General features: G+C 42.3%; 3 protein-coding genes and 2 long non-coding RNA genes across 17 annotated transcripts; 2 read left to right on the top strand and 3 right to left on the bottom strand.

Annotated features, from left to right (window-relative positions):
* On the top strand, positions 23,541–25,595 carry LOC8061893 (protein trichome birefringence-like 33). The gene is made up of 4 exons (XM_002440891.2): positions 23,541–24,031; positions 24,104–24,737; positions 24,850–25,014; positions 25,104–25,595. Exons 1-4 carry the CDS (start codon positions 23,800–23,802, stop codon positions 25,447–25,449), a joined length of 1,377 nt encoding a protein of 458 aa, XP_002440936.1. The 5' UTR covers positions 23,541–23,799; the 3' UTR covers positions 25,450–25,595.
* LOC8061892 lies at positions 34,289–35,654 on the bottom strand. Its single transcript, XM_002439580.2, has 4 exons — positions 35,492–35,654; positions 35,253–35,308; positions 34,924–35,152; positions 34,289–34,801 (listed from the first exon to the last, which is right to left on the bottom strand). Exons 1-4 carry the CDS (start codon positions 35,565–35,567, stop codon positions 34,521–34,523), a joined length of 642 nt encoding a protein of 213 aa, XP_002439625.1. The 5' UTR covers positions 35,568–35,654; the 3' UTR covers positions 34,289–34,520.
* Positions 41,128–44,522, bottom strand: LOC110430596. 2 transcript variants are annotated; one of them, XR_002447963.1, is made up of 4 exons: positions 43,747–44,522; positions 43,138–43,694; positions 42,922–43,027; positions 41,128–41,480 (listed from the first exon to the last, which is right to left on the bottom strand). It is a non-coding gene; the product is annotated as an uncharacterized LOC110430596 (long non-coding RNA). The 2 variants fall into 2 exon arrangements; XR_002447962.1 differs by having other exon boundaries at positions 43,138–43,683; positions 43,747–44,521.
* On the top strand, positions 45,596–49,637 carry LOC110430360. Of its 12 annotated transcripts, none has more exons than XR_002447816.1 (8): positions 45,597–46,007; positions 46,346–46,457; positions 46,728–46,808; positions 47,495–47,652; positions 48,696–48,835; positions 48,921–49,003; positions 49,113–49,268; positions 49,380–49,637. It is a non-coding gene; the product is annotated as an uncharacterized LOC110430360 (long non-coding RNA). The 12 variants fall into 12 exon arrangements; XR_002447814.1 differs by having other exon boundaries at positions 45,597–46,271; positions 48,724–48,835; XR_002447812.1 differs by having other exon boundaries at positions 45,597–46,271.
* Positions 51,183–53,992, bottom strand: LOC8083762 (glycine-rich cell wall structural protein). The gene is made up of 4 exons (XM_002439579.2): positions 53,468–53,992; positions 52,964–53,112; positions 51,965–52,598; positions 51,183–51,492 (listed from the first exon to the last, which is right to left on the bottom strand). The coding sequence occupies exons 1-4, from the start codon at positions 53,538–53,540 to the stop codon at positions 51,356–51,358; spliced, it is 993 nt and encodes a 330-aa protein (XP_002439624.2). The 5' UTR covers positions 53,541–53,992; the 3' UTR covers positions 51,183–51,355.

Genomic DNA, 62,319 nt, shown 5'->3' with positions numbered 1-62,319 from the left:
AGATTTAGGCTGTCGGTTGCCAAATTGGGAGACTTAATTGCGAAAAGGCATCATTACTGCAGAGAATTTTGGAGCATTAATGATTTCATACTCCGAAATTGGGGGGCATGTGTTGACACCGTTTTTGGACACGTACCCAGGATCGGTAGAGTGTAGATCGGTAAGATAAGGCAACAGTAACTGATCTGCAGGAGAGTTGCCGATGAGGGTGGTTGCCGATGAAGGGGCAGCTGAATGTGACTAAGTCCATGGGTGGTGATGTGTTTATGCCGATGATCAGCATTAACCTGTACCGATGGCTACGATGAGGGGTCTACCGATGATTAGGAAGAAGAACCTGAAGATTGCCGATCAATCCATGGTGGTGTCCCAGTTTGTCACGGGAGGATAGTTTTATGTTTTCCTTAGTTATTTAAATCATTTTGTATACGGATTCTGTTTAATTTGGAATTCAAGTTCTAAGTCGTGTCTGATTGTAGCTCTTTGAGCAGGGTATAAATGTAGACCCTGGGGCTTTGTAAGATCTATCTATCAATCAATCAAACATAAGTTTTTACTCATATTCCAGCATTTTTTTTTCGACGACTTCGTCATACTTTTTTCTTTTCGCTACGAGTTCTTAGGAGTTCGTCGACTTAAGCTCGGCGTATTATCAAGTTCCACGTGAATACCTCTTGGTCGTGGCATCCGGGCGCATCGCTGTTGTCGGGACCAAAGTATTCGAGTTATCACCTTCGCCGATAGTAAGATCAAATCGGCTGGCACGCCTTAACGTTTAGATCGGGTATTAGCCCTTTGTGTTTGCAGATTCAGCTTTTGCATCAACACTATAAAAACAATTTATGTTTATAACTTTGGTTTTTTATAAACAAATATTAATGTTATTAGTACCAACATAAATACCTTTTTAATTGTGATCTACTCTCAGTTCATAAATGCCTTGTTCAACTTATGTCACAAATCCTACGCTTTTCTAAACCATAAATGATAAAGTGACTTAAATAATTTATTATTTTTCATAAATAGAATATGACTAGAACTATACTACATCTTTGATAATTATAATTTGTTTAACTCCATTTTATGACTTTTTTCTTGAATATCTTTCACCATAATTCATCCAACAAAATAATCCAAGCGGATCGTGTGTGTTCTCTGTTATGTTGCAAACCTCGAAAGTCGTGTCCGTTTAACGATAGCTCCGTTCTTAATCATTCTTGCGTTGTCACGATCGTAGCAATAAGCCGTGTCGTTTAGTACGCTCTCTTTCAAAGCTTTTCTTTTGATTGATGCTTGTTCTTAGTCGTGATTGTTTGTTTGTTTGTTTGTGTTGCTTGTTTGCTACGAGTAGAAGAAGCGTGGTTCGTCAACAGTGAAGACCAGGAGCTGAGGACCGACAGTTGCAGTAGAAGATAAAGATCACAAGAAAGAAGTCAAAGAATTCTGAGCAGATATACACTGGGAATAAAGGCAAGTGCAGGCACCCCTTTGATCATATTGTACCTATGAACTTTAAATACATTTACTTTCCATTGCATGTGTCTTAATACTGCAAACCCTAAGGACATGACTAGTCTTCTACTATATTCCTTGTATTCCTGGGTTCTATACATGGGTAGTATAGTGAACAGTATATATGCTTAGCTGCTCTACTCATCTATTCCATATAATAAATAAAAGTAAATAATCTTGCTTAATAAATTCTTTAATGATGATTGATGTTTAAATGATGAATGATGGTCACTTCGGTGATGGAGATGTTGCGGTGCTTGCGAGCATCATAGTTTGTTGAGGAAAGGGGGAGCGGGTATTGTTGGTTGGCCTGGTTGCCGGGCGTACCCGTCTCTGCTCTCCGTAAGGACTTAGTCATGGAGCGGCCCCCTGGGACATACAGTGCAGCTCTAAGCCATATGGCTCTGGCTTGACTAATTATCAGGACCTCCGCTAGTAGGGTGTTGCTTTCCGGGTAGGCATAAGGAAGTAGCTTGGGTATTTATATTAAGAGGTCGGTTAGTTCGGGGTCCCTTTGCTTTGGGCATGGCTGCCGCGCGTCTCGGCAAAAACTTACGAGTGGCATCCTATTAGTTGGACCCTGTGAAAGGTCTCGTAGTGAAACCCTGTCTGCTCACCTTGGTAATGTTTTGGGGAGTCGCGACCCTAGGCGAATGGTAATCACGACTTGGAGTGAAAGTGCACACCTCTGTAGAGTGTAAAACTGATATATCAACCGTGCTTACGGTCACGAGCGGCCCAGACTCTCACATGATGAGCAAATTGGAATCACATGGAACTTGGAGGCGGAACTTGGTTGAGGTTGCTACCTCGTGCTTTGGCGGAATGGCTATTCCGTGCTGGCAGGATTGCTATCCTGTGTTCTTAATTGGGATTGCTATCCCATGACCTTAATGGGGTTGCTACCCCGAGTTGCTATCCGAGGTTGCTACCTCGGTAATCTTAATAATAATAATTATTATTATTATTATTATGATTAATAATATTGTTAATTTACTTTCATCTAAATAAGGGTTGGGATGCTTTACTCGTATTTAGTAATAGGTTGTTTAAATAAAAGAGTTATAATAAAAGTCTGTCAACTTAAAAAGCTCACCTGCAGTTAAACAGTGTCAGCTTTTCCTTCGATTAAGCCTTGCATGTCATTATACTTTCCGTCTGTACTTGTTGAGTTCGACATGAACTCACCCTTGCTATTTCCCCCACACCCCCAGTGTGTAGTAAAGTGTTGCTCAGAAGAAGGATAAAGATGTCATGAAGTTTTCTAGAAGTATATCAGAAGTGCTTGGCATACGGAGCCCCCAGTCAGCCGTCCCTGAGAAGAATAGAGCCTAAGAAGTTTAGCTACTGTTTCTGTGTACTCTGATGTTTGTAAGTGTCATTATAAATATGGTTTCCGCTATATATAACATTATTTGTGATATTTCTATTCTTTTGTTGTATGTGTGGACTTCCTAGGCACACATATGACGACTCTGGTTTTCTGTTTTAAAAGCCAGGGTGTGACAAAGAATCATTCTAGAAAGACCATCTACTACAAAATTAAACAGAATAGGAGAGAGAGGATCTCCTTGTCTCACACCTTTATGACTTTTTATGTAAGGACCAATGAGATTATTTAATTTAACACTTACAGTCCCACCTGAGACCACTCTTTTTATCCAATCACACCAAACACGACAAAAACCCCTAGTAGATAGACATTGAAATAAAAATCTCCATTTGACTTTGTCATATGCCTTTTCAAAATCTAACTTGAGTACAATACCCATTTGTTTCCTCCTTTTTGTTTCATGTAGAATTTCATGTAGAATCATTATTCCATTCATGATATTCCTCCCTTTTATGAATGTCGTTTGATTAGGATGTATAAGTTTTTCTGCCACTTTTTCTATCCTCAAAGTTAATGTTTTTGTTATGAGTTTATAGACAATTCAGCAGGCAAATAGGTCTAAATTGTTGAATTCTGACAGCATCAGAGACTTTGGGAAGAAGTGTTATAACTCCATAATTAATTCTACTTATATCAACTCTACCTCTATGAAAATCATCAAACAACTGAATGATGTCATTTTTAATAATATCCCAACAAGCCTGATAGAATTCAATGGGAATTTTGTCTGGACCCGCAGCTTTATTTCTCTCCGTTTGGAACAAAGCATCTTTTATTTTTTGTTCACTAAAAGGTTTGCATAACTTCTCATTATCCTCATCTAATACTTTGTCAACTTCATCCCATAAAGATTGATCAATATGAATGTTGTGATCCTCTTCAGGACCAAACAGATTTGTATAATAATCTGTGGTATGATTCAAAAGATTTTCATCCCCCTGAATAATTTCACCATCCTTCTCCAAGGAAACAACAGTGTTTTTCCTTCTCCTTCCATTAGCAATTTTATGAAAGTAACTAGTATTATTATCTCCTTTGAGCAACCGGTTCTCATGACATCTACTTAGCTAGTAAGATTCTTCCTCATCTAACAAACGAAGATATTCTGTTGATAACCAGACTTTCCTGGCTATTTGTTCACTATTCAATAAACCAGCTTCCTCAATACTCTCAATTTGAGCTAGTTCAATGCTGACCTTTTCCTTTTTTCTTCTCAATTCTCCTTGTAAACTAAAACCCCATCCTTTGAAAAACTGTTTAAAAAGTTTCAACTTTTGTTGAATTTTATCAAGAGCAGATTTTGCCCTACATGGTTTAGACCAATTTTTTTCGACTAACAAAGTATTTTAGTGCCTGCAGACTTTCCTGGCTATTTTACTGTTGTAAACTAATGATGAATTAATTAAACTTAATAAATTTGTCTCACAAAGTATTGATGAAATCTGTAATTTATTTTTTTATTATTATCCGAATACCCCATGAATCACCTATGTGACATTTGATTCTAGTGCCTGCAGCCAAACACGCCCCTAAGCCGCGCAAGCCTGCGTGCTCCGTTGATTTGGACGCAGCATTGGCTTAGCTGGCGAGGGCACCCCAACCACGGGAGTCACACTTTGAGTTGGGGTTGGAGACATGGGGCGCGGTGGCAGGCAGCTAGGTCACGAGGGACTTGGGTAGGCTGCCTTGGCAGTGGTCGTGGCCGTCGACTTTGAGGTGGAGGAGAGGCACCTGATGGTCATCAAGGGCGTCGTTGAACTCACCGGTCAGCTCATGGAAGTAGGGGAAGTGCAGATTAGGGAGGAGCTTCCACACGGAGCGCAGCTCCGAACGGAGTTAGTTTTCAAAAAATTTCAAGATTCCTCGTCATATCGAATCTTGCGGCACATGCATGAAGCATTAAATATAGATGAAAACAAAAACTAATTACACAATTTATCTCTAAATCGCGAGATGAGTCTTTTGAGCTTAGTTAGTCATTATTGAATAACATTTGTCAAATAAAAATGAAAGTGTTACAGTACCAGAAAACCTAAAATTTTGGGAACTGAACAAGGCCTTAGTGGTGCTGACGGAAAAGAGGATCTTGGGCCTTGTTTACTTTCTTTTTTTTTGCAAAATAGGAACCGTAGCATTTTCATTTGTATTTGACAAATATTGTTGGACTAACTAGGCTTAAAAGATTCGTCTCACACAAATTACAGGTAAACTGTGTAATTATTTATTTCTTTTATCTATATTTACATGCATGTGCTGCAAGATTCGATGTGATGAGGATTCTGAAAAATTTTGCAAAATATTTTAAGAACTAAACAAAGCCTTGGTGAGGATGTCATTTGGCAGCGTGCGGAGTCAGATGGGTAACCCTAGACGTTCGGTCTGATCGAACCGAATTGATTGGTTTTTCTGTCTTTTCAAAAGTTCGGTCATTTAAAAATAAAGATATTGATTGGTCAATTTCAAGACCAAATAAGTTCAGTCTCGGTCACGAGCGGACTAATTGGACAGAAACAATACTAAATATTATAATTCGTAGCAAAGTTTACCAATATTTTTTCTATTTAAGGCAAAAATAACAATACAAAATATATATTTAATAAAGTGATAAGAATCGTGGTTGATATAAACCCACTAGAATAAATATTATATCACTAATAATTATAGTTTAAAGTATACAGTATGTTGATAAAATCCAAATGTTGGGTTAACTTTGGTTACTGGAGGCATATAACCGAACTACCTGTAAGAAGTTCAGGTAGCATGGAATAGTACCGAACTAGTGACCGAAAACTTCAGTCTCGGTCACTTTAGTCTTGGTCTTCATTAGTTTGGTTCAGTGTCAGTTAATTATGCTCGCATGCTTCATGGCGGTGGTCTCACTAGCACCCGCTGGGTCCATGCATGAAGCAAAGCAAGAGTTAGACGACACACTGTCATGAGGCTAATAGCTAATGACAGGTGGGGTCATTGGTGTGCCACTCGCCCGTAGCTTAGGCCATTTTTAGTGAGAGTCGTATTTTAGAACAGTGCGGAAGTGTTTTATCACCATGAAATTCTTTCTACTCCCATAAAACTTTTATTATCTCTCTTCATTAATAAAGTGTCACATCGGCATATTTAGGAGGTATTCGGTTGTAAGGACTAAAGTTTAATAGGTATTATATCGAATGTTATATGGGGTGGTCCATGGGGTATTCGATACTAATAGAAAAATAAATTATAGATTTTGTCGGTACTCCGCGATATGCATTTATTAAGCTTAATTAATCTATCATTAGTATATGTGTTACTGTTGCAATTAGTGTATAATCATGGACTAATTAGACTTAAAAATCATCTTTCAAATTAGTCTCTAGCTATATTTTTAATTTTATAAACAACTTATATTTAATACTTCATACATGTATCTAAATATCCAATGTGATAGTGACTAAAGTTTACCAGCAATAACCAAACAAGACCTTCATGTCTACAAAACTCTCTAATAACCCGGTTAAAACTAGCGAGACAAACGCCATAGGAGACGGCAGAGGAGCGAGAATAACCAAATGAGACCTTCATGTCCATAAAACTCTCTAATAACCCCGTTAAGACTAGCGAGACAAACGCCATAGGAGGCGGCAGAGGAGCGAGTGTCAGGCGGTCGGTGTTGACCAGCATCGCGACGTCCTGGGAGCCGCCTTGGGTAGGATGGAGAGTGCGAGGATACACGAGCACCCCTGTGACTAGGGATGAAAACGGTATGTGACTAGGGATGAAAACGGTACGGATAATTTCCGACCGTATTCGAGACCGAATTCGTTTAGAGGGGTTTAGATATGTCTGTATCCGAGTCTAAATATCCAACATCCGATACCGTATCCGTATCCGAATACTTAAATCGTATATTTGTGATGTCGATATCCAATCATATCTTATCCGACATGGTTGATATTATCCGTATTCGAATCCGAATCCGACCAGAAATATGAAAACAAATATGATATCAGTGATATCCGTCCGCATCCGATCCGTTTTCATCCCTACCTGTGACTGCGAGACAGACGCCCCCACAAGGACATGTTCTGGTCAGAGGCCGAAGCGGATGTTCCAATATATCGAAACAGTGCAAAAGAGTTTTATCTCTATGAAACTCTCTTTAATTATATGAAACTCTTATTATCTCTCTCTTTATTAATATAGTGTCACATCAGCATATTTAATGTGCATAAAACTCTAATAAAACACTCTTTAGCTAATATAGTTGGGTAGTTAATAACGGGCCAGCTAATATTAGTTATGAACTATTAGCTAGCTAGTTGTTAACAAACTAATCGATCCAAACATGGTGTCAATCTCCCAATAGCAGAATATTTTAAACGTTTTGCCAACTGTGCGTGGGTTCCACTATGGCATATACCAGCCTGAAAAAAGTCCAATATCTTTTTGTCAATTATAGTGACCGTTCGATTTTACTCACTGAACTGTAAACCAGTTTTTTACCCTCTCCACTTCTAAAACTGTTTGTTTTTGCACTTTGGGCGATTTTATTTGCAATTTTTCTTAGATGGTAAACTAGACTAAGTTGAAGTTTAGCGTGGTAATTCTGACGAGAAATATTTTAAAAAAATATTCAAAATTTTATAAAAATAAGTTGTAGCGGAAGAACAACTCGACACAAGTCAATCCCAAACATACTCGTCTTGGCACTAAGTACCCAAGGGACCAAATTAAGCTCGGTAATCCGCCGAGTACACCACTAAGGGAGAACTGTATCATGCCAGAATCTATAACAAGTGAACAAAATTACAGCACAATGAGCATTTCATACATCACATGATCCAAATAGTTTATTACAATACAAGTTCAGAGTTTTTGCCAGCAACATGAGTTCAACAAGTCATGTAGAAGATGGATGGCAAAATTAAGTGTTTTGCCTCTTCACGCAACTACCAACATTGAGAAACATAAGAACAAACTACGGATGATGGCACAAATGGCATTACGGTGCTCACTAGGAGAGAATCATGTAGCAAAACAGAGCAGGAATCCTCTACTTCGAACCACAACACAAGGTTCCAAAGAAGTGACGACCCGACTACTACTCCTTATTCTCATCTGCAACATAGGAAATAAAACCCTAAGTATTGTAGTGTACTCAATAAGCACTAATCTAACTATGGTGGAAATAGTTTCCCGACTCTTAAAGGATATGCAGGGTATATTTTGTTAGCTGGTTTAATTGTATTTTGCAAAAAGCTTACTAATGATGTGTCCTTATATAGTCAAATTTTAGCGGACATGATTAAGTTTATTACCTTGCAATTCAATGTAAACATCCATGATTACGAGGGTAGATAAATTGCAGGTGGTACCTATATCTGAGGAGTGTGGCAATTAGAATCAACTAGCAAAAATGCCGGTGCGTTGCAACGAGAGAAAAAACTATCAAATCTATATCTATAATAAAGAGGCAAAATTTTAAGCTCTTTTTTTCGTCCATCTATTTTTTTGTCTCTCTCCCTCTAACTACCGAAAGATGGAGAGCTTTTTTTATCTGGACTTATATATATAACACGTGCTCATACGAATTAGAATAACTTGCGTCCAAACCAATGTAGAGTAGGAGTCCTAATATAGGTGAGACCCACACCCACTTCATGCGCGTACCTCCACTTCGAAAAAGCGCTGCACGGCGTCGTCGTGCCGACAGCGAGCCTGGCAGCCACCACTGGTGGCGCGAGCAAAGACTTCAAGGAGTCAGACATCTGCGGGCGTTCGAGCCTCCCTAGCCGGCGGGCGGGCCCGTTTCTGGCCGCACGGAAGGCGTAGCCGGTGAAGCTGGCGCCGAACGACAGGGCCGCGCACGAGTCGCCACCGGTGAAAAACCCAGCCTGGTCCAAGATCCTGGGCAGCGAGTACCGACCTGGCTACCACTATGGCAGAGGAGGCGGGGGGTGACTGCTCAGAGCTCGACGATGACGAGGACTCCATGGAGCTGGTGGTAGGGCGCCGCCCTGCCGCGTTGCTATCGCTGAATGGGGTCGTCAACGAGACGCTCAAGGTCCGAGACGCGGTGTGGAAGCGGACCACCAGGTAAACAAAAAAAAAATAGACAAAAAGGACATATAACAACACTATATGGAGACGGTAAAAAAAAGATCTATCTAGATGACATTAAGTTGTTTTAGCCTCTCTTGTCAACTGAATTTTTTTCATACACTTAAACTATCTTTTAGCTATATTTACATTGTTTTATTATTGTATTTATAATGACTTTTTTGGTGTAATTTATTGGACATAGTGGTGTAATTTGAGGATAATACAAATATATACCAAATCTTTCTTTACAAATTATTTCTATGGATTTCAGATACCATAGAAATATATGTCAAAATATTTACAAATTATGCACAAATTTCAGAAAAAAAATTCAGACATCAGAGGAAGAGGAGAATTGAGGGCAGAGCTCCATCGCTGGTGTGTGGCAGCACGAGGCCTCTGGTCACCGTTGCGAGCTGGGCATTACATGCTTATATGCACCACGTCGGGCAGCCGCACTTGCCTGCGAACGTCTTTTTTTTACAAAGAGCCTGCGAAGGTCGAGCTCCTGCAGCTGCATCCGTGAACGAGTTGTGCCATCGTCACATTCGCATCCGCGTGCAAGTGTACCCACCCTTGAGGAGGAGCAGGGCGCCCAGTGCCAAACTTCTAGCTATCTCGTTGTCCGCACATGGTTGTCCCGCGGCAGAGTCCCGTCGACAGCCGGTCGGGCACGCGTACGTGCGTGTTGTCAATCAGCTGAGCGCCGAACCGTGTCCAAATCGAACGGCCGACAATCAGCTCAGCGCCCAATCAAGCCCAAAATCGAAAGGCCCAAAAATCGGTTGACCCAAACCATGGAAATAACCGGTCGGTGACGGACAAAAAAATAGTAGGCAGACTAAAATTTTCACAATTAAGTATTAGGGATAGATGCACATGTAGCTAGGTAGAACAAACACGCACTGTACTTATCCTGTCGGGTTTGCATAGGAAAACCAATCCAACAATGGTTCTTGTCGAAAAAAAAAATCCAACAATGCTTGAACTGGCCTACGATGCCCTAAGGACCACAATCCCACTGGCCATGTTCATGACAAGCTCAACGCGTGAGTTACAGCCACAGTCCCTCCTCCTCCCCCCCTCCTACTACCCGAGGGGTCAATGTAGCGGTTCGGTAAACCACCATGGCTACCTTACGACAAGAAAGGTAAATAGGTCTCTTGGTGAACCATGACTCGCGACCTTGATTTCGGTGCATTCAAACTTGTTGACCATCAGTCTAACAACAAATGATCCTTAAATGGCACAGGCGGGGCTATTGCAACCAGGGCCAAACCCTATTGTCCTATCAACCACAGTCCACCTCCCTTCCCGATCTCAGTTTATTTTCCTCCTCTAGAGTCATATGTAGGAATGTAATAAGTATACCACATATTGTGAGCAACTACAGGTTGCTCACATATTATTGAATCCCTAAGCATAGCATGTACGCAAAACATATCATGCTAGTAAGACAAATAGGATAAGGATATTTATACAAGTAAGTTTCAACCAACTCCTACAACCTAATTTATAATAACAACATAACAAGTGCATGAAAATAAAAGATCAGACAACAGGGTTGGTGGGGCTTCAACACTTTCCGCTTCCATGCATAAAAGGTGCATAATGAGTTCATACAGACACATGGATGCATAGATGCAACATTTGCAACGTAAAGTTCACATGATAAAAAGTTTAATTGTTTAGATGAATTTCAAGCAATTAAGATGTGGTACAAAGCTTCCTCTACTACAGGTGCACTCTATTCCATTTTCAACACAACACATTTAAGAGAAAGATAAAGACAAATTTAGTAAATAAAATATATTCCCTTTCTTATATTAATCTAACAAGAATGAAGAGGTAGTTATTAACCAACTCAATTGTTGTATTCTGGACTTGAAACTTAATTTTATTGTAGTTACCTTAATTAGGGACAAGATTATTGTAAAAAAACATGATTTTTTAAAAAATAACCTACCTTAATAATTATGCAAACCAAATTAGAATTTAAATCATATCTGATTAAAGCAAGCTCTAAAAGGTGTCAAACCTTTTCCATAGTCCTACTGATGTCTAAAACATACTGTACAAATTTTCTAATTTCTGGACATCCAATGTGGCCTCCACAATTATTTGAACAGTAGTAAACTCCATAAATAATGAAACTTGGCGGGAAAGCTTCAAGTAACATGCTAAACCAACAATGATTTTTCCAGATTTATATTGAGTTCATGAATTATCTATAAAATATCATAGGGTGTTCTTCTTAGATATAATTATTTAGTGAACATTAATTACCTAACATAGTGTTTTCATATGCTTCCAGTGTATAGATCTCCTCAGTGGATCTCCTTATAAAAGTTCTAACAAAATTTATTTCATAATTTTTGGACTTCATTTTGATTTTCATTTATATTTTACAAGCTGACTTTATTTCCAGAAAAAAATATAAAACAAAAATAAATACCGAAAAAATAAAAAAAGCCTTTGGCCGAATAATTAGGCTCGGTCGAACCACCCTAAAAAAAGCAATTCAAGACCACGGCGGGGATGCACAGGGGACCATGGCGATTATGCATAAGAGTCTCTGTTCTCTTTCTAAATCTAGCTTGCCTCCAATGTTCCCACTATTTCAAATGTGCCTGTGTCTATTCACTTACCCCCTTTGAATTTCTTAAATTCTTACCCACAAGGGTCGTGTTAGATTTAAAAAGAGGTCATTAGATTTGTCAACTAGATTCGAACAAATACGGACCTCGTTGGTGTTGCGCATAGGCCTAAGAAATTTCTCATACTCTTAGGCTTTCAATTAACTCCTACGTGTAGGTGCATGGATGACAACATGGATGCATGCAACGGCGATGGCATGGCTACCGGGTACTAGCACCTGTGACTATGGCGGATGATGATGCAATGAGTGGGCAACTTAACTAAAATCATGACACTCAACCTATGTAGACTAACCGTAGAATTGACTAGAGCAGGATAATGGCCATTGAAGAATTCTCATGCATATCATTGTCCACGTCACCACATGAGCACTAACATACTAGGCCAGTCATACCTCGCTCCCTGCCTCATATTGAGAAAATAAGTCAACTACCTTTCTAACAGCCCCTTGGGAATATAGTGCTCTCCCAGAAGGCGGGACATGGTAGAAACAAGGCAGTCGAGCATGGCAGAGGTGTAGGCGCATGACATGCGTGCGTGCGGGGCAAGCTCTAGCACGGTAACAGTGGTTAGGGCAAGGATTCACGAAATCTAGCATGTGACCACGTTTGGTTGCGACAGAATATGCTACAATTTTTGTTCTAGAGGATCCGGTAGATAGTGTCTAGTTTAGCATACAAACAATCCCCAAGGTGGTAGAGACAGTCAGCCTTTGAGTTAAGAGCAAGGACCAAAAACAAGTTTGCGTCTGTTTGAGGCTTTGAGCCAGGGCTTAGGCCACAAAACCGAGACCAACTAAGAGTACATTGCCTTAGGGCTCCTCTTCTACAAAGCTTAAGGTACATATTGATGTCCTAACTTTTTTATAATTTGGCTTTTTTTTTGAAAAAAGTTTTACATTTGGCCCCGTTAGAAATTTCAACCGAATTATGGACCCGGGGGTCGGCGCCAGGCGTCTTGGCTCTGAGGGCAGACGTCTTGGCGCCCCAGATCTTGGCTCCGACCTCAGAGCCATAGGTCTAGGCAACGACCTCGGAGCCATAGATCTTGGCTCTGACATTGAAGCCACAGATCCGAGCTTATTTTTTAAAATCACGCCCTCAGCTTCCCTTCCCAAGCATGCTCTCATTGTTTCTCCTCACTCTCGGGTTCTTGCTCTCCCCCACCCGTGAAGGGTCGAGATGGCAGGCTAGAGGGGGGGTGAATAGTCCTTTCTAAAATTTATCGCGCCGGCTAATCGAAACAAATGCGGAATTAAATCTATCGGCCTAGCCAAGACTACAACCCTCTATCTAAGTTCTATAGCACCTTGTAAAAGATCCTAAACAAGAAAACAAGGTGCTACCTTAGCAAGAGCTCACCTAACCAATTCTAGAAGCAAGGTCACACAAACCTATGCAACTAGTACTTTGCAAACCGGGGGAGCTCCTACACAAACTAGTGAGGCAAAGCGCACAAAGCCTAAGCTCACTAGCAAGCTCAATAACAAGGCAACCAATGCCAAATTAGAGAGCGCAAAATACTTAGCTACACAAACTAAGCAATGTGACTAACAAGGTTACACAAACCAAATTAGTCACGCAAGAGAACTACTTCTAGCTACACAAGCAAGAAGGTAACTAGCAAGCTACACAAACTAACTAAAAACAAGAGCAACTACACAAGCACAAGTATATGAATGTAAGAACAAGCTTGTGTTAGTGACTTGCAAACCAACGGGAAGAACAATGTTGACACGATGATTTTCTCCCGAGGTTCACTTGGTTGCCACCAAGCTACGTCCCCGTTGAGACAAGCTCCAAAGTTGCCGCCGGTCCTCTTGCTAGTGGTGACCTGCAAGTCACACTCTCCCACGTGGAGTGCTTACCACAAGCTCTAGCAGTTGACCCGGCCGGACCACTTGTCGCTCCTCACGTCTCGCTCAACTAGAGTTGCTCTTCGCGATCCCCGCGGGGTGAGCACCGTACCCCTCATAATCTCTTCTCTAGAGCACCGCACAATCTCCTTGCGTGCTTCGACGGAGTCACAAGCCGCCAAGCCGTCTAGGAGATGGCAACCTCCAAGAGTAACAAGCACCACCGGCTTGCAACACGAACACCTTGTGCCACTCGATGCAATCTCTCAATGCAACGCACTAGAATCACTCACTCGCTATTGATTCGCACTCTTGCAAGCACAAGTGAGTTAGAGGCTTTCCTAGCACTCCCCAAGCATGGACACTAAGTCCCAAGGGTGCTCAGCCCCAGCCAAGGCCGGCCACCACTTCTATTTATAGCCCCAAGGGCTAAACTAGCTGTTGCCCCTTCACTGGGCAAAAGTCGTGAGCACCGGACTCACTGTAGGTAGCACTCTAGAAACAGCCACGTGTCACTAGCCGTTTGAACTCGACCGTTGCCGCCAACGGCTAGCACACGCACGCGCGTCTAGAACAGTTGCACCGGACGCTCTGGTGCTTCACACCGGACGCATACGCAGAGAGCAACACAAACTTGCAGCAGCACCGGACTCTCAGCGTCCTGTGACACCGGACTCGTCCTGTGCGCACCGGACTCTCAGGGTCCTGTACCACCGGACTCGTCCTATGCGCACCAGACTCTCAGCGTCCTCTGCCTGCAGTTCAACTTGTTAGGTTGCTAACTTTTAGCTCGGAACTCTGAATTCGATGATCTTGGATATTTTGGAAAGCTTACTTAGAGTGCTATCCAATCTATATGAATACTCAATCCAAAACAAATGGATCAAAGCAGTATTCTAATCTAAAAGCCATCCTAATGTCCGGAGAACACCGAAACACTTCTCTCTCTTCTCCAAGTTGAACAAAATCAACTCCAACACCTTCTCCTTTGCAAACGTGCCAACACCACCAAGTGTACACCACCATGTGCAAGTGTGTTAGCATTTTCACAAACGGTTTCCCAAAGGAGTTAGCCTCTCAAACTTGCCGCGCCACTCGATCCTAACACGTATGCAAAGTTAGATCGCTCAAGTGGCACTAGATGACCGATATGCAAACAAGTTTGCCCCTCTTGATAGTACGGCCATCTATCCTAAATCCGGTCATAAACTTCTCTACACCCCTATGACCGGTGAAATGAAAATGCCCTAGGTTATACCTTTGCCTTGCGCATTCCATTCCATCTCCTCCAATATTGATGCAACACATGCACCAACCAATCACCAAATGATATGATTCGCTTCATATCATCACGTGACCGTATTGGTTCATCGATCTTGACCTCACCTGCTCTTCACCATTGCCTCGGTCCATCGGTGCCAAGTCTTGCTCAAGCTTCACCGTCACACGTGGTCCCTCGCTTCAAAGCCTCCAACTTGCCCTTCACTTCTTGCAACCGGTCCATCGAGCCAAGCCTCATCTTGATCTTCTCCACCTTGGTCACACGACTCCATGTCATGTCTCATATGCAATGAGCTCCTCCATCATCATATAATCACCTGTGGACTAATCTCCTGTGTATCTCACATAAACACTATTAGTCCACCTAAGTTGTCACTCAATTACCAAAACCAAACAAGGACCTTTCAACCCGCCCAATCTCTTGAAATTGCTATTTTTGACCTTCAAAACTTGGATTTGATCCACAATTCTTCTTTAGCAAGGTAATCTCTCTCCTCTCCTTATTTTCTATGCATTGATTTGATATATATATTACTTGTATTTTGGAATAATAAAAATATTATTACTTAGTGTTGAAAGTGATTACTAATTTTTGTATTATGTAATGATAGCATGCCAAGGCGTGGTAAAGCGAGTAAGCCTAGGTAATCTCTTGTCATCATTTTTTATTATGTTTTCCTTAATGTAGAACACATGGAAAACCTAGGTTTAGGGTTTAATGTTATTTGCTTTCGATTATAAGAATGTAAAATGTTTGAAATTGTAGCTATCACCAGATGACTGGAAGTCCGTACGACTCAAAGCCTCTCCCTAGCGGTGTTCCAAGACCCATGTGCTTTTGTGGTGATCCTTGTAAGGTTGATTGGATGTGTTCTAATTTTGTATGGGAGCCTACACCGCAACAACGCCATAGTAACTTTATTATGAGAAATTTTATTGTGCAATACGTATTTTATGTCATATGAATCATGATTTATTTCTTTTGTAATAATTATCTTTGTTGTAGACTCCTCCACCATTGTTTGATTTTGAGCAGTGGATCAACACTAAGATCAAGGAGTCAGACAAGCGGTTTCTACAAGGCTTGAAGGAGTGGGATACAGAGTGTGCGGAGATATTGGAGAAGAGACGTAGACAGCAGGCTCTACAGAAGGAACACAAGGAAGAGGAGGAAAGGATGCGTGTTGCTGCGTACAGGGAGGAGAGGGAGAAGAAGCTTGAGCGTGTGCGGTTAGCGAAGGCAGCGATGGAGGAGAATCCTGATGCCCAGAGGAAGGGAAAGTGGTCTCGTTGCACTCAGTAGTTTACATTACCTGCTAGTTGTATGGTTTATTCATGAACAATGTTGTTTAATATTGGACTTTGCAATGTAATGGACTTTAAGTATGGGTGTACCTAGGTCATATTATGCATTAAGTAGTTTGTTGTCATGTTTATATTGTTATTGCACCTGCCATTTGTGTTTATGGTTTCATTATTAGTAGTACAAATAAAATGTAACGAACTAGCGGACTACATAATTCACACCACACAACACATCAAATGGCATGTCAAAACATGTACCAAACTAGGGTATAGAGGTTGTGGACTATACCTAGCATGCCTTAGGTAATTGAAGTCAACAACAAGCATAGGAAATGGCATGTGAGAACATGTACCAAACAAGGGTACATAGTTCTTTCGACTAATCCACACATGCCTTAGGTAATTTAACCAAACAACAAACTTTGGGACCATTGAATGAGTTTGGATTGACCTAGTAGTGTGGCCACATAGCAAATTGTGTTGCGCCTTCTCCACAATACTCTCCCATTGTTGGTGGTGGTGGTGGCGGTGGTGGTGGAGGAGGGCCCTTGTTCTTGTGATTAGGGCAAGTGCAGTATGGATCATTGAAAAGTGTGTCTTGTGAACTAGCAGCATTGTTGTTATCATCATCTTCATCGTCCTTGTAACCACTGCTAACTTCCCTTTCGAAATTGAAGATACAGTCCTATAGGTAGTAGATGTACTCCACATGCAGATGAATAGGTCTCCTACCTACCTGGTGAACCCACAATTTTCTTCGAACAAGGATGACTGCAATAAATATGTCGTATAAGTTGTAGTATAAAAGGGTAACATATTGAAGCAAGAAATAGTAATATGAATTAACCTTTCTCGCGAGCATTTGAAGAAACGACGACCTCCATCTATCCCCTCGGTGAACATCTGCACCAAGCAATCCTCACCATGCATGCATTTTGGCCACTCTTTTTTCCGGTCATCGTACTCTCTAAGTGGTGCCTCTTTGGTGAAATCATGTTTGCTCTCAACGGGGAACTTATCATAAAGTGCTTCCTCAAAGTCTTCAAGGCCAAGAGGACCCTTGAAAGGTCCAAATGGCTAGAGGGGGTGAATAGCCTATTTAAAATTTCTACAAACTTCACTAAGCAAGTGAGTTAGTAAAACAAATGGCAAAGCAATTCCCTAGCACTAGCTCAACTAAGCTATGCGAGCCACCTATACAAACTAGTGTAAGGCTAAACACTAAAGCACAACAACAAGAGAAGGCTAGCTACACTCCTAAACAAGAAATACTAAACAAGCTAAACAACTAGCAAGGTATACAAGTAAGTAAAGGAGTGGAGAGTGATTGTTATACCGACGTTGTAGAGATGAGATGTATCCAATCAATCACATACACAATCACAAGAGAGACCTCAGCAAGAGATAACACAAGATTTTTTACCGAGGTTCACTTGCTTCCCGGCAAGCTAGTCCTCGTTGTGGCGATACACCCACTTGATGGATCACAAGCTAATTAGCAATCCAAAGCCAAACCCTCAGCGGGTGCCACACATCCACTCACAAGATGGGGATCCTCCAAGCCATGAGCAATCCACTAGAGTTGCCAATTGCGATCTCCTGCAGGGAAAGCTCAAGAACCCCTCACAAATCACTTGGTGAGGCTCGAAACAATCTCCTATCACGAGCTCAACATCACCGCTGCTCCAAGCCATCTAGGGCGTCGAGAAACACCCAAGAGTAACAAGAAATCCACAGCAAACTCAAAGATCAAGTGCCACTAGATGCAGCTCTCAATGCAATGCACTTGGATCTCACTCAATCTCACTAAGATTAGCAATCAAGTAAGGAGATGTGTGGAGGGAGTTTTCTCTAGCTCAATGTATGCCTCAAGTAATCAAATGTGCAAGAGAGAGCCTCCCAAAGCAGGCCACTTCCTATTTATAAGCCCCCCAAAGAGATAGAGCCGTTGGCTCTATCACTGGGCTGAAATCGGGGGCACCGGACGCTCGACCCCCTGCGTCCGGTGCTCTAGAGTTAGCCACATGTCCACCTTTGAATCTCGCACGTCAATCTCTAACGTTTACCTGCAGACCACCGGACGTGACCAAGTGAGCACCGGACGCGTCTAGTACTCACCGATCTCGTACGCAGAGAGTTTGTCAAACTTAGATCTCACCAGACTCGGAGCACCAGACACATCCGGTGCTCACCGGACTCATGCGCAGAGAGGTCAGCAAACCGCACTAACACCGGACGTCGAGCACCGGACTCACTCCGGTGCGTCCGGTGCCCTGTGAGAAAACCTCGCAAACTCGCTCTCAAATTCCAACAAGCACCGAACGCGCGAACAGCAGATCCCCTCCGTCTGGTGCAGAGCGTCCGGTGCACTCTGCTGGCTCTGGCCAAACTCTACAGTACACCAGACCCTAAGGGCCAGCGTCCGGTGCCTCTACGCATTGCGTCCGGTGAGTGAGAAACACTCCCGCGACTTCCCGAAGAATTCTATCGGCGCAATAGAAAATATGCCTTTCATTTTCTCAAAAGCGCCGAAGGGAGAGGGGAACCCAAACCCCTCTCGACCCTTGGAACTCCACCTCCTTTGACAATGTGCTAACACCAACAAGTGTCCACCACCAAAGTGCATGTGTGTTAGCTTTTCACAAATATTTTCATCAAAGGAGTTAAGTTAGCACTTTACAAGATCCTAATGCATATGCTCAAGATATGGACCTAGTAGCACTTGATTCGAGAGATGACCGTGATTTCCCCTCTTGATAGTTGGCTAGCTATCCTAAATCCGGTCAATCACTTCTCTACTTAACTTAGACCGGCAAAAGTAAAACCCTATGTTTATACCTTTGCCTTGATCACTTTACTCCTCGTCTATCACCATGATCTCCACTTCATGCTTCATCCCTTTGTGATCATGTGGCCACCTTTCCATGCCACCATGCAACTTCATCACATGTGTTGCTATGCCTAACTCAAATCACTTAAACACAAGACATTAGCAACTTGGTGTCATTAATTACCAAAACCAAACTTGGGCTTTCAACCCTCCCACAAAAAGGGAGTTCTCTTCACCCCCCCCTTTCCCTCCCTTTCCTTTAGATGACCCCTAGACATTTCTACTCCAACTGAACTAAGTTCTTGTATGAAGTGGGTACCAACACTGCGCATATATAAGCAGCCCAAGACTTAGTAGGTGTTGTATGGTGGCTCAAATAATGCTGAAAAGCCTATTCCAAAGGACACTAGAGACCCTAGATTTGTTTTCAGAAAACCCCACATGTGGATGATAAGATAGGTCAGTGAAAAGGCTACATGCTATGGGTGCACTGTACATTTGACATGATAAATCGCTGCTTTCATCATCGTACTCGTCCTTGTAACTGAAAAGGCTACTTTACATGTCTAAAAAGGCTAGATTGGACTACACACGTAGTTGGTTGTATCCTTTTATAAATAATTCACGGAAAAAAATCGCTATAGTTTTCTCTGTTTTAGGACCATCCACAACTATAGGTTGATAACACAATATGATATTAATATTTATTCAACCAAATACCACATCAAAAGAGGATACAATAGTACCATAGTCCATTCATTCAACGGAACATGTCCAGCAATGTCCGAACAATCCATAGTCCATATGCATATAATATTATACAATAGTCCATAGAAAGGAAATTCATAATTTGAAAGTCTCTAGAAAATCAAAAAATAAGCAGCTAGGTTAGGCACTTTCCCTTGTGGCCAAGAGCGCTTGTATCTGGAGTGTACTTGCAAGGCGGACGATGTCGCCTTGTTCCTGCAACCTGGAGTTTAGGGTCGCTGAGCTCATCATCGCTGAGCACAACACAAGAGACAGAGAAAAGGGAACAAGCGATATATGTTTCCTAGCTCGGTGCCCAGATCTGTGGCTCCGAGGTCGGCGCCCAGATCTGTGGCTCCGAGGTCGGAGCCAAGATCTTAGGCGTCGAGACATCTGCTCTCGGAGCCACGACGCCTGGCGCTGACCCCCCGGAGTCCATAATTCGGTTTAAATTTCCAAGGGGGGCAAATGTATTTTTTTAAAAAAGGTCAAATTATAAAAAATTGGGTATTGATGTTTGGGATGAAAACTAGAGAACGGAGGATGCCAAAACTACATTGTCAGCAACTTTGAACATATAGAAAAAATAAGCCCTTTAGGGTTTTCAATATTTAATTCATCATTGGAATCAATAAATAATTCTTTTAGACAACAGTTTGACATCAAAGGTTTGTGCTATGCCAAAATGCATAGTTTGAACATGATTTGTTATTCTGATAAAACTCAAAGTGTTTTAACAAAAATGATTTAATTATCACCTTAACATGTCCTCAGCTAATTATAGGAGTTTATAGTTTTAGTGTAATTTTCTTCAATGACCTTTGATCATAAGCATAAGAGGTTTAGACAAAAGTTGTTTGTTGTCTTTTCAGACTCAAACATCACATATTCTAGGTTATTTAGTTCACTCATGCAAGCTTGACATAGAGTTAAATTATCAGGGTCATTTTTAAGTTCATTACTTCCATGTGTTCATTCATTGATGTGAAACATATGATGCTTAATGATGCAAGGAATAGGATGATACTTATGTTATGTATACGTAATGACCTCGCTTAACATCTAGGGTGTTACATAAACTTTTTAAAAAGAAGGTATTGCGTTTTTACCCTTGTTTTATATTGAAATTGTGGTTTTGCATCTGTTTTTTAATTTTGTGAATTTACCCCTGCTTTTTCACAACGAAACACCCCTTTACCCCTATTCTGTCATCTTGTTAACTTTTATACAAAAGAACAAATATACCCATGCGATTTTGCCCCTGTTTATAAAGCTATTTGTGATTTTACCCTTTAAATAAGACATTTATATTGTATTATAACAAAAAAATGGTTAGATTTGGCCAAAATTTTGGCACAAATTGCAATTATTGCAAATCAGATTTAATCCATCGACGTTCAGAGATCACCCCAACACCAATGCCAAGAAGAGAGAATCCTTCTTAAATGATTCAGCCAAGCATATCTCCTTCGTGCAACACAGCAACATGGACTCCACTCCACCAAGCAGTCAAGAAGATTGGAACTGGAGAGAGCCTCGATGATGACGACGATGGCAGGTGCACGAACATTACCAGCAGCACCATAATGAGAAAGCTGCTAGCCATGCCAGCAAGCACATGTGGTCTAGTGAGGATGTGCACTGAAGAAAAAAACAAGGAGAGCAGCATGTCGATCTCCAGGAGTCGTATGCGTCGTACTGCAGCGATGGGCTGCCGACGACCGCGCCCCGCCACCGCCCCACGTCTGCAAACGCCCTGTGCGTCGTGGGCCGACACCCAATGGCCTGTGCTTCGTCGCCGCCCGCTCCCCGCGCGCTGCCAACGCTGCCGCCGCCAGACTCTGTCGCTGGATGCGCCAAGTGCCGTGGCCGGGCGCGGCGCCACCTGCGACCGAGCACCGTGGCCGGGATCCGCCTCCGCCCCGCAGTTGGGAGTTGGGACCTGCTACGGCCGCGCCCTGCGGCCCAGGCCCGCCTCCGCGCCGCGCCGCGTGCTGCAATGCCGACGCCTCTGCCCATGGTTCTGCTTCTGCCTCTGGTTGGATGAGCAAGAGCCAAGAGGATGAAGATAAGGGGCAATTTGGCCTTTTTCACCTTTACGTTTTGGGTTTTTGATCTATTTTAATTTATTTATTCGAGTCAATTTAACGGATGTGCAAAGCAGGGGCAAACGGATGATTCGTTTCGAAATAACAAAAGCAAAATCATAAAGTTAAACAAACAAGGACAAAATCACAATTGGACTACTAGACAGGAGCAAGAACACAATTTTTCCTTTAAAAAATTATCCGAAAACTTTTACATAAAAAACTAATGCAATTAAAAATCCTAAAATGTGGTTTATTAATCGTAAAAATTCATGCTCTATCTTGTGGTCACTAGGTTGAAATTCTTTGAATCGATCCATTTTGGTGCTTATTTGCTAATATAAGCTCTCGTTATCTATTATCTATGTATCCTATAAAGACAAACTCCACTAAGCTAATTCTCTTGCACCTCCTTACGCCACATCATCATCCACTTCTTCTGCTGCTGTATGTAATTAGCCCACAGTAGTGGATGCAGCTACCTACACATGACCATGTATTTATACTGCTAGCAATTATTCTCTCACGTGATCTCTCTTCCTTTTTTGAAACTGACTACTAAAACTATATATAGATGACATAATAGACTACAGTGAAGCCAAATTTATATTCCCTTTTCATACCCACAACAACGCGCGGGGAATCCTCCTAGTAATTAGTTAATGTTGATCATCTGAACTATGTAGAAGCGCTAGTGGAGCATCGTTGGGACTCTAGTAGACACGGATCCCCTGCCTTGCATAAATTTTCAAAGTATTTTTGTGTTAGCCTGTGTGGCTGCATGCACCCTGCAGGGCACCAAAATGAGTCCTTATAATATAATAGAGAAATAGATAATTGTACACAATTTGGTCTTATAGACCCCCAGAAGTGGGTCTCTTCACTACACGATCCCCACTTGTGATCATATTGTTCTCCATTATACAATGTGGTTAGATGTGTTCAGCCAGCCTTGAACATACAATGCAATTAATTAACCTATATAACTCACGTCAACGGACAATCAGTCACTCGATCAAAGCCAGGTCCTCCCCTAACTAACTTGTGTATCCTTCAAGTGTCACAGGGGGGTCGGTGGGGGGGGGGGGGATCTTGATTCTTGAAGCTAATGGTCAGGAAATTACATACATCAATTACCACGATGCCTTGGCTTCAACCAAAATCGCATAACAACCATTCTGGCATGGCCCCCATCTGAATCTGATGGTCTGTTACAATGTCACTTGGGAACGGAATTATGTGATGGATGCAGCTGTTTCCAGCTCCCTTAACTTGGAATCCAAGAAAAAAAATATTTTTATTGATGTTACCATCTTTTGAATCACCAACTACACTTGTTCAACAAGCATTTTGGTATGAGCTAGTAGAATGGTAATATGGGTTTTAGTGCAGATAAATGGGCTTTTATACTCTTGATTTTTTATATGTTTCTTTTTCTAGCATTTGGATGCATCAATACAGAATCCACTCTCTTATACGTGAATGAATCACAAAGATGTTTGAAAATTACTTCATTCGGTTTTCCACAGCGCAATTAGCTGATAAGAAATAAGTAGTTTTGAGAATACCTGGATTGGTTGCTTAGATTTGAATGAACTACGTACTGATCGTACCATTCATTCATCAGACATTTTATTTGGACATGCATGGAAGCTAGTACGTAGGTACAGATTCAGCTGGATCACTGACGAAACAGGCCAACATATTCGAGTTGATGCCCACATGTGACCATGTCTACACAAATCGCATTTCCTTATCCCAATGGTTAGTTAGATGGTGAAGTGAAGGAATTTAGAACCTCTCAGATGTTCCTAAGCTGCCAGTTGCCAGAATTTGACAGTTCCAACGAAGCCGTCCTGCACACACCGTTTGTTTATTGGTGCAGCCGCTCCAAATTTCATATTACTCTCTTCAGACAACGACAAGACAACCTGTAAGACCACTGTGTTGGCAACTAATCCGGCTTTTATATATATAATCCTATCCTACGAGAATCTTTGCCCCAGGCATAATGCTCAAGCTTGCAACCAAAGAGATCACTTGATCAGAGATGAAGGCACCACTCAGCTCTTCATCCACCGTTTCTTCAATTGCAAAGAAGGCGCGCTCTTCGCCATTGCTATTGGCATTGGCGCTCTGCCTACTTTGCTTCTCCTTCCTCTACGGCGAGGACCTCAAGGAGCTCCTCGCTCGCCATGGCGAGGAAGCATCACGCCTCATCGCCAACACCTACAGCACCAACATTTTTGAGCACGAGCAATCGACAGCACCACCACCCTCCGGTAAAATTCAGCAAATCCACTGGTAAAACTGAAGTCATTCGTAATAACAATCCGAGATCACATGATCATCAGAGGTTGCCGCGACGACGAAGAGGAAGTGGAAGGGGAGGCTTGCGTTCGCGCTGAACGACGAGGACGAGGACGAGGAGTGCGACGTGTTCTCGGGAACCTGGGTGCGTGACGACGCCGAGCACCCGCTGTACCGCGAGGAGGCGTGTCCCTACATCCATCCGCAGCTGACCTGCCAGGCGCGGGGGCGGCCGGACACGGCGTACCAGCGGTGGCGGTGGCAGCCGGACGACTGCACGCTGCCGGCGTTCGACGCCGTCCGGATGCTGGAGGCGCTGCGCGACAAGCGGATGCTGTACGTGGGCGACTCGCTGGGGCGTGGCCAGTTCGCGTCCATGGTGTGCCTGCTGCAGTCCGCCATCCCCGACGCCGGCGCCGGCGCCAGGTCGTCGTTCGAGATGTCGGCGGACCAGCAGCACACCGTGTTCACCGCCAGGGAGTACAACGCGACGGTGGAGTTCTACTGGGCGCCGTTCCTGCTGGAGTCCAACTCCGACAACGCCGCCGTCCACCGGATCTCCGAGCGCATGGTGCGGCGCGGTTCCATCGGCTACCATGGCCGCCACTGGGAGGGCGTCCACGTCATCGTCTTCAACACCTACCTGTGGTGGTGCACCGGCCTGCGCTTCAGGATATTGTACGCGGCACGTACGCAAGCTAGTACACATTTGCAGTGGATTATTCTTCTTCTCAATCTTTGATAATTATTTGTGCGATTCGATCGGGAAATTGAAACAAATCAATCAAAGGAACGGGCCGTGGGAGGACGCCGGCAAGGAGACGGCGTGGGAGTGGGTGTCGACGGAGGAAGCGTACGGCATGGCGTTCCGGGACATGCTGCAGTGGGTCAGGGACAACATGGACTTCAACAGCACCAGGGTCTTCTTCACCAGCATGTCACCCACGCACCAGAAGTAATTAATTACCTGGCCATGGCTAGCTGCAGGTTTATATATTCCGACATGATTTATAGCGTCAGCTGCCTACATGCGTCTGCGTGCAGGAGTCAGGACTGGGGCGACGCGCCGGGCGGCAACTGCTACAACGAGACGACGATGATCGAGGACCGCGGGTACTGGGGCTCGGACGGCCGCCGGAGCGTGATGCAGGTGATCCGGGAGATCCTGGACGGCGACGGCGCCGACGTGCCGCTCACGTTCCTCAACATCACGCAGATGTCCATGTACCGCAAGGACGCGCACACCTCCATCTACAAGAAGCAGTGGAGCCAACCCACGGCGGCGCAGCTGGCGGACCCCAAGACGTACGCCGACTGCGTCCACTGGTGCCTCCCGGGCCTCCAGGACACGTGGAACGAGCTCCTCTACTCCAAGCTCTTCTACCCTTAGGCGTCGTTCGTACCATATTCCCAACCTAGTTAGGCCAGGTAGTGCTATTCAAAATACTGAAGAAATGACGGGACAGGGCAGGATCGGTGATAACCGAACGAGGTCTTAGTTTTGTTACATACATAGTGCAAAACAAAAGTCCATGAGATGTTGGTACAGAGACACACGGACATCAATCTTTTCTCCTTCAAATTTCGAATCAAATGAGTTTTGGGCTGATCTAACGATATAGATGAATCAACTTGCATTCTTAATGTTAACTCATGACCAAGAAAAATATAGTTTCAATGGAAGTGTGCATGCAAATATAATCCTTGGTGATCGCTTATTATATGGTGATGATAATTAATGATGATAGCATGGTTGTGGTAAGTGATGATACAGTGGTCTCTTTTGCATCCTAGCTTCCGGGTACTTTTGCTCTAGGCTAACAAACACCATATCCACCAGTCCACCACCTTCTATTTGAAAATAAATAGGACATCAACTTGATATTAATGAAGAGAATATTAGGTACAACCAAAAGGCCAATTTGATGAATCGTCCTATAAAATAAGCAGTCTGGTTACATCCAAAGCAAATATATCTCCTTCTCCTACAACTAAAGAGACTAAAGTGTGGATAATTTTTGGTGTAATTTTTTTGGTTTGTCTGTTTGCCTCCTCCCCTGCGAACGACGCCCGCCGCTTCGCGCGGGCCTCCTCTGTTAATCAGGACAAACTCTTTCCTCTCCAGCGCCACCAATCACGGTCCTCTGCCTCCCTTCTTCGATAGTTGTTTTCCACCGTCAGCCCTCCGTTCTCCGGTGCCCTGCTGCCCGCCAGCCCTCCGTTCTCCGGTGCCCTGCTGCCCGCTGCCGAACTCGGACCGGCGCTGAACCACTGTCAATCGCCTGTACGCCGCCTCTCCAGTACCACCAATCACGGTCCTCTGTCTCCCGCTGCAGACTCCAGCCCTCCCTCACTACCTCCCGCCGCGGACTCTAGACTCCCTTCTCCGGTCACTATTGCTATGGCGGCGTCACAGGGTTCGGCATGTCGATTGTGCCCGCCGCCGTCCTCTACGACGATGCCTCAACACAGCTCATCGTGCGAACAATCCAAACCGCTCGCACCTCCATCCCCGTCGCATCCACATCACCGTCACATCCCGCTCACAGTTTTTTCGATGCTGTCGCGGGCAGGACGAAGGCGGATCGGACCTCCGTCGCAGGTCAGGAGAAGGGACAGCCGTCAGGGGCTGCCGCCCAAATCCGGAGCACCGTCAGGGGCTGCCTCTCGCCAGATCGAGACCAGTGTCAGGGCTGCTGCCCGCTAGATCGAAAACGAGAAAATGGCTATTATAGGACTCCAATCGTTTAGTTTCGCTAGAATAGGGCTCGTAACATGGGTTTTGCTAAAATAGGACTGCAAACAAATTTGTACAGGCTATAATAGGATTTTGATCCTTTTAACCATATTTTCCATCTCCTAAATATATTTATTTTTTCATAATGACCATAGTGCCCTTGAGGGAAAACGATCGATCGATCGATTCACCTTCTTTACCGGTTCTTCGGCTACCGCCGCCGCCGCCCGTCCTTCCTGCTCATGCCGCCGCCCTTCCTCCTCCACGTAGCGGCCCTTCTTCCTCCACGCCGCGGCTCCACTTCCTCCTCCACGCTGTACCTAGGCATGGCCACGCTGGAGCCAGCCATGGCCACGGCGGCCAGCCAGCCAGCCAGCCAAGGCGGCCAGCAAGCCAGGCAAGGCGGCGGCCAGCCCAGCAAGCCAGCCAAGGCGGCGGCCAGCAAGGCAGGCAGGCAAGGCGGCGGACAGCATCGTTTGTTTTCTAGAAGGGCACTATAGTCAATAAGAAAGATAGGAGATGGAAAATATGGTTAAAAGGATCAAAATCCTATTATAGCTTGTATAAATTGTTTGCAGTCCTATTTTAGCGAAACCTATGTTAAGAGTCCTATTCTAGCGAAACCAAACGATTGGAGTCCTATAATAGCCATTTTCTCATCGAAAACATCTCTGAAGATGCGATTTCATTCACTGATCGATAAGTGAATCAATCGTGTCCAATTTGCTTCTGTAGATATTTCCCTTCAATTTGCTTGTGTAGATATTTCCCTTCAGTTGTTGTTATTATCTATCCATCGTCTCTTGCATAAGGTCATCTGGGAGAAACATAGGTGACTAGCAAATTGGTCACATACAAACTGAGGAATACTGCTGTGAATCAGGTGAGTCAGATTGTGTTTTCATTCAGGACAATCTGCTAAGCTTGGATCTATATATCATTCTTTGGATTGTTGTCAATCTATTTGATCTTTCATCTGTATGTAAGTCACTTGAATTTCTCTTCCACGGTTGAGGTTAGCTTCAGGTGTGGCATTTTGAACCGTGTTTGGTGAGATCTGGTGCCAGTAGTTGGCAGATCTTGTGTGCTGCGATTGTTAGTTCTGTGTTTTTGTGCGTTCCATGTGCCTGAATGAAATAATAAATTGTGAGCGGCCTACTCTGTGTTATTTCGGATATACTATATTACTATTATTGAAAATGGATGTTCTGATAATAACTAAAGTTAGATGCCAGGTTATTCAAATTTTGCCTTTTCTTTTTGGTTGACACAGATTTAGGAATAAACTACCGGATCCAAGTGTAGCTAGGTGATCTACCTTTTCCAAATTTGAGCATTTGAATTCTGATTACCATTAACATCTAGAAATAGAGATAATCAATGAGAAATTGTTATTTGTCGGCTTCTGTCCCACATCAATTCTATCTAAAGATATAGAGTGTTGTCCGAAGGATCTGTAATCAAGATGTCGTGCTTTGATGGACAGTGGTCATAGTGCTCAGTAGGTCCTCATTATTTTTCCTCAATGCTGCAACTTTTTTCAAAATGCAAAAGGTCTTTTTAGTTTTAGCTCTGAATGTTGCAACTTCCTGTTAAAACTACTATAGCAGCACATCGTGCAACTAGATCCATTTAACTACTGGTGCCAGTTCTAGCAGAGATACAAACTATATATAAGTGAGTTCATCATTCTTAGAACCCTTCTCTAATATTCCTAATATTTAGATATCCAATGCATCTATGTAACCGAAACACTAACCTTGATGTCCTTCATTTGGTACATGCTCCAGTATTTTTCTTCAAACTGTGCAATTTGACATACTTCTTCAAACTGTGCAATTTGACATCATATCTTGCATTTGGTACATGCTCCAGTATTTTTCTTACTATTTTTTCTTCCTTTTTGCCATTCATTGTTTCTTATCATTTCAGCCTTGTAGCTTTGGGTTGGATGGAAGTCAGCAGATAGGAGATCCTGTGTTTGGTCAGGAGCATGGGTGCTAGAAGGGGAATTGGAGAATGTAGTTGCAGAGTTTTTTTAGCATTCTACCAATGAAAGCAGAATCACTTGTATATGAGATGGGGGTGAATCTTCTATGTATCCACAATCAACACTGGGCTTACATGGAATGTAGTTGCAGAGTTATTTTAGCATTCTACCAGTGAAAGCAGAATCACTTGTATATGAGATGGGGGTGAATCTTCTGTGTATCCACAATCAACACTGGGCTTACAAGGTGTTTGATTTAAAAAAAGAACACATTTTTGTAACTTATTCATGGTTTATTTGCGCATGAAAGAAACGGAGATTTCTTTCCGCCAATATAAAGTATTATCTTAGCCGCATCATGGAAACATCTATACAGTAGAGTTTAGAGTTTGTGAGCCTGCGACACTCACTCTCTGTGACTATGTTACTTTCACAAGCTTTGCTTTTTTAATTAAATGTCACTTTAATATCAGTATTTATTTTCATATCATTGTTATCTTATCGTGTGACATGTGTATTTTTAGTATAAAATATTAACTATTCTGTAGCAACGCACGGATACATTACCTAGTGTGAGTAAAAGGAAAGAAGTTTGTGATGCACCTTTGGAGGGCATTAAGCAAGCATCTCTTATGATTGGCTCCATGGAAGTACTGATCTACAAGATTAAAGAACCGATTGTCATTTGGAATCAGGCTCAACCCATTATGCAAAAGGTTAAAAAAGGTGCTTCTGCATGTAAACTTGAAGCCGAGGACAACAAGCTGGACTTCAAATATTTCCAATCGAGATGGTGCCCCTCGGGTTTGACCCAGACACAACGACGCAAGCTTGGAACTTGCTCGTTGTAAAAAACTCTAGCAAGAAGCCTAGAGCTGCTTGGAGGACGGCCGATATACATATATCAATCTTAGAATAAATGGCTGATACATGTATCATCACTTTTAAAACAAAAAGGCCGGTGTATATATCGTCCTATTAGATCCTACGTCGTCCATGAGTTGGTTTTTTATGTTTTCAGGTTCATATAATTAACCTCACCTAAAAATAGAGCCATGTATTGACAACTAAAATTATTCAATTGGCAAAGTTATAAAAATGCATAATAGACTTCACCATTGTGTTCCTCTTGTTGAGATGGTCAGAATACATACGTGCAACGTCCAACTTAGAGTCCGGATGAAGGAGTTATGCCCTAAAAAATGCTCCAATGTCCGAAGTTTTGACCCATCATAGAAGTTCCTAGCCAATGGGCGTCGAAACTTTCGATGTTCCCTGTCCGGATCTAGCTTTTGGATTTTGATCCAAACTTTCCTTGGGAAACTTCAAAATTATGTTTCGGAAGAGTTTTCTTATAAAATAAGACCACTCCCTCCATATATATTGTAGTATCATGGTCGATTGAGGTATCCAACACCCAATCATCAAAACCACACCTATTACTTTTATCTTCTATCTCAAGCTCTTCTAACCTCATGCTATCTGGCACATCTCTCGACAAGATATGTCGGTGTTCTAGGTGTCCTTGCCAATCCTAAAACAACCTCCCAGGAGGCGTTTGTGGGTTTATCAAGTGAAAAATGAGTGTCTGATCAGCCTCAACGACCTGCTGATTAGCCTTGCCATTGGGATCTCCCTCTGCTGCGTGCTAAGCCACATACAGTCTCTGTGAAAGGTCTTAATATGGTTAGACGAGGGTGAATAGCCTATTTAAAAGTTTCTACAAACTCACTAGAGCAAAGGATTAGTATAACAAATGACGTAAGCAATTTTGATCTAGTTCTATAAGAGATGCAAGCCACCTATCCAAGCAAGTCTAGTTGTTATAATCTCTATGTCCAAATAATGACTAAGTCACTACTTACACTACAGAGCTACCTAAAGTTTCTATACAAGATAGCAAGCTACACTAGTTTGTGGGAATGTAAAAGAGTGAGATGTAATCTTTATACCATCGTAAAGAGAGGATGAACCAATCATAAAATATAAAATTCAATCACCGGGAGAAATCTAATGAGACAATCACAATGAAGACATAAGATTTTTCTCCCGATGTTCACGTGCTTGCCGACACGCTTGTCCCCATTGTGTCGACCAACACTTGGTGGTTCGGTGGCTAAGAGGTGTAGACGAACCTCGTCCACATAATTAGACACTGCAAAAACCTACCCACAAGTGAGTTAGCTCAATGACGAGAGCAATTTATTGCCTTTGGCGCTCCGGCGGGGAAGGCACAATACTCCTCACAAGATCACCGGAGGTGGGGCTAAGAACAATTACCAACTCTTGCCACAACTCCACTGCTCCTCCAAGCCGTCTAGGTGGTAGCAACTACCAAGAGTAACAAGAACTCCATAGCCACAATGATCCCAAGTGTCACTAAATGCAATCGCTCATGCAAATGCACTTGAAATCACTTCCAATCTCAGAAAGATGGTGAACTATGGAGAAGATGAGTGAAAGGTGTTTGCTTAGGCTCACAAGGATGTCAAGTGTATCAAAAATGTCAAGAGAGAGAGAGCCCCAAGCCGACCAAACACTATATATAACAAACACTATATATAAAGACCCCCAAATGTATAGAGCCGTTGGATCTCTCACGGTATAGAAATTAGGGGCATCAAATGCTGCGACGGTTAGCCATCGGACGTTGGCACGCACAGATGGCGGCCACGCATCCCTCTTTTGAATCTCATATGTCGATCTCTAATGGTCACAAAGTAAGTCAGCGCCGCAATTAAAGGGGCGTCAGATGCTCCGACAAGAACCATCGAACGCTAAGCCTTTACGTCGGACGCAACTCAAAGAGGTTCCTAATGGTGAAAATCACCATCGAATGCATCAGTTGGGTGTCCATTCAACACAGCCAACGTCTGATGCGCACACCGCTCAAAATCCTCATTCATGACCCTACTAACGTCACTACTCACCAAACACTCAACAATGCTCTAGCCATGTCCGGTTCTAGAGCATTGGACGCGTCGGTGCAACACTCTGTGCTGTGTCAAAATGTCGCACGCATCAGACGCTGGCCCAGCATCCGATGCTCCCGCGACTCAGTGTTTGGTGCACTCCGATGACTTCTCTGAATCTTGCCTCTGGTGTAATAGAAAAATAGGCATTTCATTTTCACAAAAATGTCGAATCCCGTCTCGCAAGCTTGGCGGGAGGGAGAGAGGATCCCAAACCCCTCTCTACCCCTCAAACTTCACCTCCTTTATAAATGTACCAACACCACCATGTGTATACCATCGTGTGCATGTGTGTTAGCATTTTCACAATCATTTTTTTCAAAGGACTTAAGTTAGCTCACTAGGTTCTAAATGCATGCACATAAACAATGTCACCTAGTGGCACTCGATAGACCACATAGCAAAAGAATTCCCCTCTTTATAGTAAGGCTATCTATCCTAAATGTGATCACACCCTATATGGTGTCTTGCTCACCAAGACCAAAAATCTAAGCAATACCTTTGCCTTGATCAACTGGGTTTTTTGTTTTCTCTTTCTTCTTTTCCAAGTTGAGCACTTGATCATCTTGTGGTCATCGCCATTTTCACCATGATCATCTCTAGCTTCACCACTTGACACATGTACCAACCTCATCTAATTCACATACTTAACATAGAGATTAGTACTTGAGTTTCATCAATTATCAAAAATCAAACTAGGGCTTTCACTTTGGACGATCGAACCCCTACTGGCGTGTGACCTAAATCCGCATTAACACATATGAACATAAAAATACCAGCAGAATTCATATTGCCTTAAGTCTCCATAGAGGAGCACAAGTTGTACTGAAATCAAATTGCCCTGTTTGGGTGGCCGTAAAAGTGGTTGATGCTGATTTATTATGAGAAACAAATATTGTTGGCTCGCCGTAAAATTCTGGCTGATAAGTTCACTATTGTCCTTTGTAAACCAATTTTGTCTTGTTTCTCATGACAATACCATCTTTATTTTAGTTGTTGTGTAAAACCCTTTTGTTCCAATTGTATTAAAAATCTCGGGCCTCTCCACCAATTCACAAACTTGATTGTGGGAGAACTTTTGATCATTCTTGCATAGGATTCATCCAATTTTGATCATTAAATGCTTAATCTACATAGGCTAATATAAAAGATACAATATTCACAAAATGAAATAATATAAGATCGAGCTTGGACACCTTACTAATGTCACCCACAATTTGGTCAACACATATGATAATTTTAGCAATAATGGGCATAATGAAATTTAGGTCTAAATTTGATTATTTTGGGTACCTGAGCGAGAAGATTGAATTAAACGAACTTAATTTGGTTAGTTACTTCTGTAGAGCGAATTAGAGATTAAAAAAATCAGCCAGTCGCATTTGGTTAATTATGGCCACTCTATACATCGATGGACCAAAGAATTTGTACTAGCACAGTAAACATTATTGGTGGTGGTCAGAAATAATTTTGGGAGCGCCTGCGACTAACAGAGGCGGTGCTCGGTGTCTGCCATTGTTAATCGATTTTTAAAAAAATAAAAAAGCCCAAGTCCAACCACTTCTGTGCCGCAGCGCTTCGAGCCCGCTGCCACACTACCACTGCTCTCCATGCCTGGCATCCACGTGTCCATGCCACAGCGTTGAGGGGCCGACGCACCCCATGCACATCCGCTGTTGCCGCTAGAGGTGGTGGTCATGCTCCGCCGCTAGAGGATGACCTTGCCCCACAGGATCTACCACTGCCACTAGAGGGGGTGGTTGTGCCCTGCCAACGAGGAGGGGGCACACACCCCACGTCGAAGCGCCGCTGCTGCTTGAAGTGGTGGCCACGCTTCGCTGCCGGAGAAAGGACCGCGCACAACGCACAGATCTCCTGCCGCCGCTAGAGGTGGTGACGGAGGAGGGCCTCGCCCTGTGCACCACATCTGAAGTGGGGCCTTTGCCCTGTGCGCTGCAGATGGAGCTGACACTGGGGGAAGGGAGAGAAGGGGACGATAGGATTGGATCTGGGGAGGATGGGAGAGAAGGTGCCACTGAGGAAGGGGAGGGAAGTGTGGAAGACACCATAAGAAACCCTAGATGTTAATAGAGGTGAGCCTGTTAAGGGCTCGTTCGTTTCAGCCAAATCCAGGCCAGGAATAATTCCTGTTCACTGAAGCGTATTCAAATTGTATAACGAATCCCGCTGGAATATTTCCAGAGAGCACATTCCTCTTCAACCAAACGTGGCCTAAGGGGGGTGCCTTCGAAAATGATATTTTTTTTGAAGGCACACTTTAAAAGGCCCACCTCTATTAATTGATTTTGGAAGACAGGTATTTTACGTCTGCCTCCGTAAATACATCTATCAGTAGATTTTTTATGACCGCTTCGTTAATATTTAGCTCTGTCTCACAAAATTATATAATAGTGAGACCAACACGAAACTCTGGGCTTTGGACTATACTGTCGTGGTTCTATTTTTGCCATCCGTCAAACCGAGAAGGCTAGGAGAAAGGGACGACAAATCAGGAACGAAAGAAGATGAGTGAGAGTGAGGGATGATCAGTTGCGGACTAAAGAAATTACAATGCTTTAGTATAGGTAGTATATACTAGAAACATATTTGTAGAAGAGGTGTTTGTGCTATAGAACGTAGGCATTGCGTGCAAAATGACTGACAACTGACAAGTGAAGGCCTGAAGGGGAAGAAAAAAACGAAGGAATAGATCATAAAACAAGGGTCTATAACATCCTGGTAGCACAGCCACAAACTGAATTTTAGAGCGTGAGCATCAGTGGTGCAGAGGCAACGAGCACCAGGATCACCATCATTTGCAGGTAGCCGCGGCGCTCTCCTAGCCTTCCAGCGGCCCCGTAGCCGTAGCAGTACTCCTCGCCCTCGCCATACCCGGCGCCCTGCTCATACGGCTGCTGGCTGCCCTCGCCGTAGTAGTACCGGCCGCCCACTGGCTTCTCCTGCTCGTGGTCCCGAGACTTGTGGTAGTAGGACTCGTCGGCGCCGCCGACACAGTCTCTGCGCTCCCTGATCTCAAAGGTTCCTGCGCACGTCGGAAGACGGACAGCGTGGTCAGTCACAGTCAGTCGTCAGATATGCATGCATGATGCATGGCATGGGGAGAAGAAAGAGGTCAAAATTGACATCAAGTGCAAGTGTGTTTACCTCTGTCGGGGCCGTAGCTGCATCCCGTGCCGAGCGCCTGCTTCACCGCCAGCACCGACGCGCCATTGGAGAACTTGAAGCTCTGGGTGGCCACCTCCTCCACGCACTGCAGCGCCAGCTGCGTCTCCTCCAGGCACGGCCCGCCGCAGTACTGGTCCACCTCGTTCCGCTGCACGTGGAACGCGCCCTCCACGTTCAGCCTCAACTCCGCCGCGCACTGGCTGTAGATCTGCGGGCGCACTCATTGTTGTGCCATATATATACATGATCATGCTCACGCATTTGCTGAATGAGATTGACATTAAACTTAGCTAGCGTTGATGTCTTACATTGGGGTCATCGAAGCAATGGCACGCTCTCTCGAACAATTCCATGGCTTCTTTGCCTGCAAGGAAATACAATTTTGGAGTGAAGACGTTTCAAACTTAGCTTATTTCAGATTTCAGATTTCCTGGGATGTTTCAGACATTTTAATTTCCTTCAGTATCCAAGAAAATGTCAGATTATGAAATTCCTGGCTGTTTAAAACAGCAAAGTATACGACTAGCAAAGTACAGTAGATACTCACTGGAGGAGCAGCACGGTATCAGTATGCAAATGGCGAAGGCTAGGGCTAACAAGCTACCACTTCTTTGAAAGGCCATTGAATAATATGATGAGCTGATGAACAGCGCTGGTTAGGCTTAGGCTCGCTATTGCCTCTAAATTAGCCTGTGGCTGATTGGTTATAAATATATGGCCATTTGGGAATGCATGTGGGTGGTGAGGATACAGAGGTTTTTACCAACCTATAGTCCGACTCATACTCCAAAGGATGCTCAGTTGCACACTCCTCGCTAAACTTCTCCAGAAGAATTGCCTATACTAACTTCTGAGCAATGTAATTTGCTCAACAGAAGAAAAAACATGAGCACATGCAGCTGATAACTTGTTTGCAATAAGGTTGGCACAAACCAATGGGCTAGTAGTGCTGAGATATCTAAGCTCTGAATCAGCTCCTTGATTTCAACTTTTCAAGGGCTCCAAAGAAAATTTTAGTAAATTTGCTCTGTTCTGAAAAGAGAGCACATGTAACTACAGTACTAAATCAACTTCAGTTGGACCAATCTTTTATAAAAATATGCAAATATTTATGACATCAAATAAGCACCATTTGGATTTACCATAAAATAAATTCCATAGATAAATTATTGATATTCTTTTATAAATTTAATCAAACTTATTTTTTGAGAATAAATTTGTTCAAACTTAAAATAGTTTGATTTGGACTATATCTAGAAGTACACTCTGTTTTGGAAGGAGAGTGTGGTAGTGTTTTCTGTGCTACATGTACATAACTCGTTTGTACAACCACGTTACAGCCAGGAGGGGAGGAGAGCAAATGGCTTTATCACTTTGGGTGGTGCCGTGGTGGTTTACATGTTAATTAATTTAAGGATTTGGATGACCTGGTTGTAATGCGCGCGGTTGCTTGTACCAGTTTGTTGTGTCTGAAGCTCCTTATTTAAGTTAACTAGATGAATTCTCCGCGCGTTGCTGTGAGATTTTTTTTAAAATAAATCATTATACACATAGCATTATTATATAGTATTCAGTCTATTATGTATGTATACATATGAATTTGACTTGCATGTATTTTATTGTATTAGATCTAGTAAAAAAATACTAAGCTAATAGAACAAAAATTAATATTTGGTTACATTATAGAAGAATTAATTGGTGATGAAACAAATAGTGTATGTACATGACTTGTATGTTAATAGATTAAAGATTTAAAGTATTTCACATGATATAGATGATATGGTAATTTTTTGTAATTAATATGGGACGATATGGACTTAGTGGGGAATGATGTGGACACCTTGTATGAAGAGATAGAATATTTAGTGGGCCACTTAGTGGGAAATGATGTGGACACCTTGCATGGAGAGAGAATTCATCTAGTGGGGTTTAGTTTTATAAGAGTTATAGATTTGGTGCTAGTCTACAAACACTCGACAAATCAAATAGCTTTCTCCCAGATTTTGATTTGCCATACCGGAGGAAAAACGAGAAGTGTAGCCAACGAAGAGTAATGCTTTCACTCTTGCCAAGTCAAAACCGACATATCTTGGTAGCTAGGACCAGCTGAATTTTTCGTACCCAAATTTCTGTCGGATCTAACGGGCTGACAGCTAGCAACCTGATCACCGAGTGTAGTGATAAACTATGGCATAAAGTATTGTTGACTGATTTATTTTGAAAGAAAAATATTGTTGAATGGCTGGCAGATTCGGCTGATAAGCCCAAACATACCTTATAGAGGCAGCTTCTGTTGGTAATTATAATATTTTCCTGGATAATACTTCCTGTTAGAGAGAGCTGCTGAAGTCCCCATGTCTGCGTGATGCAGGCATAGTGTTTATCTGCTTCTCCAGTGGGCGTCGGTGGCGACTCGCTTAGTCCGTTAGGAGTGACCTCGATGGGTCACCAGAGCACCCAAATCAGAGTCCCCATATCTGATTTGAGTAGTCCCCTACTTTATTTTTATTTATCCTCTATTTTGCAATTTTTTTCTAGTAAAGTTTTCAAATCTTTTTTAACAAACAATGATAATTAAGACCCACTTCTTCTAGCAAGGAGTGACCTCGATGGGTCACTAGAGCACCCAAATCAGAGTGCTCATATCTGATTTGAGTGGTCCCCTACTTTATTTTTATTTATCCTCTATTTTGCAATTTTTTCAAGCAAAGTTCTCAAACCCACTTCTAGCAACAGAAGTTAAGGCTGAAATGAAATTACTGTTGGCTGATTTATTGTGAGAGAAAAACACTGCTGGCTAACAGAAAAATACGGCTGAAAAGAAAACAGAACAGGCTCAGCTATCTCAACACAGCAAATCCGGGGATGAAGGAGCACGGCAACGAGGGCCTATGGGCAAAGCACCGACAAGGAGAAGCAGCCGGCCCTGGATCAGCATTCAGCAGCCATCTTTCTCAGCACCAAGAAGCCGGGGAAGGAGCCGACCCTACAACAGATCTGGTGCCAGCGAGGGAAATGAGTGTTGAGTGGCCCTGCAGCAGATCCACCTGGGAGTGTGTATGGGCAGGAGGAGAAGGGGAGGGAGCGTTGTCGCTAGTCGCAGGGAAGGGCGGGAGGGAGGGAGTCTCATCACGTGTAGAGGGGAGGGACCGAGGAAGTGTCGTCGTGGGAAGGGGAGGCAGCGCGTGAGGCAGAGCAATAGTCGGTGCATCGACCTAGGCGACTGAGGGAGCAACGCGCGCAGAAAGTTTAATAATACAGTTTCATTTGCTGGCTCTAAGATTTTTTGTAGCCTTCTTCAAACTCATAGTTATTCACTATTAATACGTGGCTCACTTATCTCTCTCATAAAATTTTTAGTTCTTGTGCCTAAGCTGGCTGTAAGTTTATAACTTGCTTCTCCTCTCTCTCCTCCATTTTCTCCTCCACCTTAGCATTTAGCCAGCTTACAGTCCACTATAATATTTGCTCTAAAGCGAAGGGAAGAGCAGCACCGGCACGGATGGGCCCCGAGATGTTGGGCCAATGGAAATCGGGTCCGAGGGGGAGATTTGGGTGCCATCACAAATTTGGAGCTTTAGTTGGGGCTCTGCTAGAGCTGCGTTTTTAGTCTGTGTATCCATATTTAGTTATGGAAGCTCAAGTATGGACCTTGCTAGAGTTGCTCTTATATTGTAAAGTCCCTTTTGATTCTGTCTTTATTGACGATGTGAAATCATTTCAACGTTCTTCCCTTTGATTGAATGGCTTGGTGATTCAACATTTTTAGTCCCATTCTCAATAGAACAAATATTAATATGAAAAATTGTAACAGCCAATTAAGTCAAGCATTTATAGTAAACCACTTGAAAATGAATAGATATGTTTGAAAATTAAACTCAATGCATCGGTTAGAATAGACACATTTGTTCCGCACTTTGTGCGTGGAAATTCCGCTCCTAGGAATAAAGGTGGCACTTCTGCGGACTAGAACTTGAAACCACAAATCACATTCTCGTAAGGAAAAAATAGATCGAGTGAAATCTAGTGTTCCTTCACCACTTCTCTAAGGTTGGAAGCTCTTGTGCAAGTAGATCGAATGAAAACACTGATTTCACAACCAACACAAAGTATAGCACAAAGATAACAACAAGAGCATAAAGGATAAGGTATTTATCGTGTAATTCGGCTTACCATAAAGGCTAGCCTACCTCCACGTTGTTAAGGAAGCCACAAAGTCTCAAATCATGCATCGGGGATAACCAGTAGGTCCTCCTCGGCTCCACACCTGGTTCCTACCTTTGGCCACCACATTCATTAGTCTTGGTGTCGATACATGTCCTTCCTCTAGTGTGTGTGCGCCCATTTTCTTCTTCTCTAATTAAAATAGGACGCCACATGCAAGCCACTGCTCGTATTTAACCAATTTTATAGTAAATAATATTAGTATTTATGACTCTAAATAATTTTATTATGAAAATATATTATATAACTAATTAAATAATATTTATTTTGTATCATAAATGTTAATATTTTTTATATAATTTAATTAAAGTTTAAACCGATTGAATTCTCGATAAGCCAGAATTATATTTCTTTATAGACGAAGATAGTACTGTGTTGCAATAGGTGATACTGGCGCCGAGATGTCAATTTGGCATGGAGCAAGTCTGAGCCGTCATCTCCTCAGATGATGCACTCGGTGTCTCACATGTCCGTTATTAGACGTGCATTTTGCAAGAATGACCATACTAAACTGGCTCGGAAACATTCGTCGTACGTGTTCTAATGATTTAACTTACTCAGAGAAACCCCAGGAGCGTGGCCGCCGCCCCATCTCCCACCACCGATGGTCCCTCCTCTCTTCTCCTCTGGCATTTCGCCTGAGGCTAAAGGGAGTGGAGATCCATTATGTTTAATAAAACTTTCTATTAGATCGAGTCTCTCCATTCTAAATTTCTTGATATTAGAGATTTATTTTCTCCTCCTCTCCGACAATAGTAAAGAGAAAGGTTGGAATTGCTTTATCCATGGCGACTATGTTGAAGATGAGGGCGACAGCTATGGCGTCAGCAATTTTACTGGCATTACCACATGAGACCTTTTTTCCCGGACAGTGACGTCAAGACGGAGATGATGTCGCTGTCATAGAATAATTTTATCTAGTTTTTTCTTCGTTTTGTCGTGGTTAGATCTGGCCACGATGAAAGACTAGGTAGAATAATTTTTAGATTAGTTTTTCTCATTCTTCGGTGGCAGAAAAAAGATGAAGGAAGACAAAAGAAACTCTGCTTGCAAGAACGTTGGCCATTGTTCGTTGGACATCTATTCTCAGACCTTTTGCCAAGAGTTTGCCTATGCAATCATCCATGTGAAACGTCATACAGGTTTTGTTTGAGATTTGGAGCTATTCACAACGTGGGTATAAATCATGATGAAAATCAGTTCCTATATATATATATATATATATATATGGAAATTCCTTTTTACACGTACGTGTATCTACTCCGATGTGAGATACACGCACCGACGCACGCGAGGGTCGGAGTCACGGACGTAGCTCACGGAGAGATCGGGAGGTACGGCCCGGAGATGTCGGGCCCGTTACCTCCCCTAACGGGTATCAGGTTAATGGATATCTAGAAGATTCGAGTGATCCTATATAATCTAATATAGTTACTGTTTAGTCACGGTGATTCAAACATAGGAAGAGATAGAAATATATATATATATATATATATATATATATATACCTATTTGAAGGAAGAATGCATATAAATTGTTAGTAGCATTTTCCCATCGAGTATGCATGCCAAGGAAAGTATATACATATGTGTATTAATTTTTAAATGGCCCTTTTTTATTAGTATATACTCCGTACGGAGTGCGTGGAAAATTTTCTAATTTAGCTACTTTAGATTTAAAAATAAAGTACGTCTATATGGTTACATACTTAAAAGGCAAAAAGGAGCATCAGTGCATACACTTACTGATGATTGTATGATTAGATTTTATATACAAGGTAAAAAGGATTAAAGAAGTATCCGTGCATACATGTCCATAATGGGTATGCTTACGAGCTCAATACAGGTGTGGTGCAGGCCTCACGTTTATAATTGAAATTAACAACCCGAGTATGTATTCATACTAAACTAGAACATTTGGCGCCCGTTGGGCGCCCTACCATGACCATAGGAACATATGAGATTTGTAACATTTAATGTATATAATATCTTCTTAGAATGTAGCAATAACTAATCAAACACAAGATAGACAAATATAGAACCTGATATAGACACATCTTGCGCCATCCTAAAATCACGAATTAGAAGAGGCATAGAAAATCTCATAGGAGTTAACCCCGTTCCACAACAAAAGACATGAAGAATATTTACACTAATAACATCCACAACTCCATATCTAAAGTCAACCGCCCATTGTCATAGTCTATGAGTCATTATACCGTCTCATTCCACAATATGTTGACCAGCTAGGGCTATTATGGCTCCGAGAAATCCAGGTTCAAAATGAATAGCCGATTCATGGATTTTTCTTTCCTGCAAGAGATGCATTGATACTTATATTAGCACAACTGGCTAGTGAGGTCATCATTGAAGAACATCTTACAAAGTCAAATCGCAAGAAAAAATGTCCATTTGAAGAGAACGATGAGTCCATTTCAATAGTCACAGTAACTTAGTGCAGGTTAAGCACATAAGCTTGTTAGCCCCCTCTGAGGTAGAATACTAAAAAATAGTGACAGTTTTTTCTCATACAACTGAGAAAGGAGAGGTATAAAGAAATAAAAGGGGAGCATATATAAAACATACATATGTGTTCTGTAAGGGGTGCACGCCTTTGAATGGATAACATAAGTTTACCATTAAGTGCTCACATATCATTATTTGCCATATTGGTTGCATGTTCAGTAATCAAAACAGAAACAGATTTATTCATCTATTCTTTTGCCATTTCTTAACCAGCTACTCTACCTCACTATGGCAAAATTATGTTAGATCAGCACAACATGACAAATACTTTCTATCGTGATCTGCTCTCAATCCATGCAGTGAAAGATGTGTAACATAGTCTGAATTTTGATTAAAAAAAGATAAGGACAACACACGATTCATATTCACTGCACTGTGGTAATAAGGATATTAGATATTAAATGCAGTGCATCCATGAAAACATGATAAGTGCAGAGAAAGGGAATGACATCAACCATCGAAACAAGTGACAATATCCATTTCGTAAAAAAAAAAGTTATTAATGACCTTATTCCAAGAAGCAAGGAAATTTAATGACAAGCATTCTAAGTCACATTTCAAATAATAGTATAATTTTAATTTTCAAGCTGAGAGCTGCAGGCTGCAGTTGTGAGTTCTAATGTATATTCCTATGTACACAATGGTAAAAGTATGAAATCCAGTGTTTATTAGGCACTTGCCATCTGCAAAACAAAATTTTGCTAGCATATTGGACAAGAACCTACACATTCTCATTAGTTAGGCACTTGGATTCTAATATAGCGAAAAAGCTTTGCCATTTGATCTATACATGCACAAATATCTCACTAAATTCGCCTCATCAAACCCAGGAAACCAAAATGAATTGACAGATTTTTTTTGGCAGAGCACACCCTATGTTCCAGGATAATGTCGCCAAAATAAAATAAAAATTATTTCGTGAGCTAGCCGTAGCTTGTCTGAACAAACATCATAAACACACCAATTCATCCCAAGCCATCTCATCACGCAGGCAGAAAATGAATGAAACCAATGTAAGAGTACATCCTAATTTAAGTTAGTGATCCATCTTAATATTAGGAAGCCTACAGTCTTCTGTGGAAAACAACTGAACCATGACCATTCACAACTGCTAAAAAGATAATATGGTGATTCTTTATGCCATATAATATGATGATTCTTAGGTAGGTAGAACATATTGATTCAACAGGTATCACACAAGACCTTGTTCTGAAACACAAAGTAATACCTGTAGAAGCATAAAGAAGAAGAAACTTCAGTTGGCTAGTCTTGTCGACTTGCATCTTTGACTCAATAACTGCCTCTCTATGTCTGTGATGGGGACGCTCTGAATCCTGAAGATGATTAGAGAGAAACTAACAACCACCAATTGGTACCCAAGAGAGGAGAACGAAGCAGGCAATGGGAGCAGATCTAAGGAGCAGAAATGGGGAAGCAAGCTTACCGACACCGCTTGCAAAGACCATGCCATCTTGGGAAGAGGTGGGCAACCATAGTGTGTTGGCAGGGTCCAAGTGAGAACCATATCCATGGACGCATTGAGGAAGGCAGACATCCCTCCTCCATGGGTCGACGGACAAGTGCAGATTCGAGGTCACCACCTCACCGAGGACTCCTTCAAGCAAGGGGGCATGGGCAGAAGTAGATTATCACTCACACATACATCCGTGCTGGTAGACACCTCGATTTGCTCCTGTCATGCCATTTCCTTGGTCTTTGTTTGACCATGGCGCTTCGGAATCTCCCAGCCACATGTTTATGCGGCCCAAAAATAGCATGCACCTCTCCCCCTCCTCGTCCCAAATTGCAAAAAAAAACTACCAGTAGACTCGGCGCCCCTTCTCCAGTGACCCGCGCCCCTTCTCCCGTGACTCGGCGCCCCCTCTCTCGGTCTCTTCCGAGACCGTGCCCCTTCTCCCGTGACCCGCGCCTCCACCGTCGTCGTCTCGGTGCTATGGCCGACCCGAGCGCCTCTCTCCGTCCGTCTCATCTGCACCGGATCTGAGAAACCGTAAGAAAGAGAAGTGAAGATAGATAAAGAAATGCAGCGTACCTCAGCTGGACCGCTTCGTTGCTGAGACGTCAAGCTCCATCACCACGCTGAGGACCCTAGCGCCACCATGGATTCAGGCCATAGATCCCACTGCTCTCTCGCGCCCTAGAGTTTGTTCGGCTTCCCGTGCTCAAGCGACGACGGTGCTCATGCCAGCATGGAGGCTATGCGGAGAGGAGAGGGCAGGAAGGAGCCAGCGCCGCCTACTCCTCCGCAGACCATGACCACCATGGGGCCCGATAAGGTTCGCCCGATCTGTCGTGTTTTTTGATCTCGCGTGCCTCAACGCGCTCCCCTGCGTAGCGAGGCCACGCCACTTCCTTGCTCGAGCGATGGCCGTGTGGAGGCTGCATAGGGAGGAGAGGACAGGGAGGGGCGGAGGTGGATGGTGGCGGCGGCGGCGCCGAGGGTAGGGGGGAGAGAGGAGAGAAAGGAGAGAGGGATCGGGAGGTCAGTCTGGACAGATGAGCTGGATGGCGGGTTAATTTTATAAAACACAGAGGGTTTTTTTTGTAAAATGTGCGGCAACGCGTGTCAACACCCAAACGAGCCACCGATGCTCGGAATTCTGTGGTGCAAGCAAACAGGAGCAGTCTTTAATCAACCCTGATTCGAGGACGTACATGCGTTCCTATTTGAAGTACATGTATATACTTTTTTAATCGTAACAAGTATGAACTGATACTCGACATTGTAGCAAGTATCAACTGGTACTCTAAGTACTCTAATGTGTGTACTTTCCTTGGCATTTAAAAATTAATAAAAAAGGGAAAATGTATATACTTTCCTTGGCATGCATACTCGATCGGAAAATGCTACTAATAATTTATATGCATACTTCCTTCAAATAGGTATAATACATATATGTGCATACTCTGATATATGTATACATATATATGTACTCGTACTTTCAGCTCATACACGTGAAATCTATAGTATAGACATATATGCGCCGCCATACTTTGTTTGCTAGCTTGATCCTCGAAGCCTTGAATCACCGCGACAAATATATTAGATTATATGGGATCAGTTGAATCTTTTAGATATCTATTAACCTCACCGTTAGGGGAGGTAACGGCCCCGACATCTCCTGGCCGCACCTCCTGATCTCTCCGTTAGCTACGTCCGCGACACCAATCCTCGCGTGCGTGTATCTCACGTCGGAGTAGATACTCGTACGTGTAAAAAAACTCATCCTATATATATATATATATATATATATATATATATATTGTATTCCAGAGTGCTTGTAACGTACTGATGTACCTAGCTATTACATAATATAATTCTTTTTTTAACTAAAAAATGATTTAACTTACGCCCTTCATTCTAAAATAATTATCGTTTTTGTTTTTCGATAAACAACTTTGACTAAATATATATTAAAAAAATATTAATATGTCATCGAAAAAATTTTGGAGATACAAATGTTGTTAGAAATTTAGGTAATCTTCAATTTATTTTAATCTAAGAAAATAACAACATCACGATGATGACATAAAAGAAAATAAACAAGTTTAAACATCACATATGTTTATTTGAATAACATAAACTTGATCTAACATATAAAAGCACGGCATGTGAATCATACCAGGAAGAACTCAACATGTAGGGGATAACAACATGATCAAAAGCATTCTCTTCTAAATGAGCCGCCAGCTTCCAGGACGGGAAGCAGGGGCCACGTCGCCTAAAATAACCTCCTTCGTTGGATCTTTCATCGTGCGGCTGTGATGATTTGGAGCAGATTCAACCGGAAGTTCTCATCAGCTTCTCCCGTTTTTCCCCTGCTTCCCCCTCTTCTCATCCGAAGCCAGAGAGGCAAATATATACCTCAGCTTCCACTTCTCAACCCCTCCTCTCTCCTCTTCGCTCTCTCGATCTCTCTCCTGACTCAGATAGGCGACGGCGGCTACTGCGACCTCAACGCCCTTCCGTGTTGGCGCGCCTCTGCTGTCCTCGCCCCGGCCTTCCCTTCTCTTCCTCCCTCTCTCCTCGTCTCCCTCTCTCCCGAGGGCATCGCGGGGGCAGCGGCGGCGGCGGCCCGCTTCCCTCCGGTCAGCACCACTCCCGTGTCGGCGCGCCTCTGCCCTGGCCTTCCCCTTCTCTTCCTCCCTCTCTCCTCGTCTCCTTCTCTCCCGAGGGCGTCGCACGGGTGGCGGTGGCGGCCCATTTCCCTTCGGTCAGCACCACTTCACGGGAGGTGGTCACTGTTCCTTCTGCGCGTGCTACAGGAAACCCTAGCCGTCGGTTCTGCTCAGGTCAATTCTCGCTCATCCATTCTCGTTTGGTAGGCCTATGTCTCCTTTGATTGCTGGTGTCCTAGGATTAGGTTCCAAGATCGACGGGTCGATTTACAATACCAGGAGAGTGATCATCTACCTTGCCTTGTCATTCGCACACCTTGTGTACAATTTATTTTGTTGTGATATACTGCCTGCTCTATCACTGCAACAAATAGGAGGACAATCAGCATGCCTACGTATTTTGCTGGTACATGTTTATTTGGTGCTTACATATTTAAGGTCGGTCTTCCTCTCACAATTAGCCTATCTGAAATAACTATGATACATTTTGATTATTTCTAATTTGTGTGCAGGGCCATGTGGTGGATTGTTATTTCAACATCTATTTTAGATTGTATTTATTCTTCCTGAATATGAATACCTTATTGCAAGTTTGCAACATGGAATAATGTTCTTGTTTGAATAGTGAGCCCCGCTATTTCAGATCCTATTTATTCTTTCTGAATATGAATACTTATATTTTCCAAAGATGGAATAATATTCTTGTTTGAATAGTGAGTTCAGCTATTTTTGATCCTACTTTTTCTTTGTCAGTGTGAAGACCTATATTTTGCAAAGATGGAAATAGATAAAGCATTGGATAGGAGCATTATCCCCTTCTATAGATCATACATTATTCGAATATATATGTATCTACAATGTTCTCTATTTCGTAATTTAGTGCCAACTTTTCAGGTTTTCTTTTCAAGGTCATAGGACCATGAAGATAATAAAGAAGTTGGAACCTATCTGCTACATTCTAGCAGCATGCAAAAGGTTTGTGTTTGTGCCTCCAAATACTGCCCGCTAAAAATGTATACTGTGACTTCTCCTTTTCGTGCGTTTTTTGTTGTAATGCTTGTTTACAGAAAGCAGAAAAGTACTAAAACTTTAGGGTATGAAGATAGAATGCACTAACAAAAAATACTTGAATTGCTTTAGTTTTTCTCTTGCAATAAATATTTCTATTAGGCATTCAGCTTGATTGCTGCTCAAAGCTTAAAAAGCAAGTTACAGAGTACACCATCATGTAATATAATGCAGTGACATAGGTAGTATAATCTAAACCTGGTTCCTAATTGGACGTAAAAAAATAGGGAGTCAACATTTCAATCAATATGGAATTTAGTTGACTATGTACCAGTCAGTCTATAGTGGAATGAAGACAAGTTTTTAAATTCTTGTCCCATCCATCTAAGGTCTCATGATCTATGCAGTTTATAGAAGCTTCCATATGACCTTCTGTATGCTTTTAATCAGTGTTGTTTCATGCTTTAGTCCTGACTTAACTGATGTTATTGTCCTCCTCTTATCCTTGGTTCCTCTAAGCTCCCTTTGGTCTCCAAATTGTTGGCCTATTTCTTAATAATGAAAAAATTCACTGAACTTTTTCCACCTATTCTTAGAGTTGGAGTTCTGTTTTAGATAAGAGATTAAATATTAATTTACTACGCCCTTTGCAGGAATAATGATTTTCTAGAGCTATGGATAGTCCTAGAAGACATTGATTTTTGGTACACTAATTTCCACAGCAATCAAAAGATATTTTTGGTTAGATGACAATGCAAAGAATTGATGAGTTGATGGACATTGCACAGTTGCTGGTCCAGTGTGTGCTGAGGTCAGATTATTTATTTATTGCCTGAGTTATTTATATCATTTCCTTAGTGCATTGGTCAAATAACACAAATATGCTGACTTGACATTTCTCTGTACATGTCTTTACCTATTATCTTCACATAGATTGTATGGTTGCTGCATTTGGACAATTTGGCACTGACAAACAACCACTCTGAACAATTCCTTGTTACCCATGTTATAGTACTTTTCTTCTATGTGTTCTGTCGGTACTAGAACACACATCTTCTTTTGTGAATACTTTTTTCAGGGTCATTTGTGATGGGGAGTATGGATTTTTGTTTTTGTTGAGCCAAACCATCATTATTAGAAATTTAGAGCAGCTTATCCTCCTTCTGTGACTACCACGACATTACCTATGTTCCTTTGGAACGTCTGACTTTTTTCTATACAAAGACTCATTTTTATTTATTTGTGATATATTCCTATTCTGTTTTCTCACTACCTCTAATAATCTGTCATCCATGTCAGAATTTTAGGCAATATCGTTTTTCCAAGTTGCTTTACGAATATATGCAGGATGTTGTCACCAAATTTTTTTTGCATTATGCATGGTTTCAGAACCATGTCCTGCATTCAGAATGCATCAATAAAGTGGTCATTGCAAACCATCCCATTATTTCTGTCAGACTTTTTTTTAGCAACCTACTAAAAACCATGGTACTTAAAAAGAAAATTTTCACTCTGTTTTCTTTTTTTAAATGCCACTCATGTTCCTCATTGCTTTTAAATATATTTTTTTTTACTTTTTTTTTCAATCCCTGCCCTTTTCATTTTTTCTTGGGGGGGGGGGGGGAATTAAGAAAGGGGCCAAAAAGGGTTTTTTCAAACCAATGGCCATTGGGGGGGTCTTTTTTCCCGGGAGGGTTCGGGGGAGGGTACCCCCCCCCCCCCCCCCCCCCCCCCCCACACACACACACACCTCCAAATTCTGTTTGTTTGGAGTGGCACAGCCGCAGAGATCCCCTCCTGTCTCTCTGGCTTTTCTGGAAACAATCCTTTAAGATACAACTGTCTTGCTAACAGGTGTGGTGTTCCCAAAAATGTCATACAGATGTCTTGCCAGCACTTACTCCAGTTATACATAATTCTCAAACCTATGATTCACCCAAATATGTTGCGGACGGTCTAAGCGATAGAATGTCCTCACATGTTGAGACTTTGAGGTTATGTTGTTTTCCTTACTAATTTGGTCTTTTCTCAGTCAATGAACCTGTCTCGTAATTTTAGTAGTGTTTTCTTTTGTTGCAGTTTAGGAGATTTTCGGCAGATTCAAAATGTGACGAGCCTACGGAATGATGTGGTGTATGGTTTAAAACCATCTGATCGAACGGGTACGAAAGAATTATCTTACCAAATTTATTCTCGCCACCGTGTTGTTCTTTAATTTAATTGATGTCGGTGACTGACCTCTTAAATTTGTTTGGACATGGCCTATTGAAGATGAAGTTAGCACAGATCTTGTCGGCTAGTGTTGCTGAAATCAACAAACTTTTGCAGTTTGTGAGTTAACAGATCTACTGTTGGTTCCGAGCACATGCCCTATTCCCAAAGATTACATTGTCAAACACTTTGGTTGTCCGCGAACTACATACACAGGTGTTCTTTGAACTCAAGTGGAATACATACAAGGCTAAAGAACAAATACAACAAAGATCATTGTATTCTTGCTTTGGAAATCTATCTGATATTTTTTTCTCTTCTGCACAGAATCGTTCATGTTTTATCCACTTTACTTCAAGCCCTGTCAAATCCTCTTGGTACTTCAGATCAAAATGTTCAGCCACCATATGTAGTGAAACATGTAAGAATAAAATATCAGCAACCATTATGTATGAACCTATGTACCTGTTAAACTCAGCTTTTAGATGGTGCAGCAGCGCTTCACCATGCTACATATTTCTCCAGCGTTTTCTTGTGAACTCCATAAGACCATAACCATGTCATTTTACACTAAATTCTTTTTCATGCCTTATATATGACAAACTTTTGAAGATCAGTTGCAAAATCAACAGAATTTCACATGCATAGGCGCGCGATGGCGCGCGCATTTCACTAGTTAAAAACATATAACCATGATATATAGAACATACCAGAAAGAGAACATATTTATTATCATCGCGTCATGAATATAAACAGAGCATGATATGGAACAACATATGTATGGTTATAGATGTACGAAGCACAGACAATTGTGCAAACCAGAAAGAACACAAAGAAGATAAGCTTTAGATTATACCTAGAGGAAGGTCCCATGCTAAGAGGAGCGTTCGACGCAGAAGCGCTTGAGAAGCATCTTCAACTCTAGCCATGGTGGTGCCGCTGGGAAAAAGACGATGAGGAGTTGTGTGATCACTCCCCAAAAATCTAATTGCCCGCACATCTCGAGCAGAACTCTCAGGCGACGACGACGACAACGGTTCCGGAGGCACCTGCTCACCCACAACTCCATGCACATAGAGTTATGGGACCGAGAATATTATCTCGCAACTGGAAGAGGGTTGTGGTGTTGTGATTCAAGTTAGGTTAGATAGACAAGAACGAAAGATGTCAATTTAACATGTTGCCAGAAGAGGAGAGCCAAGGAGATAATGGGGAGGAGGCGAAAGGGTGGAAACTAATAGGATTGAATGTCAACTCACATCTCATAATCCAAGAGTCTAGTAACTCCCGCACTCATGGGAAGTGGCAAAATCAATCCACGCCATGCCTCTCTCCAGCCATGGTGATGCCATCGGGAAGAAGACAATGAGCAATCATGTGATCACTCCCTAAAAACCTAATTGCCAGCAACTCCGTGCGTGCAGAGTTACAGGACGAAAAAGATTATCTCACAACTTGAAAAGGATCGAATGCCAACTCACATCTCATAATGCAAGAGTCTGTAACTCCCGCACTCATGGAAAGTAAGTGGCAAAATCAATCCACGCCATGCCACGCCCGCACACCACGCCCACGGCCTGGCCGGCGCTAGCGGCGCGCCCTTATCCTTTTCTTAGCCTCTCCATATAAATGGACAACTTCTAGCCATATAAGTTGAGTCAAGATCTAATTAAATTCCCAGAAGATATTAAAACCATTTACTACCAACACACCATAAAGTTTACTGATTTATTAAATTTATAATGGGCCAAGCCTATAATAAATCCAACAAATATTATTGTACGTATTTTCTATAAATCTAATCAAACTTGCGACATAAAAATCTAAAACGATAATTATTTTGGGACGGAGGAAGTATGTTTGTCAATTAGCTTTTCATGCACTCCCTCAGTCAAAAAGAATATAACTTTCGTGTTGGTTGATCTTGCTTAAGTTTAACTAAATTTATAGTAACTAGTATTAGCATTTATGTTTTCAAATAAATTTATTATGAAATTATGTTCTATAGGTAATAATGGTATTTATTTTGCATCATGAGTATTTGTACTTTTTTATACAAACTTAGTTAAGTATAAGATTGTTTGACTCCTCGGAAAATAAGTGTTGCATTCTTTTATGGATGAGGAAGTATTTAATTAAAAACTGAAACAAACATTATCTATTTTTAATTTTACAGTCGCATGCTTCAAGTAAAATCTTCACTGACGGCAAAATGAAAATCACTACTTTGCTACATAGAAAGAGAAACGAATAACTTCTTGCAATGTTTAAAACATTCTTAATTATCTCTAATCAGTTTCATATCAAAGCCACAGCAGCCGCAGTAGCCAAATACATGTCCAAGTCCATAGCATTGAGGGGAATCTCCTGGTGAAGCTAACCATGGGCCCATTTGCGCTGCTGGTTAGCTCATCAAGATCGCTTACCGCCACGTGTGAGCCTGCAGGGTCAACATTGCAGATGTCAGATGTGACTTGTATATGCACACGTGGGAATGACATAAGGCCTTGTTCAGATTCTCCGTCACATCGAATTTTTAGACGTATGCATGGAGTATTAAATATAGACAAAAATAAAAACTAATTGCATAGTTTGGTCGAAATTGACGAGATGAATCTTTTGAGCGTAGTTAGTCTAAGATTGGACAATATTTGTCAAATACAAACGAAAGTGCTACAGTGTCGATTTCCCAAAATTTTTTAGAACTAAACAAGGCCTAAGTTTAACTTGTTCATCCAATTTTAATCCCCTATATTATGTTTCATTCTGCTTTAATTATATTTAGATACTACTAGTACTACTATTTTTTTGTCTGAAATTACTAGCAGAATGCTTCCTTGCTAAACAGATTGTCTACTATAGATACAAACTATAAACAAGGAGGTTTTGCGTCGAAAAAATGGTGATCGTACCTCCGTTAAGATTTGTAGAACCACCAGCAGTATTGCTGCCCCCGCTAGCACCAACGGCATTGCCGGCGCCGCCACCGACACCACTGGCTCCTCCACCGCTAGCGGCACCGCTGGCACCTCCGGCACCAGCTCCGCCGCCGCCGGCACCTCCACTACCAGCTGCACCAGCAACCCCGGCGCCTCCACCACCAGCGGCACCGGTAGCACCTCCACCACCACCACCACCACCGGCGGCACCTCCACTACCACCGCCACCCTGCTGGTTGTTGCCAACGTTGCCGCAGGACATCTGGAAGACGGCCTGGACGCCCTGCATGAGGCCAGGGCTGTAGCCCTGGATGTTGCCTAGGATGCCGTTCACGCAGGTCATCATCAGCATCATCTGCCCGAAGCACGGCCCTTGGCACATGATCGCCGTTGACCCGCTGTTGCCGTTGCTGCCGCCGCCGCCGCCGCCACCGGTTCTGCTGCTGCCGCCGCCGCCACTGCCACTGCTGCTGCTGCTGCTGCTACTGCCGCCACTGCCGTTGCTACTGCCACCGCTTCCGTTGCCGTTGCCGCCGCTGCCGTTGCTATTGCCATTGCCGTTGCTGTTGACATTGATGCCCATTGATTGGAGGCACCCGTTTATCACCTGTCACGCGACGTTTTCTTTCTTCAATAGAGTGTCCATTTGCATTTTTATTTTCCAGATGTACATTTATCTAGAATCAAATACATGTGCGAAAAGGCAAAGAACGGCTATCCGAAGGGGTCAAACTATAGATCATTCTCTGCTTTTGTAGAATCTTTTATCCTTACTGTAACTATCTTAGTTTGGTCACAAAATAAAATTGTTTACTGAACGTATGATGAATTAGGGACTTTCGCGGCTATTTATTAGCAGTAAGCCAGTAATTGTATATGTTTTATACTCAGATTGTCAGAAGGAGCCTTGTTTTTGTGACCGTAGCCACAAAGAGCAGGTGATGTGATGAATTGAGCTCAGGCAATCGTTACCTGTCTATTGTCAAAGCAGAGAGCAGCCTGTGACACAATCTGGATGGCATCCTGTGTCCCCGGAACCACAGCACCACCACCTGCCGCGCCCCCTGCACCACCAGCAGCTCCTCCTGCGCCACCAGCACCACCTCCTCCTCCTCCTTGTCCTGCATTGTGCATAAAAACAACAAAAGTGTTCAGTAAATTATATATGCTTGTCAAGTGTCATTTGAAGATCTGGATGCCTTAATTTTGGTAGGCCTTAGCATCTGTGAAAAGACACAAGAGCTGTCTGTATTTGGCAAGACTTCAAATTCTGACAGATTAAATTGAAGTATTGTAAATATAAACCTTTTTTTTTGGCAAAAAGAAGAGGAGCACTGTACAAAACTAACCCCACAAATAAATAAGGTCCAAGTAAGGAATTTAACAACTGTCAGAAGAATGAAGTGCTGAATTAGCCATGCATGCTTTCATACGGCAACAAACATAAACTGTGGTGAACTGAAGATAGATTATTACCTCTGCAACAAGAGATGGCCATCGATGAAAGCACAAGTACGAAACACAAATGCCAAAGCTTGAGTGCTACCATGGCAGCTACTAGCTTTGAGTGTGTGAAATCTCACACCTTTATGATCACACTAGCTACCTTTGGTAGCAGCATATATATATGCAAGCCTTATGTATGTTAAAGGCTGTGCTGGCCTCAGCAACAATGACAGGGGAAATGGCCTGCGTGCTCCTTGAGAAACATGCATGGGATGCATATACTATTTATGTTGTGAAATATGATTCCAGGAACCAATTGGATCATCTCGGAGGGGTGCGTTTGGAACCGTACCTAGAGCTGGAAAATGAGTGAGCCGGTGTTTGGTACTCAAGAACCCAACTACTTTCACTTGTTACTTAGACTTGGTTTTCCTTAGGAGTGTGCATAAATCACACCTAAACATGCGCATAGCAGGCTTTGCATGGTTCCTGCCTGCCTAGTTCTATTGACTAGCGATGTTGGACGACGTAGCACTAGTACAGTATTCTGAATTTCTGATGTTGAAGTTGAGGGCTTCCATTGGACGCTCTGCGTGTATACTGTATGTAATCTACCTATGTAGAAGTAGAATGGCACACGATGCTAGTACGGTTGTTCAACCACTCTAGTCGTCAAGAGTCAAGACTCGAGAGTGACATTAATTTTGTATATACTAGAGAAATCATATATATATAATCCCGTGACGACTGAAGAGGTAGGTCACTGACGATGAAGTACGAGAAGTCCGGAGGTTTAAAGTACGCTGCATTGGTCGATTCATCTAGTACGTGTTCCCTATACTAGGGCCTTATTTAGTTTTAAAAATTTTTGCTAAAAAATTTAGATTATTCATCACATCGAATCTTGCGACAAGTATTAAATATAAACAAAAATAAAAACTAATTACACATATTACCTATAATTTGTGAGACAAATCTTTTAAGTCAAGTTAATCTATGATTAGATAATATTTGTCAAATACAAACGAAAATGCTACAGCCCTAAAATCCCAAAACTTTACCAACTGAACAAAGCCTGCTTACCTATGACACTAGCCGCATGCATGGTGATCTCGCAGGGCAGGGCAGGGCAGGGCAGGGCACGCATGGCTGACATGGCCATGGCGTCGGAGGAGAAGAGACGGAGTTCACCCTATTATTAGCACAACGAGTGACGACGACGACGACGGCCTCTAGATCTAGTGTTTTTACTGAATATTATTCTGACGATGAATGCATTGGTCCTCGCGGTCGCACGAGTGATGGTTACGCGCGTTGTTGAGCTCACCCTTGACCGCGCGGCGCGCACACCGTCAGGGACGGAGCGGAGATCTAGCTAGCTGCCGCCGTGCCACCTACATCCCGTACGACACGACACGGCATCTAAGGACACGCAGTCCACTCCATCTACCAAGCAGATCCTACCTACAACGCGACCATAACCCTGTTGGCTGATGGGAATCAGAAAATCAGACCAGCCAGGTGCTCTAGAACGTGCTTGCATTTTCGCTCCTGCACCAATTACATTAAATCTATCAGTAGTACTACTCTTTTATATCGAGTGATAATAAACAAAAATAAACGAGTTGTACGCAGGTTGGGACGACCTAGATTTTCTTCTTTTTTATATGCTCCTCTTTCCCATATTTTTTAATGTCCCTCTTTACCTTTTCTATCTATGGGGTGAGTTTTTCTCAGTCCTATCTACCTATATTTATTGTAACTTATATGTAAATTTTGAATTTAAGTTTTATTGTTTTTGTTTTACTACTTATATATCCCGAATGGTGGAGTGATTTTTACTTTTATTTTTAGAAACGTTAAATGAATTTTAATGAATTACGTCTTTAACTTTTTTTAGTGAATCTTAACATTTTTGTTACGGCATACTGTACCCTTAACACTAACAGAAGTCCTTTTTGCATGTTGGACTGGACGGTAAGTCGGTAATTCTTCTAAGAACATCTTCAACCGAATTTCTTATCCTTTATTTTTTGGTAAAATAAGAAAAAAGTCTCTCCAATAGTTTGGCATCTTCCTTCTCCATCTTTTCCAACCTCGCAAAAATTTCTCCCAAGCGTGCATATATGCGCGCGGGCTAGGAGCACGCATCTGGAGTTTTCCGCTCATCTAATAAATAGAAAGAAAGACAGGGTTCTAGATGAAAAAAACACAAAAGAGAAAGATTTGGTGAAAGAGCTTAAACGTGTACGGAAACAAATTGAAGATTCTTGATATAAAATATACGACCGGATCGTGAAAAAATACCGAGAAAAAATTAAGATAAAAATATAATAAATTCTTGGAGAGGACTTCTTTTTTCCTTTTTATTTTAATTTAAGAGTTGACAAATAATATATTTTAAGAAATAAAATATGAGAATTTCTTAGAGAGCCTACTGGATGCAGAGGCCCAACTAGCGTGTGGACCGTGTGTGTGTCCCGACTCCCAACTCCGGAGCCCAGCCCGAGGCGGCAAAAGTTGTGCTGCCGACTAGTGCGCACCAACGTGATGCACGCATGTGGTCTTGTTTAGTTCAAAAAAATTCTGGGGAAATGACACCGTAGCATTTTCATTTTTATTTGATAAACATGTTTAATTATAGAGTAACTAGATTTAAAAGATTCGTCTCGTAATTTACAGGCAAACTGTGTAATTAGTTTTTACTAGGTTAATGCCCGTACGTTGTTACGGGTTTTAAAATCCACATACTCTATGTTTCTTCATTGTTATTTTATTTTTCCTGTCTATATTCTTCTTTTTTTTATTTCTTTTTAGTTTTCGTTTTTAAATTTTATTTTATTTCCTGTCCTTTTCTTATTTTTTTCTTGTTTTAATTTTACCTTTTATTTATTTTTCTTTTGGTTTTAGTTTTATTATTCTTCCTTGCTCTATTTGTTTTCCTTTTTTCTTTTTAGGTTTTCTATGTTTCTTCATTCTTATTTTATATTTTAATTTCTTTTAATCTTTTTTATCCTTATTTAAATTATTCATTTATTTTATTTGCTCTGTGCACTTTTTATCATTTGTTAATCATGTTTGTTTTTATATTTTTCTTCTTAGTAATTTTATTTTTTTATTTTTATTTTCTATATATATGTGATGTTTATGTAATATATATTTAGTGTTCTATGTTGTGTTATGTCATGTTTACATAGTATACATGTGATGTTCTATGATGTTTCTTATGGTGCTCACTTAGTATACATGTAATCTATAATAGATGTGATGTTCTATAATATATTTAATGATATTTTATGATGTATTTAGTGATGTTAATGTTTTATAAATATATTTACGATATTTGAAAAGTAACCCTTTGACATTATTTAAAATTTTTCTTCATTTTGTTTTTTTATTTTTTTCTTATGCCTTTTACTCTAGATTTTATTATTATTTTTATCTATGTCATGTATTTATGTATTTTTATGTATATTGTAATATCAGTTTCATAAACCTAAAACTAAAATACTATTCTTCTAAATCGATAACATTTTTTTACAAAGACAGATCATTGTTTGTTGAACCTAGAATATTGTTTGTACTTAATAAAAGAAAATATTTTATTTTTATAAGATAAATATTCATTAATAAAATTTTATCTAAATATATCAATGTGTGATCTTGTTTTGAAGGATCTGTTATAAGAAATTTAATGGTGCAATCGTAATTTAATTTATATCTTTGGTTTATGAGTTATGACTTTTTTTAATTCGCTAAAACAATTTTGCATGCATAGGTGAGTGGGGCCTAGGTGAAAGCCCTAGTTTGGTTTTGGATAATTGATGAAATCCTAATACTAACCTCTATACTAAGTGTGTGTAGACTTAATAAGGTTAGTACATGCCAAGTGATGGAGCAAGTAATGATCATAGTGATGATGGTGATGACCACAAGATGATCAAGTGCTCAACTTGGAAAAGAAGAAAGAGAAAAACAAAATCCTATGAAGATCAAGGCAAAGGTATTGCTTAGGGTTTTGGTTTTGGTGATCAAGACACCATAGAGGGTGTGATCACATTTAGGATAGATAGTCGTACTATTAAGAGAGGTAATCTCGTGGTGAAAACGGTTATCTAAGTGCCACTAGGTGATTGGATTCCTTGCATATGCATTAGCACCTAGTGAACTAATCAATTAACCCTTGAAAATTTTTATGAAAATTGCTAACACACATGCACAAGTGTTGTGACACTTTGGTGTTGGCACATGGAAGCAAAGGAAGAAGTTGAAGATCGTTACAATGAAAATCAGCATTCTGTGTAGCACCGGACGCAGGAACAGTACTCCCTGCGCGTCTGGTGTAGCGCGTCTGGTATAGAGCGGACGCGTCTGGTGTGAGACCGAACGCGTCAGATGTGAAACCGGACGCGTCCGGTGTGTGCATCTGGTGTTCACTCAGTTTGCAAGTTTCTCTGCGCATGCGTCTGGAATGGACAGGACGCGTCCGATGTGTGCGTCTGGTGTTGCTGTCACTTTGCGGAGCTCTCTACGCACGCGTCCGGTGTGATCAAGTTGTGAGTCCAGTGCTGTGTTTTCAAGGGGACACTTGTTGGCAGCAACGGATAGTTTTTAAATGGTCAAAAGCACCGGACGCTATCCTAGCTAATACCGGATGCGTCCGGTGCGAACTAGGACGCGTCCGGTGTGAACGCAGACAGTGGGGGTAGTGGCCAACGACTCTTTGAAGCTTAGGGCTTCTATAAATATGTGTTGGCCGGTTCTTGCTCACTCTCTCGACTCTCTAACTTGTTGATACATCTTGTTGAGCATGCTCCCACACATCCCACTCACTTTGTTCAAGATTTGATCATCCAAAGTGAGATTAAGAGTGATCCTAGTTGCATTTGCTTAGACTTTGAGCATCTAGTGGCACTAGTGATCTTTGAGCAGTGGGTTTGCTTGTTACTCTTGGTGGTTGCCGCCACCTAGACACCTTGGAGCTGTGGTGGAGCATTGGCACGAGTTGGTGATTGTTCGTGGCTATCTCCTAGTGATTGTGAGGGGTTTTGTACCTTCCCCGGCGGAGAGCCAAAAGGTAACTCTAGTGGATTGCTCGTGTCATTGAGTTACCTCACTTATAGGTCGGTTCTTGCAGTGTCCTAGTGAGGACGAGGTTTGTGCTACACCTCTTAGCCGCCGAACCACTAAGTGTTGGTCGACACAACGGGAACGTAGCGTGCCGATAAACACGTGAACCTCAGGAGAAAATCGTGTGTCTCCATTGTGATTGTTCTTTGAAATTCTCCCGGTGATTGGACTTCATATTATTGTGATTGGTTCATCTCCTACACGACGGTATAAATATCTCTTCCTCTCCACTAAATTACCGCAAACTAGCGTAACTAGCTTAGTTGCTAGTCTTGCCTTGTGTAGGCTAGTTCACTAGTGTAGGTTGTAGTGACATAGTTCTTGTGTGTCTAGTGATCATATCAACTATAATTATTTGATAGGTGGCTTGCAAACACCCCTTTAGAGCTAGAGCAAAAAGCTTCACGTTGTTATTTACTAACCTGTCTAGTGAGTTTGTAGAATTTTTAAATAGGCTATTCACCCCCCTCTAGCCATATTAGGACCTTTCACTAGGTTGATGGGATAGCGTGTCATTACGTAGTAAAAAAGACCACCAAAGGAATGAGAGTTATGGACGGGTCCTCTCTATAATTTTTAGTTGTAGAGATAAATATTCATTAATAAATTTTATCTAAATATATCCATGTGTGATCTTGTTTTAAAGGATTTGTTATAAGAAATTTAATAGTGCAATCAAAATTTAATTTATATCTTCGATTCAAGAGTTATGACTTTTTTAATTCGCTAAAACAATTTTGCATGTATGGGTGAGTGGGGCCTGAGTTGATAGGATAGCCTATCATGGCATAGTAGATGGGTCCTCTCCATAATTTTTAGTTGTAGAGATTTTCATCTATATTTAATACTTTATGCATGTACCGCAAGATTTGATGTGATGGAGAATCTTGAAAAGTTTTTGGTTTTTGGGTGAACTAAACAAGGCCTTAGTCTCCTACAACTATACAACTAAAAAGAACAAAGTGTGGACAATTTTTGGTGCAACAAAATTTGGTTCTCCGTCTGCCTTTCGTCCTGCGAACGACGCCCCCGCGCGCGTGATTAGGAAGGTGTGGTGCGGCATCAATCACGCCATCTCTTTCCTACGGTGCGGCATCTCATTCCGGGCAGAGATGAGGGGGAGGGAAGGGGTGTTCGTTTCGCCGGTGACACTGAGAGCGCTACGACGATGCCGCAACCCAGCACACCGCCATCCTCTGGATCCACCGTGATTCGGCCTGTTGCCCGCCGCCGAACCCGACCCTCCATTCACCGGTGACACGGAGAGCGCCGTGACGACGCCGCAACCCAGCACGCCGCCGTCCTCTGGATCTGGATCTGGCCCTCCGTCCGCTGGTGGTTGTCCTCGTGCCTGGCATCCTCTCCTCCGCTCCTAACCCAGTCACAAAAGGAAACTTCGCTCCCCTGATTCGGCCGCCCGGCAGTTTCGCGACGCCACCGATCTTGCGCGGCCGTCATCGCCATCGCGCGGGGACCCTCATCCTCGCTCCGCATGCAGCCGGCCACCGTCGTTCGTATCCGCCGCTCCCCATCGTCACCCTCACCCGCAGCTCACTGCGTCGCCGTCGGATGCCGCACGGAAGCTGGCGAGGAGGCCACGACACGGCGGCACCATTGAGGCCATGCCATGGCGATAGACCACGACGCGGGATGCTGGGCTGCTGGCAACAGCTAGGCAGAAGTACGGTATGGCCCAGCCTCGGTGTGGCCATGTGGGGCAGTCGCCGGCGCTGGAATCAACTACGACGGGATAAAGGTGCAGGCATGCGGCAGCGACGGCAATGTTGGAGCAAGCTCCATCGATCTTTCAAAGGTGAGTCTCCATATCCCCAAATCAATGATTTGAAATCCCTAAGCAACATCCTTCTCCATATCCTGCTACTCATCTTAATTTCCTTAGCCTTTCTGTCATACTATTACCCAGATGAGTAGTGGTGGGCTGGTGGCAGTGTCATCGGAGGGAGTGGGACCTATCGGCTGATAGAAAATGGAGATTGCTGGTGCATAGAAGTTTTGAACGAAGCTGCTGCCAGAGAACCCTACTGATGTGCTTTGCTAGGTGTATATGTACATTAAAATTTATGCATCATTCCTAAATTTTCCTCAGGAATTTGTGTAATTCTTTTAACCCATATTTAGTATTCGGTATATATGGTGATGTTGAAGGTGGAGCCTAATGCAAACAAGGTAATGGAACATCACTGGAAGTATAAGAGCCTGAGCTATTCTTCTGCTTTCACTTTCTAAACTTCCATGTACCATGACTAAAACTGCGAATTGACTTTGTTAAAATTAAACTAAGCACCAATCTTTTAGTATACTCTTGTCATTCAACAGATCAGGGGACACAAGATCTGCCTTTCTCTTTCTTACTTCCTGCTAAATATTGATAATAGAGAGCCTTCAGGTTTCATTGAAATCGATGTGATGGTAGGTTTTTTTATTGCTAAATTGAATGGTTTGGTTGTGCAAAATAAGGATCTGCAGAGATCTATATGTATCTAACTCCCTTTTCATTCAGATTTCATGGAATTCTCTAGCGAATCTATAGTTGCTTGTATTGTGACTCTATTCTATCCTTTAAAACTTCATTTTGATATTAGCTATATATTCTATCTTGTAGTACCAGGTAGAATGAATATGAGACCTGTATGCAGAAAAAGGTTTTTTTCCTTGCTAAATTGAATGGTTTGGTTGTGCAAAATCAGGATCTACAAAGATCTATATATATTTAGTTCACTTGGAGAGGGTATGTGAAACGACCTAGATTTTTCCACAAAGGGGAAAAATCCTCAGATTCGAATTATAATGTGATAATTCAGAAATTGAGCCATCACATTATCATATATCAGCTGTTATCACAGTCATACATCGTGAAAAAGGAGATTACAACACATTTACTTTACAACTCTTAGTTAACAAGCCTATTACATCGTTTTACTAGCGGAAACATACACGAATCTTTATCAGAGTTGATGTAGCGCGTCAACGGTGAAGGCTCCTCCTTCACGGGCAATCATCAGAGTCGGCGTAGTTTATCAGCGGGCGTAGCCTTCATCTCCGAACCAAACTTGAGCGCAGGAACGAGACCACCTATTCCTTCTATTCTCCGTGGTTATCGTCTTAGACCACGTTCAACACCTGCTAAACAATTTTCAGTACGATTTGTACTGGCCACTGGCTCCCACCCTATGCTTTTGCGTAGCTTTGTGGTAGGTGGAAATGCAAAGGGTATATCAAGAGGCCTATGTATAGCTGTAGTTTTTCCTATGCAAGTTCATCAATATTTTATAATAATAATTCATCAAGTTTTATTCCATCTCATCCACACATCCATCCATCCATCCCATCACACACATCTCACCACACTCTCACTCTCTAGGCGGCAAGTACGACTCCCGCTCGTGCCTTGCCTCAACGGCCAACGCCGGATCCAACACAAACCCAGGGGAAGGTAGAAGGGACTCCTCTCACTAGTCAAGTGAAGCGGAAACATAGGAAAGGTCCATAGCCGTAAACGGCATATGTATCGATCGATCAACCAGAAACTCTGCAGAGGTTTGCACTAACCACAAGATCACCATCATCGGTGGTGCGCCCCACCTAGGCTGATGCCGGGCTGCCTTCCAACTAAGTACGATGCCACCCTACCACTCAGAGCTGGGACCATACCGGAGTACCACCGGTACGCTGAGACTGTGAGGCGTAGTACCGGGCCCCCAAAGGTCACTACGCTGTCTTAGGAGGGTGTG

This window comes from Sorghum bicolor, chromosome 9, assembly GCF_000003195.3.
Source record: "Sorghum bicolor cultivar BTx623 chromosome 9, Sorghum_bicolor_NCBIv3, whole genome shotgun sequence".
NCBI classification, from domain to species: Eukaryota; Viridiplantae; Streptophyta; class Magnoliopsida; order Poales; family Poaceae; genus Sorghum; species Sorghum bicolor.
Note: the sequence above shows the minus strand (reverse complement) of the source record. Positions and strands in the feature narration are given on the sequence as shown.

Excerpts from the sequence above, each read along its gene's own strand:
- LOC8061893 (XM_002440891.2), top strand. The coding sequence starts at position 23,800 with ATGAAGGCACCACTCAGCTCTTCATCCACCGTTTCTTCAATTGCAAAG. Across the intron at positions 24,738-24,849 it reads GGCCTGCGCTTCAGGATATT|GAACGGGCCGTGGGAGGACG; the intron begins GTACGCGGCACG and ends AATCAATCAAAG. Across the intron at positions 25,015-25,103 it reads ATGTCACCCACGCACCAGAA|GAGTCAGGACTGGGGCGACG; the intron begins GTAATTAATTAC and ends GTCTGCGTGCAG.
- LOC8061892 (XM_002439580.2), bottom strand. The coding sequence starts at position 35,567 with ATGGCCTTTCAAAGAAGTGGTAGCTTGTTAGCCCTAGCCTTCGCCATT. Across the intron at positions 35,153-35,252 it reads ATTGCTTCGATGACCCCAAT|ATCTACAGCCAGTGCGCGGC; the intron begins GTAAGACATCAA and ends GTGCGCCCGCAG. Across the intron at positions 34,802-34,923 it reads CAGCTACGGCCCCGACAGAG|GAACCTTTGAGATCAGGGAG; the intron begins GTAAACACACTT and ends CGACGTGCGCAG.
- LOC8083762 (XM_002439579.2), bottom strand. The coding sequence starts at position 53,540 with ATGGTAGCACTCAAGCTTTGGCATTTGTGTTTCGTACTTGTGCTTTCA. Across the intron at positions 53,113-53,467 it reads GGCCATCTCTTGTTGCAGAG|GACAAGGAGGAGGAGGAGGT; the intron begins GTAATAATCTAT and ends TGCACAATGCAG. Across the intron at positions 51,493-51,964 it reads TTCTACAAATCTTAACGGAG|GCTCACACGTGGCGGTAAGC; the intron begins GTACGATCACCA and ends TTGACCCTGCAG.